Consider the following 72,089-nt stretch of genomic DNA (forward strand, 5'->3'; position numbering starts at 1 on the left):
CCGTCAATATCCCATCCCATGCATCGAGATAATAACAACATGGCATGCAAGAAATAACAACAGACAAACATGCATTTAGGTCAATTTAACCCTAGGGGTATTTGGTAATTTATCTCCTAGGGGTAAAGCGTAAATTTTCCACTTTTAAAGGTATTTCAGTAATTTATCTATTTTAGGGTTTTTCATGCATATTCCTACCTTTCAAGTACTACAGAATCACGCATCGAGGGTTCTTACGAATTGGGCAGTTGGCCCATCATTCCAATTTTAGCCCATTAAGCCCAAAAATATCGAGGCACGTAAATCATGCACTTTGCGTTCAAACATTGCAGCTTACCAAAAACATTAATCGATTTACCTCACGAGCATTCGCAGACACATAAATCTACAAAATACCGATTTTCGGCATTTCTCATTTTCGACTTTTGCCGATCTAGACTAAGAAAGAGGGTGTTAGTTACACACCTGTTTGCGACGATATGCTAACGAAATCCACACACGAACCGCCTACAATTGGATTACTAACACGTTAATCTAACTATTCAAATATAAACTATGTATTAACCCCTTACAATATTTGGCCAACCGCATCTACAGATCATAGTAAGCTTATAAGAAAACAATAAGCAACTCATTAACAAATTTTTGTCAATGTTTACCACATAATCATAATTTCACTGCAAGTTGTCTTCCTGAGCAATAGTCACTAAATCATTTATAACTGGAGCTACGAAACTCCAAATCAAGTTCCGTTAATTTTCCTTGAAATTAGACTCATATATCTTCTATCCATAAAATTTTCAGAATTTTTGGTTTAGCCAATCAATACCAGATTTTTCTCAAAGTTTCCCATATTTCACTGTTTGACTAATCTGACCACTCTTCATTACGAATCAAATTTCTCATTGTACAGAATTCAAAATATGTTGTCGTTTATTCCATTTGAAACTAGACTCATTAAGCTTTAATTACATAATTTATGCAGCTTCTAAATCATCTCCCACAATTTATGGTGATTTTCCAAAGTCACGTTACTGCTGCTGTCCCAAGCAGATTTATTACCAAATCACTCTTTCACACCTAACTTGCATGCTTATTATTTAAACATGTATATCACCAATCAATCATCACATATCTATGATTTTACTTAAGTATAATCTCCATTTCATCATTTTAAAGCACAACATGTTAGCTGATTTTTCCCTTTAAAATCTAAGGCACATGCATGCTCATTTGTTTGGCTCAACTTCACCTATCTTCCATTTTTCATCAAAAGAACATGAAACAACAACCATTTCCTTCATTTTAATTCATGACTAAATGCTCACAACACAACTAAAAATCAAAATATACTTCAAGAGTTAAGGCAGAATCAAGAAGAACTCATGAACCTCAAAATAGAAGCAAGGCACCAAGAACTTACCTTCAATTTTCCTTCTCCTAATGACCGAATACTCAAGAGCTTTCTCCTCTCCTTTCTCTTCTCTAACTTTCAGCTATGATGAACAAAGATGGACAAAACTTTGTTCTTTTCACCCCTTTTTCTTTTAATAAAACTTCATATTTCATCCATTTAATTCTTTAATACAAAAAACATGAAATTCTTATCATGAAACATTTACCTAACCCATTATCATGAAACATTTACCTAACCCATTATCATGGAACATTTACCTAACCTATTATCAATTTGTATCAATTTGTACCATAAATTATGGTATCAAGTGTACATTTTCTCTACATTCAACATGATTGCTGGCCACTTCATGTAAAATGGGAGGTTTGTCATGCAAATCCTCCTATTTTGCACTCCTATTTATTTGGCCACTTCAATTTAGCTAGCCTATAGCATTTTCAAACATTTTCACATAGGTCCTATTTCATAATTTCACCCCCTTTTTCTTATGGAACAAAAATTAACTAAAATTGCCGAGTTCTATCTTAAGCTTGGGCTTTCTAGAGGCCCACTAACATAATTAAACCTATTCCAACATTCACAGGATTCCCGAAAATTAGGGTGTTACAGATGCCTATTTCGATTTGGTCGATTGGGAAAACAAACGTACCATGTATTTGAAGATTAGAATGAGCATGTTATAACTTTAATTTTTTAGTTTAATTAAGTTAAGTCAAGTAGATGTTATACTATGATCTTACTAAGCTATTTAAGCTTATTTGTTTCTTTCATATTATTTTGTAGTTATCAATAGCGAACTGATTAGACGGATCGATCGAAAAGCTCACACTATCTAGTCATTTTGGTAGCTTTTGCATCTCTCTTTGGGTTGTGGCATGTATATATAGGTTTTGTTTATAAATTGTTAATGTTAATGATAATGGATGATTAAGAAGATTGGTTAGCTTTTTTTAGTATGTTTTGTAATGTTGGAATATGAAATTTTATGTATAAATAGTAGTCTTGATGTTTATTTGGTAAACTTTGTAGCATGTTCAAAATATAATAATAAAATGGTTAGTTTTGGGAGTTTAAATTGGAGATTGGTATTAGACAAAGTCTTGTTAGGCTATTTGAATATTTAGTTATGAATTGAGTTGCCTGTAAATGGTACATTGGTTAGAAGCTTTAGGTTAATTGTTTTGACATGTTTTAAGAGTGTATTAGGAGTGTTTTGATCATAGGAATGTATGTGTTATTGGTGTACCTTGTTGGGCAAGATTTGGTATTGAATTGGCTTGTGTTAGGGGTTAAATGGTTAGTACACGGGTTGTCATACAGCTGTGTACCACACATAGTCACCCCACACAACCGTGTATGCTTTTATTATTTTAGGTGTATGTTTTACATGGTCTAAGACACAGTTTGAGACACAGCCGTGTGTCTTGAGTCAATGGGTTACACGGGCTAGCACACAGCTAACGACACGATCGTGTGAGCCAAGTCAGTGAGTTATACAGTTAGACACATGGGCTGGGACATGGCCATGTGTCCCTACTTCGAATGCTTACACAGTCTGAGCTATGTCACACGGCTTGACCCACACAGCAGTGTGATCCCTGCTTTTCAAATTTTCAAATTTGTTTGAAATTTTCTGTTTTGTTTCGATTTAATCCTGGATTGTTCCTAAACTACTTTTTAGGGCCTCGTAAGCTCGATTTAAGGTCCATAAAAGTATTTTTACCATGAATTGAATTATTTATTGTATGTTTATATATTATTTGAATATTTGTGCCGAAATGTCGTGACATGACTTGTTTTGCTTAGTAACTCTTTGTAACCCTAATCTGGTAACGATGTCGGGTTAGGGATGTTACATGTGTAATACATCAAATTGAAGCTTTGATTGGGTGATAAATTTATGATTTTAACAATTTAATTGGCATGAGTTCAAATCTCACAATATAAGTTATTTTAATTACGGAAAGACATTTTCGTAATTCTCCTAATCAAGTTGGTGCCTAGTTGATTGGTGACACCAACTCAAGCGAAAGCTTAAATAATAGTATATATATATTTATATATATATGCAATTGATGTACATGAAGTATGCATAATACAATTAAAATGTAAATATGATATTATATATACAATTGATGGAGATGAAAAAATTTGCATAATAAAATTAAAATGTATAAAAATATAAAAATAAAAATTTAGTTGAATGAAAAATTAAAAGTTTAATTAGCGAGTTGACATGGATTCAAATCCCATCATATGTAATTTTTATTTGTTTTTTAAATAAAAAAACTAAACTAACCTCAAGTAATATTACATATTTTAATTATCGAAAAGCATTTTCGTAATTTCTTAACCGAGTTGGTGCTTGTTTGACTCGTAACACTAACTTAATTAGGAGTTTAGTGAATAGTATAAAACATAAATTATATAAAAAATTAGAACACATATACAAGTTATTAAAGTTTCAAAAATAAATAAAAATTGTTTTAGTTTAAATAGTAAATAAAAAGTTTTATATACATGGTGTCATTGGTTCAAATCTTAGTAAAATTATATATATATACATATATGTCTTTTTTTAATATTTATGATTTTAGGCCATTTTTATATTTATGAGAATAGACCGTTTTGGGAGAAAACTAAAATGTATTCTACAAGACGATTTTCACTAAAATTGACAATTTAATTGTTTTGGTTAAATAATTAAATATTAAATTATTACTTTTGTCTTTAAGTCTTGGGTTCAATTCCTTTTTTACTCATCATTGAGTCTTAAGTTTGTTTCTTTTTATAAGCATTTTAATATGTATTTTTATTTCATGTTATTTAAAGCTTTTTTAATTAATGTTTATAATTAATAAATATAATTTTTATTTTAATTAATAACTCTTTTATTTATAAAATTAAATAATAAATATGTAATTATTTTTTTAGGATAAATCTTAAAACTATACATGAACTATGGTTTAATGTGCAATTGTATATATGAATTTTGATTTTGTGCAATTTTATACATGAATTTTTGTATATTATTAACACCATTATTGATATAACATCATTTTATGTTTATATATTGCATACATAAATAATTATATTTATCCAATATAAAAATAAATTGATGTATTTATTTCTCTAAATGTGTGTGATTAAATCAAAATTAAATTTCAAGTATATATTTGAACCGCAATTAGACTTTCACGTGTATAATTGCACCAAATTAAAGTTTATATATACAATTGCACATTAAATTAAAGTTCATATATAATTTTGAGATTTATCCCTTATTTTTAAAAACATCAACTAATTCTTTTGATATATTTTTCTTTATATATAATATTTGTGTCAAATATTTATTTTCTCTACCTATATTGTGGATATGGTTATTTCTAAAATTATAAAATAAATAATTATTTCAAATATCATTATTATTTCAAATATGTAAAATATTTCAAAAATTATTATCTTTTCATCTAAATTGTAGGTATGATATTTCAAATATTTTTATATGTGAAATATTTCAAATAATTATTTCAATACACATGAAAAATATATAATATTAAAATTTACTACACTAATGATATGGATTGAAAAATAAATATTACACATATAAAAATTATATTTACTAAAAATAATAATATTTGCAATAATTATTTGATCTTATAAATAAAATAATTATTAATTAAAAATAAAAAACTTGAAAATAATTTATTTATTAATTATAAACATTAATTAAAAATAAAAAAGCTTGAAATAAAAAATACATATTAAAATACTTATAAGAAGAATTGAACCTAGGGCTTAATTGAAATCACAATTATCTAACCATCTAACCAAAATAGACAATGTATTAAACATATTAATTAAAAATAAAAAAAGCTTGAAAAAATTGAAATAAAAATATAAATATAAGTAGGAGAGAAATCGAACCCAAATTTAAGGATAAAAGCACTAACATTTAATCATTCGACTAAAAACTAAGTTATCAATTTTCAGTAAAAACGACACGTTTTAGTTCTCTCTTTCTAAAAAACCTCGGCATATATATAATTTAACCTTCAAATCTCATTATGGATAAATTTTTATTGAGTTATAAAAACATAAAAAGACGAAAACGCTCACATAATCATATAACTTATTTTGCAAATACAATAATTTGTTAATAATTCTCTAAATGAATTAGGACTCAATTAATAGGTGATACCAACTCAGTAGAAAACTTAATAAATACTTATATTATTTACAATAATTTTATAACATAAATTTTTATTAAATTTGATAAATTTATAATATACAACATAATAAACTTGTAACAATCATGCCCAATACTTTTTTAATCTTCAACAAAAAGCAAAATTGTTGGTGGAGTAACGCTTTTCACAGTTTTTTAAATACCTTTAAAAGAGTTATATTTAAAAGCTTTCAGTGAAATCATTAGTATTTTTTTATTAAAATTTGTTAACTAGACATGGTAATTAGTTATTCTCCTCAGATTTGATTAATAAAAATAAATATGTTAATTTAACAAATTTTAAAATAATTTATTAATAACAATAATAATTATTGGTTTAAGATTTTCAAATTGAAAAAATAAGAGGATTGAATTTTAATTTTTAAAATATAAGAATTAGATCTCCAATTTTATTATAATATACATATTATAAGTTGTTGTAATATAAAGTAAAAAAAAAAAGAGTTTGTAATATAAAAATGAATATTTTTTAAATTATTTTCTAAAATTAAAAGAATTAATACCCCGAACCGTTTAGCCAACTACCTGGCGTTATATTCTCGGTTCTAAATCTGTTTGTGAATGTATATTTCCTTTCTTTTTTTTTTTTCTTGTTTTTTCTTTTTAAATTATTCTCTCTCATATTCTCTTTGATTGGCTTACGTTTGAAGGCAGGCACGGGTTTCAACGGCCACTCCACGACAATTCCTCGCTGGAAAAGTCATTGAATCGGCTAAAGGATTTTTTTTTTCCTTTTTAATTTAAAAAAAATCTATTTGAAAAATTTGTTTATTTTTAGATTGGAATTTGTTAATTCGTTGAGTTGATAGAGGAGGAAATCGGATCTTTTCGATTGTATTTTTTTTGGATTCTTTTTTGTATCTCCGGAAGTTAATCGGATCTCGAAGATTCTGCTGTGTTTTATTTTCGGAAAATAAGAAGAAAAGAAAGAGAATTTTGTTTTTTTTTTAAATAAGAGAATTTTGTTTTTTTTTTGAATATTTTTTTGGAGGTGGTTAATTGGTTGTAAATTTTTCTGAAAATCGAGCTACATTGATCGTACTTGAAAGGAAGAAAACGGTGCCGTATTTCTGTGGGGGGGTGGGGGATGTGGGAGGGTGGAGATTGAAGCTGGAAATATGCAGTGTTGAAGGGAAAGGGAGAAAAGGAGGGATAAGAATGGGGGTAATGAAAGGTGGAGGAGGGGAAAGAGTTGAAAAGTTGAAGTACTCCAGAATGAAGCTGTGGATGATACGCGCCACCACATCGGTGTTGCTTTGGACTTGCGTTGTACAATTAACGGCGGTAGGTCAGACGTGGGGACCACGCGTCCTTAAAGGCTGGCCTTCCTGTTTCACTCACCAGGATTCTTCCTTCTCCGTCATTGAAGACAAAGTCCTCTCCGTTCCCGCTCGTGTTCTTCCTCCCAAAAGTAAAGCTTTACCTCTCGTAATATTCTATTTTCTTGGGAAACTTGGCAAAACCTGTTAATTTTTGTCTAAATTCTTATTTGAGGAGAAAAAGAGCAATTATAAATGTCAGATTGAAGTGCATTTCTTTTTCTCTCTCTCTCTATATATGAAATTGATGCTCCCCAATTATCTTTTCGTTATAGAATTTGGATACGAAATTGACATGATCTTTTCTTTGTTGACGATAGGGGTATATAAGAACAATGGTTACTTGATGGTTTCATGTAATGGAGGTCTCAATCAAATGCGAGCAGCAGTGAGTGCTTTAGCAATTTTTTTTAAGCTCTTACTAGATTATGGAAGTTCATGAGTTATTTGTTGTATAATCCATATGGAAAATGATGCTATGTTATTCATTTTTGGGTTTGCTTGACAGATTTGTGATATGGTTACCATTGCAAGATATTTGAATGTCACACTTATAGTTCCAGAACTGGATAAAACGTCCTTCTGGGCCGATCCCAGGTGCATTAACTAAGCTTTGCTCACATCTATAGATATGGAAAGGGTAGTCTAAAATAAGTTCTGGTTTTTTTTTGAACTGGGATTATTTTTCCTACATATCTCTAAATGTAGTTTTAATCAATATTTCAGTGAATTTCAAGATATATTTGATGTGGATCATTTCATTACATCACTGAGAGATGAGGTTCGTATATTGAAGGAGTTGCCTCCTAGGCTTAAGAGGAGAGTTGAAACGGGAACGGTGTATTCCATGCCTCCAGTTAGCTGGTCCGATATATCGTACTACCGTAACCAGGTTAATTCTTTGTCATTACCAGGTCCTTTATGCACCTAGAGCTTTTATAGACTACTAAGAATTTAACTTAGTTTCTTAGCTTTCTCAGTTCTCCTTTCTTCGAGGGACTCCTTTTAAATTAGCATGTTTTGTTCTCTATTTCATGCAGATTCTTCCTCTGATATGGAAATATAAAGTTGTACATTTGAATAGAACTGATACTCGACTTGCCAACAATGGGCAGCCTTTAGATATTCAGAAGTTGCGATGTCGTGTAAATTTTAGTGCTTTGAGATTCACTTCTCAGATAGAGGACTTAGGTAAACGAGTTATTAAGCTTCTGAGGCAAAATGGCCCTTTTATCGTCCTTCATCTTAGATATGAAATGGACATGTTAGCATTTTCGGGCTGTACCCAAGGTTGCAACAATGAGGAGGTGGAGGAGTTGACAAGAATGAGGTGAGCTTTATTTAATTCTTTAACGAATAAATGATCCATGAGCTGAATTTTGAAATTTTAATCTCTGTCTCATCAAACAATCAATTTGGCAGATATGCTTATCCCTGGTGGAAAGAAAAAATAATAAATTCAGACTTGAAAAGGAAAGATGGTTTGTGCCCTTTGACGCCTGAGGAAACTGCGCTTATATTGAGGGCGCTGGACATCGATAATAGTTATCAAATCTATATTGCAGCCGGTGAAATATATAGTGGAAATCGGAGAATGGCAAGTCTTGCCTCAGCTTATCCAAAATTGGTAAGTAGGTAGAAGTTCTGCAAACTAGATGTAATAGTAATGTTTACAATTGTTTATCCCGTATCAATGATTGGCCTTTTGTTTATTAAAAAAGGTTAGAAAGGAGACTTTATTGGAGCCATCAGACCTCGGGTTTTTTCAAAATCATTCATCCCAGATGGCAGCATTAGATTATCTTGTTTCGTTGGAGAGTGATATTTTTATTCCTACATATGACGGAAACATGGCTAAGGTTGTTGAAGGCCATCGCAGGTACTGTTATACTGGTAGATTGTCTCTTAATATGTTCAGAAGACTTCCTTCTTTCTCCACCCATTTTTCTATAGATTTAGAGATCAGATATTATTTGTATTTCAATGGTTGCACCATGAACCTAGGAATTTTACAACTACCCGTTTCCGAAAGTGCTTCTCATAATGTTTCTTTCCAAGTGCTTTTCTTTTTTTTTTTTTTTTTTTTCTTTTTTGTATGGTTATAACTATTCTTCATAAATGTAACCGCTGTAGTTTTGAGTGGTCATTCAGATTTCTGGGGTACAAGCAGACAATATTATTGGACCGAAGGCTTTTGGTTGATCTGATAGACCAGTACAATAGTGGATCCCTAAGTTGGAATGAGTTCTCAAATGCCGTGAAAGAATCTCACAAATATCGGAAGGGGCAACCAACACAAAGATCGGTGCTTCCCGACAGGCCTAAAGAAGAGGATTACTTCTTTGCCAACCCAGAAGAATGCTTGAAACCATCATCATATGGTCAAGTGAGTAGCACGTGATCTTTCTATCTGGGGATTGTGACGATTATTGGTGTTTTTCCTTTTTCTAGCGTGCTAGGCATCATACCTAAAACCTTAAGGTAGTTTCCCTGCACAAGTATGACTACAATGAAGGTTTTTCTTCCAAAGATACAAATCCAGAGATGATTAGGGTAGAACTTGAAGAAAGCCTGAGAGGATCTGGTGAAGTGGCTAGAGGACACAATTTTTAATATATGCAAATAACAAGAAGCATGTATAGGAGAGCTGCCCTGTCATTATAGGGCAATATCAGATCAAAATGTGTTGTACACGAGGGATGCAAGTATAAATTTCGAGACTCGATTGGAAGGTTAATCCCTTACCCTTTCGTCTTTCGTTTTTTTTCATTTCTTTTTAGATTGCTTTACAATCTAGTTAGTATTCTAGCACATATACATTCTAGAATTCGTCATGTCACACCCTACATGGACACCGTTGTATTTCTTTTCTAGTATGGCCACATCAATGCAGGGAATGGTTGAAAGCATCGAATATCAACTTGAATACACTTTTATCATGTAAATTAAAATGATTGGCACTTGAAGTTTTGGGTCAAGTAACCTGGTTTTGCCTTTCATTTGGGAAAAAGTATGGACCTCTTTCTCATCAATGAGGCTATTTGTCAATTTAGCTTTTCCACATTATTGAGGTTGCTGGACTTTGTTTGTTTGTTTGTTTGTTTGTGTGGGTGTTCCTTAGTTAAATTTCATGTTAGAAAGTGAAAGTCTAACCAATCAAAAGATAGTTGAACATGTCCCTTTTGCATTATTGGGGGAGTTTTGGTTCTTTTGATTTACTATGTTCCATTTGTGTCAATGATCAGTGGTCCATTCCGTATAAGTTCTGCAATTTGTGTATTTGTATCTTGTTTTATTTGATTAATGGAGAACATGGCAGAAATTATTGTGTTAAAATGGGAAAAACGAGTATGAGAGTTGTGTGTTAAGCATGTTTGTTAATTGTTTTTAAGTGTAACCATTGATATAGGAGATTGTTGTCATATGACAGCAAATTGCGACTGCCTTTCTTACCTTAAAACTCTTTGGTTTTTGTTCTGTTTTTGCAGTCTTAGTTTTGATGGTAATATGAGGCCGATTTTGTTAAAAAATTGTGACAAAAATTATTTATATAAAAAAGATATTTTCGTTAAAATGAAAAAAATTGAAGTTTGAGATTGTTTGAGAATTTACAATTGTTGAAGTCATGAATATTATAATATTTCATAAAAAAATTGTAATATTTTTAAAAGCATATAATTGATTATTTAATTGTAAATTGAATTTTCAAAATATAATTTTAATATAAATATACATTTCTAGTTAGGTAATATAAAGATGATATTTATAAAAATATAATATTTTTACTTAACAAATTATATAGAATTTTACAATAGTAATTATAAATTTAGATATTAATTATTTAATTTTATATTATAAATGGGGTGAGATATAAGGTTGTTTGGGATTAAATTTAAGCTCTCATACCTCACAATTTAATACTTTTACCATTAGGTTAAGTTTTTTATTTTATAAATTATTCATTGTTGCTTTTATCTATGACTTAACATATGAAAAAATTTTTATTTAAAAATGTAACTTAATCAATTAACCTAGTAAATATTATATTGTAAAGTATAAATCTATTTTGGTATTATAAAAATTATGGTACTTAATCAATAATTCATTCCTATGTTATCAATCAAGTACTGTTATAGCATCTTTACCAAAATTTTGTTTGTTGTTGTTACTAATTTACTACTATTCATAAATAATTTATTATTATATCATTTATCATATATTACTATTTTATAATTATATTTTAAGTATAAAGAGTATCATATGTTATTAATAAACTTTATAGACTTAATTATTTGAGAAGTTTGAACTTGATTATTAAATTTGATATTAACTTGAAAAGAATTTGGTTACAAAGAATTGAACTAATGATTTCATTATAAAATATTTTCTATTTTAACAACATGCAATATAATGATTTAATATTTGTGAGTTGACTTGCAAAAATTGATATAATTTTAAACATAAAAATGATGAAATTAGTAAATTTTTTAAAAACTTATTAATAGTTTATATATATTTTAACATTTTAATGATGGAAACTTATAATTATGGTCTTATCTATCATAATGTATTACTTTGTTATGAATTGCTAACTACTATGTTATTCATTATTTACCAAAATATTATCAACATGTAATTGCATTCTTTCTAATTATGTGTTCATTTACTAAATATTTTGTTCTTTTTTGAAAAATATAAAATTTTTATTGTAAATTCTTGTGCTCTCTTATTGATCCAAATTTACATTTATTTTTCACGTAGAATGATCAAGTTGTATGTAACCAAAAAGAGTATGAGAATATTATTGGGAGCTTGAGGTATGCAATTGATTGCATCCAATCTGACATTGCTTATGATATAAAGGTGCTAGCTAGATTTACAAGTAATCCACACTTAGAGCAATAGGACGCAATTAATCATGTGATGAGATATTTAACAAAGATTCTAAGTTAAGGTATATTTTATCAAAATCATCATGTTATATTTGAAGGATACTGTAACGTCCTTAAAACCACTTGAATCGAGACTAGTGTTATTTCAAGAATATATATGATCAATTTTGGAAGTAAATAAAATAAAATTTAACAATGTTAGTAAAGAAGGTAGATGTAGTAAATAAAATAAAATTTAACAATGTTAGTAAAGAAGGTAGATGTACACTAGAGGGAATTGAAAAGACTTATGTATTGAGAAAAATAAATCTGGGATATAGACTAAATCGTGAGTGAAAAGTGTTGGGAAAAAGTGTGAAAATTGAAAGTATAAATAACTGAATTGAAGGGAGAAAGAGGAAGGATTAGAAGTGTAATTATACGAAAAGTGTGTAGTGAATCAAAAATGAAATTGTAGAGAAAATTCAATGGCAAAATGGTCATTTTCATAAAAATATTTATGAGAAACATCTCATAAATTGATAGTGAAATTTGAGCCCTTGGATGAGATTGAAATTTGAGAAAGAATGGTGGCCATTAGATGAAAATGATGATGTCAAGTACGGATAATTGGAAAGTAACTTAATGATTCAAACATTATCTTCAGAAAAACAAAACATTAGATGCTCATATATCAAAGGTTTAATAAGTTAGAGATTGTCGAGTATACAAACTTCAATTTTAATCGAATATGGATGCAAAATTGTCACTAAGGTGCAAATTGTGACAACAAATTGCAATCATTTATTCCAATAACAACAAGAGCACATCAAAGTCAAAATACATAGACTTTAAATTCTTGGTTATTAAAGTTAGAGTTTAGAGTGGTTAGGTGTCTATAAAACATATTAGAACAAATTCCATGATTGTGATCTGCTTACTAAGGGACTACCACCCAAGGTTTTTAAGAGCACATTGTTTATATGGTTGTAATGTCATTTCAAGCTATTTGGTTTTAGTGGGAGTTCGTAATTTTAAATGCTTTCCTGTTGTAGACACATTTTCAGTCATTTTTGTAACAACCTGAATTTCAGTGGTAGCAAAAATTATGGTTTCATGACCCCAATTCTGTAAACCGAGTACATAAATATTAAATAAATATATTTACAGAGTTATATTATAGATGAATTGAAAATTTGATACTCAATTCAGCTGAAATTGTGGTTAATTAAGACCCATAGACTAACTTGTAAAGTCCAATCTTATAGATTTTTAATTAGAAAATGAATTGAGGACTAAAATTACAATTAATTGAAGCCTCGAAACAATAATTAGACCGAGCTTAAGTATGAAGTAGTAGATGACAGTGTTGTTAATTGATTAATTAAACAAATTAAGATTAATTAAGGTAAACCATGATTAAATTAAGTTAATTATCAAATTAATCCAACTATAAAAAGAAAAGTAAGTGGAAGGAGAGATGAGATATAATCTTCTCCAACTATCTAAGTATATAAGAAGAAGGGTTGACGCCATTTTAGGAATTTTCAAGCTTTTAACTCCAATTGCAAGTAAATTTCTAGCTATTTTTCTTTAATTTTTATAGATTTTTTTTTATCTTGGAAGCTTGATTAAGCCAACATAAGGATTAATTAGTGAAGTTTTGATGAGATGTCATTGTTGAGGATTGAAATTTTTAGATGTTAAATTGATAGAAATTAATTTTAGTTTAAGAAAAAGACTAAATTGTAAAGGTTAATTAATAGTTTTGTACATTAGGGACTAAACTAAATAAAATATAAAATTGACATGAAATTCCAATAGGAATATGGAATAGGGGGTTCCTAATGAGTAATTGTGAAATTGGATTTCATATGAAGCTTTGGATTGAAAGTTATGTTTGTCATGGGTTTAGGGACTAAATTGAATAAATTGTAACATCTGCTTGATTTTGTGATTAGTTATGATTTAAATGGGATTTAATAATATTATATTTTTTTATGATTTTATTTAGCTAATGTTGACACGAAACCATTGAGAGGGAAAAGGAAAATCGAAAATCGACAACAAATAGCTCAAATTTTTGGTTTGTATTTATATGATTCAGGAACCATTATTTTTCTATTTTTTCATGTCATTTATGCATTATATGGAGTTGAGGTAAGTCATTTATGGTTATTTGATTTGAATTGTTATATTTGAGATTGATTATCGAGACAAGGACTAAATTGAATAAAATAGAAAATTCTTGATTCAATTCGAAATTGATGAATTGTATGAAATTAAGTTAAACATGTTGAATATGTGATTAATTGATGAAATTTATGATTATTTAGATATGATAAATTATGATTCGAATTGTTTATGATGAATTAAAAATTTGGTTACCTGATTAGTTGTTCGAGCTGAGTCAAATATAGTTGGCATGCGATGGGGTCAGATTAATGATTGAAGACCATTGCTGCCAGGCAATCCGGGATGGTAGATCATTCTTAGAGTCATCGTTTTCAGGCGATTCGGGGTGACAGATTTTATAGTTGAGTAAACCATTTTTGCTGGGCAAACTGGGGTGACGAATCTGCCTATCTGTTCTAAGTCCATGTTGGCTAATAAGGTTATAAACAAATGAAATTGCTTAAATGATATGTGAAGTGGTTTATAAATTGAAATGCATTGTACAAAATGAATTGAATGCGATTGAGAGGGCCAACAAAGTCAGAAATAGCCAAAAATCATGTATGATTTTGAATATGTAAATGCAATATTTTTGTTATTCTAATAATTGGTGAGTTGTTAAAGAAGGAAATAAAATGGTACCTTTAATGTTGAATAGCACAATTAGTATTGCTTTGGTACTTACTTGATGATTGTAGCATGTAATGAACATAATCAAGCTAAGTAGTAATTGTACCTATGACATTAGTAGATGTAAGTTTAGTATAAGCATGATTCTATGAAATTGAAAGAGTTTGACATAAAAAGGTATGAGCTTGGGTTAGAAATTAAATATGTGCATTTGCATAAGCTTGTTATATTGTCTTGAATCATAGATTTACCACTGAGCGTATTTGATCAGCGTACGATTTGTTTTTCTCTGTGCGTAGGTAAAGTAGATCTCGATAGTTCGAGCAGTTGATCCATTATCCAACAATCTATCCCCAACTCAATGAAGTTTGTATGTCTTTGTTTTGTTAAAGTGTAGCATGTACTTAGTTGAGTCACTTTTGGCACCATACTATACTAATGTGAAATTTTGAGTAAAAGTTGATATATCCAATTGGTCACTTGGATGCAATATGTAAATGAGTTAATAAAATAGTTTGAAATGTATTAAATGCTGTAAATGTAAATAATTTTGATGAATTTGGTATGGTTGTAATGGACATAGGTGAAATATATTAGATAACCAACTTATAAGTGTTAATGCTTTGGCATATTATTAAATAAGGTAATGTAATTCATGATTTGTGTGTTGTAGTTGGCATAGGTTAGTTGGACATTGAGATGAATGTGTATATTTATTGGATGGAAAGAAACTGCAGGTTAAGGATCTTTAGAAATTGCAGAAATAGAATGTGACATCGCAATGTCAATTGAGTGTCGTTGCGACGAGATCAAGGCTCTAGGCCGCAGTGCAATGTCGAACTTGGTTGTTATGACAATGTTAAAACAGAATGTCACATCGCGATGAAGATGCGGAACTCCCCATGTCTCAATGTCAAGCTGAAGTTTTGTCAATTTTACAATTTAGTCCTAATTCGACCTCGGTTAGCATTAGAACTTTCGTAAGCTCATTTAAGACCCGAGGATAATTATGTCATATCTTGTGTTTATATTATTTGCATTTTTATGTTAATTGGTATTAATTGAATATAATTTGACCGTAATTGCTTAGGCAATGAGTATGATACCTTGTATCTTGAGCCCTATGATTGGGTTGAGTATAGGGTGTTATAGCTTCATTTTACGAATATTAAGATTATTTTCTGTAGAAATAAGGTTTATATGATTTATTCACACTTTGATTTTGGTAAAGTTTGATCTCACTAAGGTTTACACATCCATACTTAATCTATGTCATTTGGTTCTATTAATATTTGTGATCAATGATGGATTTAGTTATGATATATATAACGAAAGTCACATTGGTTCTATGTTGACATAATTTATGGACAAGATTGTTTGGAATACCTTTTGGATATGATAGTAAAACTTTGAGCTCATAAGGTTTTATAATATGTAATTATAAGATAATTAGTATATATATATATATATATATATATATATATATATTATGGCCTAAGAGGAGATTGTTGGATAATATAGACATCACATATATATATACATATATATAAAATAAGAAAATTACATATTATTAGTTTTCTGATATCCCATCTTCAGAGAGAGAGAGCGCCACATTTCTTTAAAATACTCGTGTGTTAATTTGGAATATCAAAATCATAAGACTTGAAGATTTCAAAATATCGATGGATAAAGGTACGCTTCCACATTTAGTTTTGTTTTTTTATTTATTTTTTATAATCTGACATGACAAATCTTAGTTTATGGTTTATTAAATTTTGTATAAGAGATTTACGGTTCTAACGACATTTTCTAACAAAACTTTCTAAGAAAAATGAGATTGGAGGGTTTTATAAATTATTATCTCTTTGGGGTTTATTTGAGAATCTAGGGTTCTAATTAGACGTAGGGGTTTTATTTAAAGGTACAAAGGCAACAGAGAGGTAGCTTAAGCATCGATCCATCCCTTTTTCTTTTCAATTTGCCTTCAAATTTTTAAAAGTGTTAGCTTCTTTATATTTAAGAAAAGTAGTACAATTTTATTTTAAAAGAAAATTATAGTTTTTTAAACCTTTAAGATAAAAATCTTGACATCGTTGCTTTATCACAATAATACCATTCTTTTTAAATAATTTTTTTTGGATGAATGATGAAATCCATTAATCTAAGAAAGTAGTTAAAATGCTACAAAAGAACATTGTACAATAACTATACTTTAAGCTATATAACAAATTAACCAATGATACCCAAGAAGCACAAAGTGAAGCATTAACAGGGCCAACTCTATGGATTGATCTTCCTCCTAAATTTGTCTGCTCAATCTCTTTAATCTATACCAACACAGCATCTTCAATCAAGAAAGATGCACTAAAATACCTATTGTTCCTTTGTCTCCATATCACATACAGATATACATTTCAAGCAAGCTTGAGTATAACAATAAGCAATGACTTTCCTTTAAGTTTTAATATCGTCCAAACTAACTCTTGCCTCTAGGTTCCCACAGCCCTATGAATGGAACAAAGCTGCAAAATCGATTGCCACACAATCCTTGAAAACTTGCACTAAAAGAAAATATGATCACGCGTCTCTGCCTTATCCATACAAAAAAAACAAGAAGTATCAAAAGAAATCCAAAAGCAAGCAACAAATATTATTCTTTTGAATAATTAATGTATGGTTTATATTTGTTTTATGATTTATAATGACTAATTTTTTCGAGATTTATAGATATCTTTTTCAATAATATCGTCTTTAAAATTTGAATTTAAATTATTTTTTAAGAACACAAAATGTCTTAAAAATACATTCAACACTTGTTAATTTATTGCTATATATAAAAAAATATAAACTCTAAACAAAACCCTTTTGTCACAAAAGAAGAAAAAGAATAAAAAAGTTGAAGTGTGAAAAGAATAATGAGGTTGATGAGAAAGATTTGAAAGCTTATACCTAATCCTATCTTTTAAATATTAGATAAACTCTCATAATTTCGCAAATTAGCAATCCACCTAAAATGCTAGTCATTTTCTTGACTAATAAGCTGCACATCCCACTTTAGATAATTGAATCTTGAATAATAATAATAATAATAATAATAATAATAATAATAATAATAAAACAGTTGATTTTTTCATGGATCTCAAATTAAAAAGTAAATAATAACTTGAGTGAGGCTGGAGTGATCCATGTTACATAATTTTTTTCCATTTTTCAATATTGATTTGAGCAAATTGGCGTTTCTCAGAAAAAAAAAGAATAATTTAATCCTTGTTAATTGAGCAACTAAAGAAAATTAATTACAACATTAATTTTTTTTGTTTATTACATATAATTTTAAGTACTATAACAAATTTAACTCTCAAAATTTACACATTATGCTAATTTGATCCTAATTTAACAAATTTAGCTTGTACTATTTATGTAAATATGTAAATGCTTGAATTTATTATTATATTAATTAAATTTATGTACAATTGATATTAATACTGTGATTAATTATCTTTAGTAGCTCACTTCTAAAATTGACAAAGACTAAATTATTACAATATTAAAAAAAAACTAATTTATTTAATATTAAAATTGAAAATCACCAAAAATAAAAACGATTTTATCTACTTTATCGAAAACCTCAGCTGAATGATTAGCCCTGCACTTTAGCAGGTAATATTAGTAGTGATGGGAGGTAAGGTGTATTTCTCCATCAAAGTAGTGGGAATATTTATAGAAGTGAAAAGGGAAGTGATGCATATTGATGGTGTGAATGTAAATGTAGCTGAGGCCATGGAGAGGTGTAAGACAGGTTCAAAATGCAGCTATTGCATATCAGTAAGAGAGAGGAGTGTCCAATTTCCATTGTTTTAGAATGTTCTCCATTCCAGCGCGGATGTTTGGATCCCTAAGATTGGGACCTTGTTGTATTTGTAGATGTTGTCAAAAAAATCTTACTCGAGACTTTATATATTTAAAAAATAAATTTTATTTTTTGTCTAAATTTATTTTTAAGTGTATTTTTATCTAAATTCTTATTTTTGAATGGATCTTCAAATCCCAATTAATGTGATTTTATTTATTATTTTGTAAAATAATTGCTTATTTGATAACTTTTAATTGAATTTTGACTAATTGTACCAACTTCATCCTTCAAAATCATCATCATCATTATGTTTAAAATTTTAAAGTAAGAAAATATTATTTTCAAGGTGTTAGATATTTTTAGTTAAAATTTTAAAAACAACATTTTAATTAATTTTAAAAGTTAATATTTTAATTATATTAAAATTTATAAAAATTACTACATTCAAAATTTTAAAATATAGTTTTAAAATTTTTATTCAATAAAATTTAAAATGTTAAAATTAAAAAGATTTGAACACAAAAAAGGTGACATATTTTTTGGAATTATTAATATGTAAAAAAAAAAAATGGTGTATAAGTTTAACTGCCATTTCCTGATCCTCGTCACAAAATACAAACAGAGAAGAGTGAGAGAGTCGGAGAAGGTTCAGAGGTTACTGGTGATGGAATCGTGGACAAATTTCAGCCATTGATCTTGCATACTCTCTCTGACTCCGATCTTTTGATCATGAACGGCCGTGATTTCTTCTCCCTGACATTCATTGCCGTTCACTGAATCTCCGTGAGATTTTCTTTCAATGATTTTTCTCTTCTTAATTCCCACTGCGTTTCTTGTTCCTCCTTCAAAAATATCATAAAAAGGAAACAAAATGAGACCTTTTACCTTTTCATTCCATTTTTTTTTATAATTTTTCTTTTCTTATGAAAAAAAACCCCAAAGCTTTTGCCTTATTCTTTTTCCTTTCAAAAGATGATCAAAATTTAGACCCACAGGTTTTGTTTCTTCATTATCTGAATACTGAAGAAGCAACAGTGCTATCTTCTTTTATTTTTTAAGTTTTTGGAAATCTGAATGTAGTGGCAGATTCAGGTGGCTTCTCTTCAATTTATTTCTTCACTGTTAGTTTATTGAGATCTTGCTTTGATTGTTTTCCCCTCGTAATGATCATATGGCTATGCTTATTCCTTGTTAATAATGGGTTTTCTTAAATTTGTAAATCTTTATTTTCACTCTATATATGTATATAATTCTTTGGTAGTTTTATTCCTTGATCTTCTCAAATTCTTGAAGAATTAGTCCGGCTTTTGGGATTTGTTTATATGCTCTCTTTAATTTACCTTGAAGGGCATTATTTTCTTGTGAATTATATTAAGTAATTATATCTTGTCTTATAAATGATGCAGCTTTATCAATGGCTTCTATGCAAATGTAGCTGTTTTCCTGTGTTTCATTCCATGGCCAAACTCTGTGGATTTTTGTTCTCAATATGAGCATCTGTTTGGGGCAGTTTAAGTCGACCGGTTTCTTGTTTCACATGTGATTACCGCATTCCATAGTTAAGTTGGGCATCACTGGGTGAGGGACAAGGATCTTTTAACTTGTGACATCTCCGTTGCCAGCCTTGAAAACTGCAAGTTTTCTGTACCATTTTATGGCTAGTAAGTTGGAAAGTCCAGTACAGACACAGATGGCAGTTTCTGCTTTTAACAGTATATCCAATGGGCAGTACCATGAGAATGGAATATTGAAACCTGTTAGAACACGGCGTGTCTTTGTACAGACTGAAACTGGCTGCGTATTGGGATTAGAATTGGATCGGAACGACAATGCTCATACAGTTAAAAGAAGAATGCAGATTGCCCTTAACGTACCTACAGATGAGAGCTCTCTAACATTTGGTGATCTTACTTTAAACAATGATCTCAGTTCCATTCGGAATGATTCGCCGCTACTTCTTACTCGAAACACAATGCATAGGAGTTCATCCACTCCATGTCTCTCACCGGCTTGGAAGAATCTTCAGCCAAGAGATGGGAGTGGTCTGGTTGAGATATTAGGGTGCTCAACTCATTCTTCCGGAACAACTGAGTTGGTGAAGGACATTATGGATGCGATCAAGAATGGGGTTGATCCGATCCCTATAAGTAGTGGGCTGGGTGGTGCTTATTTCTGCAGAAATATTAAAGGTGAGAATGTTGCAATAGTGAAGCCGACTGATGAGGAACCTTTTGCACCAAATAATCCGAAAGGCTTTGTAGGAAAAGCTCTTGGCCAACCTGGTCTTAAACGTTCGGTAAGAGTTGGGGAAACAGGATTCCGAGAAGTAGCCGCATACCTTTTAGATTATGATCACTTTGCCAATGTACCTCCTACTGTCCTTGTAAAAGTTACTCACTCAATCTTCAATGTCAATGATGGTGTAAATAGAAACAAGCTTCAAGACAAGAAGGTGGTCAGCAAAATTGCATCATTGCAGCAGTTCATTCCTCACGACTTTGATGCTGGTGACCATGGAACCTCAAGCTTTCCAGTTGATGCTATACATAGAATAGGAATATTGGACATTAGGATCTTTAACACAGACAGGCATGCCGGAAACCTTTTGGTCAGGAAGCTTGGTGGCGTCGGAGGCTTCAGTCAATTTGAACTCATTCCGATAGATCATGGTCTTTGCTTGCCTGAGAGCTTGGAGGACCCATATTTTGAGTGGATCCATTGGCCTCAGGCATCTATTCCTTTCTCTGAGGATGAACTTGAGTATATAAAGAATATCAATCCAATACGTGATTCTGATATGCTGCGGGCAGAGTTGCCTATGATTCGAGAGGCATGCCTCCGTGTTTTGGTGCTCTGCTCAATATTCCTTAAGGAAGCAGCCGGTTTTGGACTGTGTCTTGCTGAAATTGGCGAGATGATGAGTAGGGAGTTCCATGCCCTAGAGGAGGAGCCAAGTGAACTCGAGCTTGTATGCATTGAGGCAAAAGAACTTGTAATGGAGATCAACATGCCATTCTTTGAAGCTGATGAAAGAGATGACGAGTTTCAGTTTGACATCGATTGCAAGGAAGCTGAGGTTAATTTCACCCCGAATACTACAAGAGATTTGCCTGCAAAAGCACTCATTAGGCATTGGTCCGAAACCATGAACGACCGGAACTTAATAGCTGAAGTAGATGAGGATATTGAAGCTTCCGAGATCCAAGTGGACGAAGGGCCGGTTAGGGCCAGAAATGCTGGTAGTCATGAAGAAGATTGGTTTCATACTGCTTCAAGGTTGTCTCTTTCCTTGAAAAGAATTAACAACTCGGGTCCAAAAGGCTTCCACTACCATGGTCAAAAACCTGAAAGGACTCACACAATGGACTACTCATCTAGGATGAGAAGAAGTGCAAATGAACAGCTTCTGACCTCGACGAGCTTTGTGAAGTTAGCTGACATGAATGAAGAGGAATGGAATCTCTTCATTGTAAAATTCAAAAAGCTCCTTTGCCCTGCTTTCGCCAATCGAAGGTCTCGAACGATTGGAGAGAGACAGAGACTTGGGACATCATGCCAGTTTTGAGTTTAGTTAAATGTCCTGTTGTGGATGTGTAGATTTTAGGGTCTGAAGAATAAATGTTTTTGGTGCTGGGAATTGGGTTTCTGTTACATAGTTTTCTTTCACATTATACAGTGTTATGGAAGAAGAAATAGTAGGTACTAAAAGTAGTATATTTGGGAGAAAAAGAAGAGAAAAGCTTGTTCAATCATATTTTCTTAATGAAATCATATGCATTTGTTACATAAACATGTGAAGTTGGTTATAATACTATCCTAAAAGATCTGTTAATTTTGGACATGACTTGGAAAAATGAGTAAAACACATTATGTGCTTGGTTAGTGCTTTAAGTAGCAAATGCGATGACTTGCATAGCTGTTGTTTTGGCCCGAATTTTCCTAGAATTTTGCATGCTTTGTCCTTACAAATTCTAGTTCCAAGGGATGCTGACATTTGCCCACATTTGATGTGAGGTTTCAACATTCATGGAGACCAGTCTTTGTTATTTCCAAGCAAACCGAGACAATGCCAGCAACATGACAGCAATTGATGAAAGGGACTGCATATCTTTGTTATAGTTTTTCGTGTTGTGAAATGCTGTTCCCTTACCTACTCGAAACATATTGGTACAATGCGTGACTGGTAGTTAAAGAGAAGTGGCACGCATTTTTCACACTTCTAGTGTATAGCAACTTGAACCCGGAAGGAACACTTCAAGTAAGTGAAATTAAATTTTTTGATACCAAGGACCAACAACGAGATTATTGTATATATAAAAAATGAGGAGATGATGGAGTAGGAATAAGGTCGGTTTACCCATTTAGGGTGGAGAGCCGTCAAGAGATATTAAACTGGAGGAGAATGGAGAAAAGGGAAGAAGGTTTAACAGATGGAATTGGGATCCTTAAGAGTGCTTGGTTCTTTCCTCATGCTCCCGGCTTTATATATGCAGGTCATCCCATGTTCCGAGGTGTCACGTGATGAGTTGATATTGGGGTTAGAAGTCAGAGGCCAATAGCCAAACACTTTAGGGCCAGGTAGGTAGGCTGGTTGGCGTTTTGATGTGTGTTTGTGGTCCTGCCTGTGTCCTAAGTGGTCTTGCCTGACACTGCATTCCTTTGCTATGACAACTAATGATTGGATCTGTCTATCAGGCGAGTTACTGTCCAGGGAGGGCCTTCATGAGGGATCCATGCAAGGGGTTTCATCTTGACTGCTCAGAAATCTCGGCAAGGCTTAACAAAATTTAAAAATTCATGTTCATATCGAGTTCAAGTTGCTTCTCTTGTAAAAAGTGTGCAAAATTACCTAGTAAGAAACCATTTTTTGAACCCTTAAGAAATCATTCCTTCAGGTAACGTCAAAGGTGCTAATCTGAAGTAGTTGGTTTGATTGTTGTAAAACATGCTACTTGGCCCATTTATAAGTACACCATTAATAGGACAAAAGCTCTGTTTTGCTTGACTTGACTTGCAATGTAGACAAAGTAAGAACTCAGCAAATGACAATACTAAACGCCTAAATGGTAATTCATCAACCATTCTACTCCAACGATGCCAAGATTTGACTCAAACCAAAATATGCTCCAAAATTTATCGAGTTAAGCCAAAACCATTGCCAATCATTCATGTCACCAGTAACTACATTCAGCGATCAATGGTCAATGTCAAGTGACAGTAAAAACTAGGGAAACATAATGGTAACACAAATTTATTGTACTTTGAATACATACTTTCAAATACAGTGTTCTTTGAAACAATTTAGTCATAAATTAGATTCCAATAACAACTCACATTTGTCATACATAAGAACAACTGATGGGTTGGCAAGAGAAAAATCGGCTTTTGATTGGATGTGGGGAGAGAATAAACAACATATTCCTGATTTATAAGTAAATTTTGGTTAGGTAGTGATAACCTTATGATGACCTAGCCAGACCTTTCTCAACCATAATGGAGCTAACAACATTCTTTACAAATACATAAAAACATTCTCGACAAGAATTTGGCATCAAAGTAGATTTTTGTTGCAGATTAATATCATTGCTATGGCTACATACCGGGCTTGGAAAAGAGTGGATACTGGATTTTGAGTGCTGGAAACCATATGCTGCCAAGATTGTATGGGTGGCAAGCCTAGCAATCTCCTTGAATATATTGACTCCTGCAGACACATGGTGTAAATACATTTCATAAATCGAAATACAGCCAAGACACACATAAAGTGTTTAAAGGCATAACTGAAATGCAACTACACACACATAAACCCAAACAAAAATCGAAAAATGGCTTTTTAGGTAAGTCTTCAAATTGTTTATGTAAACTCCTTTCACTTTTTCATTTTGTTTATGCTTCGATCTTGTTGAGGTGATACCATTATGCTATAATTTTCCTTAACGCATAACATCCAAGTTTTGTTGGCATGCTAGTCTACTCAAAGGATTTTATACAAACTTAATAGTGCAAGCCCTTTGGTATTTTAATACAGAGAAAAAAAGCTGAAAACTTGGTGGATAATAAAATGTTTCTGGATCACCCGAGTTCAGCATTGCTTTCATCAAAAATATTATTTCATGAATACAATAAATACCAACGACTCTGATGAAGAATTAAGAAGTGTTCTTAAGATGTTTGTTAGAAGACAACATTTAGATAATATAGTACCTAATCGTTTGTCTTGGCTTAGGAGCTTTAGATTGAGTTTAACAAGGGCCTGGATCTCACTTTTGGCATTATCATCTTTTCTATCCTTACTTTTGGAACAACTCTTCTCCAACCTTGTTCTCACCTCCGGTATATCTAACTTATTTACACCTGCCTCCAAGTTGGAATCCAAAGAACGCCCTGAATTGAGTTTAGCAAGCGCCTGAATCTCACTTTCGATATTATCATCTTTTCTATCCTTGCTTTTGGAACAACTCTTCTCCAACCTCGTTCTCCCCTCCGGTAAATCTAACTTAGTTACACCTGCCTCCAAGTTGGAATCTAAAGAATCCATAGATCCTCTTAGCACTGAACCAAACAAACTAGTTGAACAAGATCCACGCTCCGTGTTTGCCGTTGATGATGATTCTCGACGTCTACTTTGTGCAATTTTCACAAATGGGCCCAGATCATTTACACGAGAGCAACCATTTTCAATTTGGACCTTTGCAGATGATGAAGGTGGAAAAAAATGAAGTGAATGAGAAGCAGGAACTCTCTCACTGGGTTGTGTATTTATAACCACCCTCTTTTGCTTTTCCATCTCAGGAGATTTGCACTTTTCCTTTTCCCTCTTGTGACAATGATACCCATACTGCTTCTGTTTTCCCATTCTTTCCTCATTCCTAGTTTCATTTTGCTGAATTTTCAATATATGAAGACTTGAACTTCTGATTGCCTCTTTTGAAGCACTTCCGAGGCAGGGGAGTTTTGTTGAGTTCCGGTTAAGACTATTAGTTGTCTTACAATTCTTTTGCATTGACTTTGCAATACTCATCATTTTCCATGCCTTATCAATATCATACAAATCTTCCTTAGGCTGAATAGAACTGTCTTGAGAAGTTGAATGTTGACTTGTTGAAATTGACGGTTGTGATTCACTTGATCCAGGATTACATACTGCAGCAACCTTACCTTTCCCATGACTTCCACCACCAGATTCAGCCATACGAGAAGAGAAACTTAATGATCTACTTTGCAGTGCACACCAATTTTCACGAAGAACCTGTATACGGCTTTGTACATTGCGACAACGACGCAATGTTCTTGCACCTGATTCAGTCAATTTACCCACAGTATTCCTACTAGGACGACTCACTTCATCTGCCCCACTGCTTTCCCATCCAGGGATGATACTAGGTGGTGAATGATTAGAACATGAAGACACACTTGCATTATGTCCTTCAAGTGGTGTGATATTTGAATCTCGAACTATATCGAAAATTGAAACATCTTCCTCAGATGGTAATTGTACATTATAGTTAGCAGCGATCATATGATTGTCAGTTTCAGTGTCAACATCAGTTTTCCCATGTTCAGACCTAGAAAGAGCACAATCATGACAAAACCAGTCACCATCAGGTACGGTCGCACCCAAGCCAACACAGTATGTATGAGCAGCAGAGTCACAGAGATCACAAAGCAGTAGAAGACTTTCGTCGGTCATACCATGGCACACGCTACATTTAACTTCTGAATAGGGATCAGAGGGCCCAGATGTTGCATTTCCAGAGAGATGGTAAACCTGAAAATGTTACAAATATCAGAATTTTTGGACTAAATGAATTCCCTTCTTTTAATTGACAGATAGTGAACAAACCCAAATCCAATGCCTAACTAAGAATAGGCTAAGCTTGGGAGCTGACCTTTTTGCACCACACCTCATGCTAGGGCAAATAAACCATAACTTGACCGGAGGATACACCTAACAATTCTATTTTGCTTCGACTCTTCATTTTCCTTCAAACACCTATGTCCGAAGTATATCTGGACAAAGATATAGGGATATGACCCACCAAGGACCCTCTATGAAAATCTTAAAAAAAAATTTGAGCATACTCATGCTGGACACTCGTATCCAAGTCCGAATAACATAGCAATGTATTCCAATTCCCAGGTATCAAGTTGCTTAACATGTAGACATAATACAGCATATGTTATTAGAAAATAAAAATAAAAATAAAAATATAGCTGATGTGTTGAGAACAGATTAAAAGACATTGTGGAAATAGAGATATAATTATATATGTTCAAAGTATCCATAACCTCTGAGGACCCCCAAATTCATGGAAAAACTGAGAATAATTTGAACAAATTCGTATAAAACCGAAACTCCAGTTCTGAGTAATATAGGTAATTACACTATCTCAAAATTAATTAAGCCAATCAGTACCAGGGTGATTCCACCATGACCCCAAGGATAAGGCTATGAAACTTTGAGATCCCAAATTCATACACAATATTAAATTTCTAAGAACATTAATCTTGGAGGTCAAATTAGCAGAGCAAGCAAAATTAAACTAAAAAAATGACGCAATTAATAATGATAACGCAAAGGAAACGTGACCTGATCTCGTTGAGGGATGTTAACGAGGCGTTGGGAAGCAAAGACACCTTCCTTGGGCGGTCTATGAATGATGGTGAACCTGCGTTTGCACATAGGGCAACGGGACTCCACCTTAGCCCATTCCATGATACAAACGAAACAGAAGAAATGATCGCAGCTGTTGATTTTGCCCCTGATTGCTCTTCGTCCACCGTCCGATAAGCATATCCCGCATATCTCCGGATCTGAATCATCATCGTCCGCTGCTTGTTGTTGTCGTTGTTGTTCTGGTTGATGATTACCGGGTTCGTCTTCGATGATTGATTTGGATAAGGTTTTGAGACGTTTGTTTGGGGAAGGAGATGAGAACTCGGTTGTTGAGTCACCCGCCATTTTTTTTATTGACTCAGCCATTGGTTCCTCAAGTTCACCCATGAATGAAAGAAATCCTACCTGTACTGAGTCTATGGGTTTTCACTCGCCTCCAAAACTTAATGGGTCACCTTTCTTTTTCGTTCAAAGCCCATTAGTTTTCCTTTATATTTTGCGTCATTAGTGTTTTTCTAACGGATATTTATTTAATTTGAATTTGTTTAATTTTCAAAATAAAATTAAATTTGAATAATAAAATTAAATTAATTTAAAAATAAATTGAGTTTAAATTCCAATAATTAAGTTTGATGTTTATATATTATAATAAAATTAAATATATAATATTATAATATAAATATTAAAAAATTAAGTTGTTTGTATATAAAATTAATAAAAATAAAAAAATTTAAGGATTATATAAAGAAATAGCATATATATTTATTTGATAAAATATATTTATATAAAATATTAAAATTAATATGAATGAATTTAAACAGGACCGAATTAGTCAATTACAAATAAATGTGAATTTAAATAAAAATTAAAGTACATATTTTGAATTAAATCGAATTAAACTTAAGCAATTATGTATATGATGTTTAACTCACTTGACTCGTGGACTTCCACGTTATATTCATAAACATGTTATAGAAACATATATATTTAATATGAATATAGATATTTTAGGCAAAAACAAAGTTGGGCATAACTCTTCAGTCAAAATTGGTTTAAGAAATGTAATATTAATTTTAGTAACAAAATTATGTTAACATAAGATTACGGGGTGGAATATTGGGTATATTATTACATTACATTGTTTGATTTGCTTAGTTGAAATGTAAAAATTTGATATGCTTAATTGATAGAATATAAGATTACTTAAAAGTACAACTTATTAAATTGTCTTTATTATAGAATTTTTTAATAAATTTAATTCTTTAAATATTTTTAGTCTCAAATTTGGAAATTGTGCTAAATTATGACATTTTTTTATTAATTTATGTGTTGATAAGTAAATTATGATGTTGGAATAAATCTATAAATAAATTATTTGGATAAATATAATAATTATAAATTTAAATAAAGATATCTATTGTTTCACCATTAAGAATAAGATTTATTTTACTTTTAATTAGACTTGAATTTTAATTTGGGGAAAAAAGGAAATTGATTAAAATGATAAAACAAATGATAAATTTGTCTAAATTTTTATATAAGGTGTAAAATCTTAGATAACAATATGTGATGTTGATGTTGAGATTATACTTTATATTCTTATAGTTTAAATTTATTTGAGAATGTGAGATTATGAGATGATCGAAATATTCTGAATTTAGTTAAGTGGTGGAATCGATGAGTTCAATTCCCATGATTTCTCAATCACACCACTGGCAAATATATGCGAGTTTTAAGTTAATTGGCATAAGGTCTAGGGTTTAATTCTTGTGTTTGTAAAATCTGGCTATTTTACTAAACTAACCTAAAAAAATTAAATATTTACAAGAATGACATGAAATCTATAGTGTCAAGCGGTGCCAACACCCCGATGGCCAGCACCAAAGTCCATCATCATGTAATCATTACTTTGTGATTGACTCGGGGATAAAAAATTATTTTTTTGGTGTTATTACTGCCATGGCCAGTACCCGTATGTATTTTTAAGTACTTTTTAGAAAATACAAGTATTCCTAGTTCAAAAAAATATTTTTTAATAGGTGCCGGTGTGTAGGTGGCAAAAAAAAAATCAATTTTTTTTGCTTGTTTTTTGGTGTTGGCACCAGTTCATATATTAAAAATAAAGTTTGTCAGTGTTGGTGTTAACGTTCTTGTTGCCTGCACTGGTGTGATTTTTGAAAAAAAAAATGCTGACGTTTTCTCAAGTGTTTTTGACTTCCTCTTTTATAAACATTTATCTTTTAGTTTCCTCTTATTTTTTCTTCTCTTCCTCTTTTCTTTTCTTCATTTTTTCTAGTGTTTTTGGCTTTTTTTAAAAATGGTCATCAATTTTGACAATTAGAGCATGCCGACAAGTTTTTTTTTCAAAAATCATACTAGTGCCGGCAACAAGAACGCCGACGCCAATATTGACAAACTTTTTTTTTTTAAATATGAACTTGTGTTGGCACCAAAAAAATTTGTAAAAAAAATTGAATTTTTTTTCCAGTGCCGACCATCTACATGCCGGAACCTATTAAAAAATATTTTTTTTGAACTAGAAAATACTCATATTTTTTAAAAAGTACTTGAAAAAATACATATGGGTGTCGGCTATGGCAGTGCCGACACCAAAAAAATTAGTTTTTTATCCTTGAATTGATCACAAAGTAATGATTACACGATAATGAACTTTGGTGCCGACCATCGAGATGCCGGCACCGCCCGACATTGTAGATTTCAAGTCATTCTTGTCATTGTTTTTTAAGTTGGGTCATTCTTATAAATATTTAATTTTTTTAGATTAGTTTGGTAAAAAAGTTGTAAAACCATTTTCCTTTTACCCATTGTAATGTAATTGTAGGAGTTATCATACCAAAATTTTAAACTGTTAACCGAATTAAAATTTTTTAAATAAACTATTAACCGACCAAAATAATTTCGATTAATTCAAGTAATTAATCGAATTTACTAAAATTTTTACATTTTTTGTTTAAATAAATTTAAAACATGAAAAAAAAATTATTGCAATGTTCACCAAGGTATAATCTACCGCCCTATCTAACGATCTCATCCAAAACCAGAAATCTTTTGGTCATCCAACCAACAAAATACTAATAAAGCATGCATTACCAACATTGAAATATTGAATTCAACTAACACAAACCCAGTATTCTCAAGTTAGCCTTAATGGATATATATATATATATATATATATATATATGAAAGAATAATGCATATCAACTTTTTTGTTGCAATTGCATTGCAAAGTAGGTTCTAATGAAATTCTTTTAAACATATTCAATTTCTATTGCATACATATACAAATAGTATGTTTGTATTTTCTAGAATTCCCTATCATAAACAACAAAAATAAAAACCCAGCAGAAGCAAAATTGGATGGCTTAACCCCAAAAATAAATAATGAACAGTTTCATTTTACTCTCAGTTATTCTTAGGGGGATGGGATTTTGGGACATGATAATCAGCATTCAAAGCTGTAAAACCAGTCATTTTGGTCTTCCCATGGCGACGACGACGACGACGATTATGATGATGATGATTTGTATTTCTCGATTTACGATTTACGTTCAAAATTGCTTCCTCTGATGATGTATGGTTATTAAAGTGATGATTTGAACCTGAAATATTTGCACCTTCTTCCACTCTCACTTTCTTTAACTTCATTAACTTTACCTTGCCTGAGTTGGCCAGGTTTTCTGTTGCCGATTCAACACCACTTCCATGATCTGCCGCCACTGTTGTTTCCATGTCTGAGAAAAAAAAGTTGAACAAATTAACATTAACTAAGCTTATAGCTTATTCAAAAGAAGTTAACATGAATATTCTAACATTACCAAAAAAATAAAAAGAAAGAAGAAAAGCTTGAGAGATCAATAAAGAATATGAATGTATATACCATGGGGATGTGCAATTGAGTTTCCTATAAGAACCAAAACGAACACAAGTGCAAAGCTAAAATCCCTTACGGACACCATTACTTCTTTGCTTTCAATTCTTTGAAAGGGGAAGAAGGTGTTTATAAAAGTTTTGAATATCCAGGTCAAAGCTAGGGTTCTATCTCCAAAGCTCACTTTTTTTCCCTTTGATAAAATCCAAGTACTAATATTTTACTTTGGGGGAAACTCAAAGTTGAAAAATGGGTACTAATTATTATAATTATTTTCTTTCTTTCTAGTTTTGCTACAAAGTAGATATCATGTTAGGGTAAAAAGAAAAGGTAATGATGGCGTGCTTGTCCGCCGCCATGCATGCAACGAGGAGAGAGAACTTGTTTGGTGGCCAAGCTTTGGCAAACACAAAAACCGAAGGGCCATTCAATTTTTTAACTACTTTGGAATGATCTGGTCCCCATATATGTATGTGTGTATATATATTTTTATAACAAGAATTTAAGCTTTGTCTTGGGGCTTTTGTTTGAATCAATATGAATATGATGGCTGTAAAGATAAATATTATACTAAAAATGGAAGACACGATTCTCATGGTGCGCAATGGAGGGCTCTGGATGATCCTGGCTTACATCTATATCTATACATATAGTTTAAGAGCTGCACACACACAACTATATATATAAAGTTGAATGAGTTGATTAAAGCAAAGCGTTTCACCATGTCAATGGTACATTTATAACTGCAACTCATCATAAAATATACGATGAAGCAATATAACTATGGATTCTCTTTGTCTCTTGTGTTTTGGGTATATATAAGGGTTATCTCTTTGTCTTGTAATAGCGCTTAATTAACAATACAAGAAGTAGGCGTGACAATATGGTCTGTCAGGTGACAAGGCTGTTATAGGTATGCTGTCATATAGTGTACTATGTGATCCAACTTTGACATTTTCATTGCTGAAATTGAATGAGGATGTTAGGCTTTAATGGTCCTCACAGAAGATTTGTAGCAAGTTGTTTTTAAGACAGTTCAGGTAGAATTCACGGAGGATCATCCACGAACCTTTTTGGGTAGAGGGTCATTATTGGAGGGTTGCTCGTGAACTATTATTCCCAATAGAGGATTATTTGCAGGTAACCTCATGTTCTGCCATATGTCCTTGCCGAAGTAGGGGTATAATAATTTTTTTTTAAAGAGTTTGTATTCAATGCATAGGTAGTGTATGAATTTATGCACGGATAAAAAATTACATCTTGTTATTACATTAAAAACTCTTAAAAATTAGTATAGAAAATTAATATTTTTTAATAGATAGGGATAAATCTCAAAAATGCACATGAACTTTCACTCAATGTACAATATTATACACAACGTTTTATTTTGTGCAATTTCACACATGAAATTTTAATTTGATTCAATTTTCACAAACCATCAATACCATTAATGATATAGCAACATTTTTATGTTTACATATTGCATACATAAATAATTATACTTACCAAATATAAAAATAGATTGATGTATTTATTTATTGAAATATATACAATTGAATCAAAATAAAAACTTTATGTATAATTGTATACATTTGAATCACAATTAGGGTTTCATGTGTAAAATAGTACATTGAATCAAAATCTATGTATGGTTTTAATATTTATCTGTAAGAGGTACTATCAAATAATTCATTGTTAGTATATAAATATATAACATTAAATATTAATTTTCATCCAAATCCAATGTTAATCAGGTAAAAGTATAATGGAGGCCCCTGTACTATGAGTTAAATTGCATTTTGCCTCGTTTATTCAAAAAATGGGCAAATTTACCCCTCTGTGCTAGATCAAAGAGCAAATTGGTCCTTTCTATGAAAAATTTCGTCAATTTCTAATGTTAAAAGTGAATGTGGAAAACGGAATAACCAGATAGTTATGTCACATGCTTAGAACTTTAACCAAGTAGATGTGTGGCCTTGGACTCGATTTTTCGCCAACGAGCCTAAGTCAACCTTCGATCCTCATTCAAGAGAGGCTTTGACACACTTAGCCTAGACAAGCAACGGAAAAGGGAACTTAGATTAGCACAAGAGAAGAATGTAAGAGTTAGGAGAATGTGGAAGTGTCTTTATTACTCAAATAAGCTAGCTTGGATACTTAGATTAGAACAAAAGAATAATGCCAAAGTTGAGAGAATGTGAAAGTATCTCTATTACTCAAATAAGTTAGCTTGGATACAAAAGAGGGAGTGGAGCCTCTCATTTTATAAGCAAGCTTCTTTCAATCTAGTAGTTACAATTAATCCTAATGGATGATCAAGATCTAATTCTAGAACCTTCCCACCTAAATCATTAAGTGTTATAAAATGGTGGAGTACTCTAGAACTTTTGAAACATTCTGTACGGTTCTACATAGGTTTAGTCATTTCTTCAGACTTTTAGAGTCTATTAGCGTACTCCGAGAACCTCGTGGTTCGATTCGCTCATGTTTGGTTGGTTTCAGGCTTGATAAGTCCTTGCGAGGCATGACATTCTCCCCCACTCGATCTAGTAATGCCTTCACTGTTAGAGGAGTGACACTTTCGATTCTTCAATCGACGCCTTCTTCTCGAGTGATTCCTTTGAGGCCTCTGCGTCAAGTCTTTTACCTTTGGATTTGATTGACCGTCGCTACCTAGAAACCATCACTCTCAGCTCATTTACTTCCAGTTGTTGACACACTCTCCACTCCTTGCGTTGTACCTTTGCATAAGTGGGGTCGAACTTCTTCTCACTCAGTTTTACATTCTCCCTTGGTGCTCGACTAACCTCCACCTTGAAACACCTTCGAATGGAACCAAAACTTAACGTTTATGGCTCTACGTCGTACGCATCCTTTATCACTTAAATGTCACCAAGCTTCTTTACTTGTGACTTTTGGTCACTTCCACTACCTTTGGTTTCAAACTCCTCCACGGTCTTCACGATTGCAGATAGTTTGGCCTTGGTGGGACAATTTCGCACCCTATGAGACCCTCACATAAGAAGCAACTGAGTGGTTTTCTCATGCCCACCTCTTTCAAGGTTGTTTCGAGTTACCCTCTATCTCACCGGAGCTTGGCTCACCTTGCTCCTCATTTAAGAAATAGTCGTTATCAGCTCCTCCACTCTTTTTATTGCCATGACTCTTGGGAATTTTGTTCATTACTTAGGATACTCGACTAAGGACTTCGCTACTGCCATGGCTCGCGTAAGGTCTTAAACATCCCTACGTTGAAGCTCCATTTTTGCCCATACCTTGAGTCTATCTAGGAAGCTGAATAGGGCCTCATTCTCACTTATATCTGATATTTGAAGTATCAACTCGAAAAACTCAGGCACATAGTTGCGCACTATCTCGCATTGGGTAAGCCATCTTAACTTCAATCGAGCCTCATTGTTGGTATACTTGGGTAGTATTACAGCTTAAACTCCTTCTGGAAGGCCTCCTAAGTATGAACACTCTCGCCCTCACGCCTTGCATTGACACTCCTACAACACCACCAAAGCAAGGCAACATCAATTAAGTACATTGAAGCAATGCTAACCTTAAAGGCACTTTCCTCAATCCTGACAGTCATTATCACCACCACAGTTGATACGAATGAGTGCAGATGAACGTGGGAGCGGATCATAAGTTTGTTCAAGTTGCAAATTTTACTTAGGGCTCTAGACGTTTGGAAAAAAAACTTGAATTTTGACACAACCTAAACATAATCAAAGTCAAGTCAAACAAAACAAATAAAATAAACAACTAAGATAAGTAAATAGAATAATTAATTAAAGATTGGAACAATAAAGAAGAAAATAAAGAAAATAGATAGAAAAGATAGAACATGATATGTAGAAGTCCTAAGAAGCATTGGAAACATAAAGAATCCACAACCCCCTTTAAGCGGCTCTAATTTTCCCTCCAAGATAGAGAACTTGACAAGAAAAAGTTTGAAAATGATCTCACAATCTGAAAAGATTGTTAAAACTCTTTTAAAAAAAACTTAAGAAAAATTCTTGAACAGAAAAACTTAAAGAGAATTTATTAACTCAAAAGAGAAATTAAATAATAATAAATTAATTTATTTGTGTACAATGCAAAGACCTATGTATAAGCTAACTAAATATATCTAAATAAAACTCTTAAATATACTAGAACTCAAATTTAATCTAAACAATAAATAGTTTTAAACTAATTTTCTTATTAACATAAAACTCCTAAATAACTTAAAATACTTAATAATTATAAAAATTTAGAATAAAATAAGAAGGGTTGATAAATACAATATTGAGTTCATTTATAATAAAAATTAGGTCTAGAACTTGAACCCAATATGAAACGCCTAATCTTGTGGGATTGATTAGGGTCCTTGAAGTGAAACACCTAAGCTTGTTATCATTTTCCACATGGTCTTGTCATCATAAATTGAGAGTTTAGGCCCACAAACAAAAATTAATCCCTTCTAATTCATCATCGCTCCAAAATCCATCGTCTTGAAGCTTCAACTCTTTTTCTCATTTTTTTTGTAATAAAATCTTGAACGAATAATGTAACACCCCTAACCCGTATTCGTTGCTAGAACAGGGTTTCAGAGCATTACTACCATTTGCAGATCACTTAAAAAAATTAAAATACTTACCGATTCAATGCATCATATAAAATAAATATATTACCATTCAATCAACAGTTTGGCACTTGTATAAGCATCAAACAACAACATTGTTAGTATACTTACACATATCTCATATAAATTCAACATTGATATATCTATGTCGCACTTGAGTTTAATAATAGTCTCAATTACATAATTTTCTTGTATCAACATATCAAAGATAATCATATATGTACATGTCATGAAACATATCATGCTCTTACCGTTTTTTCACAAGCATATATCATTCATTTCATTATATCAATATTTTATGCTCAATCATTTCCATATATTTTATGTATATTTATTCTGGTAATAGCTTATATCAAACTTAACATAAATTATATTCCATGTACTTATACTTATTTCGTTTATCCATTTTCATAATTATTTCATACAATGCTTTTGTACATATATTTCCATATGACCAGTTCTTGTAAACATTTCACACAACCATTTCATATAACCATTCGTCATCTGATACATTTTACCTGAATATCAATTGTTCAACAGATGTTATAACGTCTCCCATCCACGGTCTTATTTATCTTTGACGTGATGCCATAGTGTCTTTCAACTATGGTCTTACTCATTTTCTGTCATGTTGCCATGGTATCTTTCAACCATAGTCTTATTCTTTTCATGTCACGTTGCCATGGTATCTTTCAACCATGGTCTTACACATCTTATATCAGGTTGCCATGGTATCTTTCAACCATGGTCTTACACATTTCATATCAGGTTGCCATGGTATCTTTCAACCATGGTCTTACACACAGGTTGCCATGGTATCTTTCAACCATGGTCTTACACATTTCATATCAGAGAGCACACTCCCGCGAACCTCATCCTTACAGTGGGATTACAGTCTAGGCTAAATCCCTTGCAATATAAACTCATAGAGTATTGTCGGGATTACCGGTCTAGGCTAAATCCTAAACGACAATTACTCTAATGAGCTTGGATCCAATTACCAGTCAGGCTAAATTGAACCCTAATTCGGATTACTCGTCCAAGCTAAATCCATTTTACACATATTCTTCTGAGGGCTATATAAGGATAGGATCACCCGTCCGGCTTGATCCTTTTACCGTCAATTCCTTTTCAGAGATCCATCGAATTTTCTTTTCATTCAACCGGGATTTCTTCCCATTTTATCAAATATATCAATGTTTCATTAATTTTCATACAATGAACATTCAAATCATATTCACATCAATAACATACAATCTCAAGCAATTTAAGAATATAATTCAAGTTACACGAACTTACCTCATTGTTTGTTTGTATTTATAATTTCATTAATCTGATATCTTTTCTTTTCCACGATCAAGTCTCATATTTGAGTCGTCCGGATCTTTATAAATAAATTTGATCATCATTTTCATTCATTTCATATTCTAATGCATTTAATTAATGCTCTAGGAAAAATTACCATTTTGCCCCTAAACTTTTAATTAATGACGATTTCATCCTTAGGGTCAGGAAAATAAAATTCTTGCAATTTAATCCTTATTTCCAGCTATTATTCTCATATATATTGATAACAATCTATGAATTCTATCAAATATCAGAATTTTTCATAATTTCAACACTTTTCAATTTAATCCCTAAAACATTTTTCCCCCGATCTTGAACTAAATTAATAATTTCATTCAATTTTGTAATTTAAATAATAAAATAATTCATTTCATGCAATTTGGTCATTTCTGACATGTTTACAAAATTGCCCATAAAGTTTTACTTTTATTAAATTTAGTCCCTGAGCCTAAAATATGCAAATTAGCCATGCTAGATGAATATTCATACATATTTTTCCTCCTAATCCTCTCCATTCCACATCCTTAATGTAGATAACACACTTGTAAGTAACATTATCCATAATTTTTATTATTTACTTTTATGAATATTCAAGCTGTCTATCTGCATCATAGTCACTAAATTATTTATATCTGGACCTATAGAACTCAAAATTAATATCCAATAATTTTCCCTGAATCTAGACTCATATATATTCTTACCATAAAAATTTCATAATTTTTGGTTTAGCCAATAAGTACAGTTTATTCTTTAAAGTTACCCCTGTTTTGCTGTCTGACAGTTCTAACCCTTCTTCACCAAAAATTAATTATATCCTCATACAGGATTCAAATGATATTCTTGTTTGTTTCTATTAAAAATAGACTCACGCAGGATTTTATACATATAAATTTAAGCCCCTAATTATTTTTATTAAATTTTTTATGATTTTTCAAAGTCAGAATAGGGGAACCCGAATTCATTCTGACCTTGTCTCACAAAATTAATTATATCTCAAAATTTACAAATCAATTGCTTACAATATTTCTTCTATGAGAAACTATACTCAATAATATTTAATTCCATATTTTTTTCATATTCTAATTCGATTTCTACAATTTATGGTGATTTTTCAAAGTTAGTCTACTGTTGCTGTCCAAACTGTTTTTGTGCAAGCTGTTAATTACCATGTTATAACACCCTTATTTTCTTTTTCTACACCATTTCTCATCACTTTCTCTTATTTTCTTTTCACTAATATATCAAAAACATAGGACCTTATGTAAGAAAACTCTACTATAACATTATTTCCATGCTTTGTCAATAATAACAAACTTAAAAACATATTGAAATCTTGATATACTTACCTTGTTCTATTGATACTAATCTTTAACTTGATTTTCTCTCTCCTCCAGCTTCTATTTCTTGAATCCAACTTGATATTCTAACTCCCCATGCTCTCCTTAACATTTTTGTCTCTTGGTAGCTATGGAATGCATTTGATTTTTGGGTGAAAATGGTGAATTTTTGGTAAAAGGACCAAATTGTAAAGAAAGCAAAATTTTTTTTCTTCCTCTCTTTCTCTCACGTTAGTGCATGGGAAAATATGGATGAGAATTTCTCATCTTTCTTTCTTTATATACTAATAAAATAATAATAAAATATCTTATTAAAGTATTAATAAAATAATATTTATCTAATTAAATAATTATAAAATATCAAAATATCTCTAGCATCATTATTACTTTCTAGATTTCTCTCTCTTCCAATTGACCATTTTGCCCTTCATTATCTTTTAAAATTCCATCATTGAGTCATCATTTAATTTGGTAAAATTGCAATTTAGTCCCTCATAGTTCTTCATCTATTCAATTTGGTCCTAATTCATCCATTTTCCTTAGTTTCTAGATCATTCCACTCTTAAATTATTTACACTATTGGTCCTTTAACTTTTTCATATTTACACTTTAACCCCTCAAATTATGAATATTTACTCTTGTGCAACAAAACTTTTCTCACTTTTACAATTTAGTCCTTTCTTGAATTAATATATCATAATATACTTCTCAATATTGACATAACTCAAAATTTCCCTTTTGGTCACTTTATTTCCTTATTTTACTATATCAAGGATAATATCTTACTATAAAAATTTTCAGGGTATTACAAATAAGTTGAGGTTTGACTTTAGCTGCTTGGATTTAGATCTCGTGATTGAGCCCTGAGGGAAACTAAACTCATCTCCATTATGGCCTTTGAATTGGACTGAGCTACTCTTATCAATCGTGCTAGAAACGTAAGCTTCAATACCACTTATCACGTGCTTAGAACTTTAGCCAAGCAAACGTGCAGCCTTCGATTCGATTTTCTGCCAACGAGCCTAAGTCAACCTTTTTATCTTCGCTTGGAAGAGGTTTTGGCACACTTAGCCTAGACAAGCAATGAAAATGATAATACTCTAGAACGACATATTTTTATGTGTTAATTGCATGTTTATTTTGAGTATGACTCTACTAATTTGAGCTATTTATGGTCTTTTACCTTTCAGGGACTAAATTGGAGGCAAAAGGAAATTTAAGAAAAAAATAGAAATTTGAAGATAAAATGGGCCAACATGCGAAGTAGGAGAGAAATAGTGCCAAAAATGCAAAATGTGAAAGATTTTGGGACCAAAAATACAAAAGAAGAGATTTATTGACAAGACTCTATTTAATGTTTAATTATATTAGGATAATTATTAAGGATTATTATTTAGATTTAATTTTAGGATTTATTTTCATTTATCTTTATTTATTTGTATTTATTTTTTAGAATTTAATTAGGAATAGGCTAGGTTTCTTAGTACTATAAATAGAGGATAGAGTGGCACAAATTTTACTCATCTTTTCAGTAAACACTCTCCCCCCATAAAGTTTAGCCTTTTGTTCTTTCCATATTTTTCAATTAAAATTCTATTTCCATTACAGTTATTTCTTTTTCCCCAAAAATCATTAGCCACTAAACTTATCTAGCCAAAGGTTGTCAAAAATCCCCAAAAATGGTTCATGAAGCTTAGAATCCGCGCTTAGCTTTCCCAAAAGAGTATTCATCATTTCTCCGCATTACGGGGCTGACGCTTCCATTCATGTCCCTTAAAAAGTGATCTTTTCAACGTGTGCAAGGAACGACCACTTTGTATATTTTGGGAAGGTTGCACAGTCGGTTCGTTAGCATACTGCGTCAGAGGTTGGCGAGCCCAAGAGACAAAGTGGTGTAGTATTCGCCATTGAGAAGTGGTGATCTAGCATAAGATGATACCACAAAAGCGATTATTGGCTAGAGTCAGGTTCCGCTAAAATCGTAAGTCTAAAATCTTGGAGCTGGTGGTCGTAGGTGTCCTCTTCCACTATAACTAGCTTATTTTGTTTGAGAAAGATCACCTAAAAGCTGAGAATTGAACACAAGACGGATCGAGGCAACCGGAGGCTGGAATTTCTCTATAAGAATTCTTTTTCCTCAACTCTATTTATTTCTATTATTTTAATTTTAATTCTAGAATTTCAATCAAAACTTTTAATTCAATTTTTATTTTATTTTTTCCAAGATCAAAACTTTTAATTATCTTATTTTTTTATTTTTTCAGGTACGCAGGTTTTCTTGTGCACGATTTTGACCAGGATTTTGAGGAACAAGCAATTGTGCAAATCCGGTCCCTGAGGATTTGACCCTACTTCCATTATATTTTTTTTTATTTTCAATATTTTATAGGGATAGGATATTTTTGGTGCTCTCAACGATCGCATCAAATTTTGGCGCCGTTGCCGGAGACTAGTAACGTACTAATCTTGTTCTTTGTTTCTTATGACCAGATCTGCTCCAGGTACTCTTGCGTTTGATTCAGAAATAGAAAATACTGCGAGAGCTAATCATAATGAAACAAAGCTAAGGAAAAAGCAATCAAGAGTGGTCGGGACTCAGAGTAACCCACCACCAAAAATCAGAATCGACAATAAAGTAGAGTCTAGGGTTAACGAAAGCCCTACTCAAACATTTGAAAGTGAAAAAATAGAAGTCGATTCACCAGAAGAAGTGCTTAACGCTAGGGTTGACGAAAACCCAAATCAAGCACATCCACCTATGGCTCAAACGATTTGGCAACTAGTTAAAGCTCTAGCAAAACAACCGTCATTATGCATCGCGTATCCTACTATGGATATTGATTTTAAACTAAAGTCAGGTTTAATCCAACTTCTACCAACTTTTCATGGGTTGCAAAACAAAAATTGCCACAAACGTCTGAAAGAGTTTCATATGGTTTGTCTTAGTATGAAATTTCAGGGGGTAACTACGGATCAAATTAAATTGCATGTTTTCCCTTTTTCTCTAGCAAATTCAGCTAGAGAATGACTATTTTATTTACCTCCTGGATCTATTACAACTTGGGCTGATCTTTCTCGTTTATTTCTCAACAGGTTTTTTCCAGCGTCACGAGCAGATGAGTTAAGAAGGGAGATAGTTAGAATAAGGCAAAAAGAAGCAGAGTTTCTTTACGACTATTGAGAGCGGTTTAAGAAGTTATGTGCAAGTTGCCCATAACATGTTATAACGGAACAATCTCTTCTCTAGTACTTTTATGAATGCCTGAAACCAATGGAGATAAATATGGTAGACGTCGCTAATGGAGGAGCGTTGGTCAACATGACTCCCTAACAAGCAAGAGACTTGATATCCATGATGGCTGCAAATACTCAGCAATTCTAAGTCAATCTTGAGCCCTCTAGAAGGGTTCACTAGCTAAATAGTTCGACCCTAAAAGATAAAGTTGATAAACTTGCTAATATTCTGAATTCGCTTGTTGCAGAAAAAGCAAAATCGCTATGCCGAATCTGTGCTACACCTGAACATACAACGGAGGCATGCCCTAGTCTGTATGATGATACTATGGCTCATTTGGATGTTGTGGGGAATTTTCCTAGGCCACCACAGAAGTAATATGACCCCTACGCTAATACCTACAACCCAGGATGGAGGGACCATCCCAACTTGAGTTATGGGGCCAACCTACGGTATAATTACCCATACCAAAATCAATTTCCACAACAACCACGAGATTCAGGTAATTTTTTAAAAATCATGGTCAATAAATTAGCAACCAATATGCTTGATTTCCAACAGCAGATACAACGGCAAACTGTTGATTTCTAACAGCAAATTCTACGGCAACCTATTGATTTCCAAAAGGAAACAAAGGATTTTCAACAGAAAACCGATGCTTCTATAAGAGAGTTGACCACATCAATTGAGAAAATAAATTCACAAGAGAAGCTGCCGTCACAAACAGAACCTAATCCAAGACAACACGCAAATACAGTGACATTGCGAAGCGAAAAGATACTGGAACCAATTCTTGGCAGAAATCTTGGCTAAGATTTCGCCCAAGAAAAGCCTAAAAACGATAAACAGGTCCGAGCGAAACCTCCATTGCCCATAATTCAACCTCTATTTCTAGGACGATTGAGCCAATGTCGAAAAGGTAAAGAGGATAAAAAGATTCTCGAAACATTCAGAAATGTCAAGATCAACATACCACTGTTGGATGCTATTAGACATATTGTAATACCCCTACCCGTATTCATTGCCGGAATAGGGTACGAAGTATTACCGGAGTATACGAATTAAATTATTTTAACTCAATATAACCCCTTTATAGATATCTAAACTTCCCTGAAATTTTAAACCAAAAATAATCCACATCAACCAATCCAATTCAACATATTTTCAAGATAAATTCATGCATATTTATAAAATAATGTCATCACATACCCAAAACCAGGTTTGTTAACCATACTAATGGCTAACTTTACATTCATTTCACGTTAACATTTACTTTATTAGCTTATACATGCCATTGATTTCCAAAATACAGTTTCTTTATATACCGAAATCCTGAGGTTGATAGTGTGATGTGTCTCCGACCAAATCCGACCTCCGAGCTCTTAACACTACAAAACAGGGGAAAATGAAACAAAGTAAGCACTTTGTGCTTAGTAAGCTCATGTAATAAGAATTATACTTACCTAATATTTTCAATACAATACAATAAACATTCCTATATCCATTCAATGCATTATTACCCTAACATGCACAAACTCAACATTCAAGTTAGTACAATAATTTGCATGTACCAATAATATATACTATGATTGATGAGCTCATCAATATCATAATTTCCATTTCCTTGTTATTTTTCCATATTTATCCCGTTGAATTTATCGGAATTTCGATAGATTTTTTAGAGATACACTTTTAGTGTACAATTCCGGGTCTGTCAAATCATATTCATGTGCGCACATTTCCATTTCAGAGAGTACACTCTCGCGAACCTCAACCTTGCAAATGGATTACCAAATCAGGCTAAATCCCTACAATATAAACTCATAGAGTATTGTCGGGATTACCGGTCAAAGCTAAATCCCACAGCGACAATTACTCTAACGAGCTTGGATCTCAATTACCACCCGCACTAATTCAGACCTAATTCGGATTACCGTCCTGCTAAATCCATTTTACACATATTCTTCTGGAGGGCTATATCAGGATAGGATCACCCGTCCGGGCTTGATCCTTTTTACCGTCAATTCCTTTTCAGAGATCCATCGAATTTTCCTTTCATTCAACCAAGATTTCTTCCCATTTTATCAAATATATCAATGGTTCATTAATTTTCATACAATGAACATTCAAATCATATTCACATCAATAACATACAATCTCAAGCAATTTAAGAATATAATTCAAGTTACACGAACTTACCTTGATACTTGTTTGTAAACAAAAAAAAATCTACTAATCCCGAACTTTTTCCTTTCCTCGATCTAGCTTCGTATTTGAATCTTCTGGATTTGGTGCAAAAATTATGGAATACCAGCTTAGAGAACCCTCCTATGGCATTTTTAGCTGCTGGAATTGAAGAGAAATGAAAAGCAATCTAGATATTTCCTATTTAGTCCTAGCTTTATTTAGTTAATTTTGCAATATTCCAATTTTGCCCTTAATTTATCAATTTTCCTGCTGATTTCATGCCCTTGCCGTCCAGCCCAAATAAAATTTGAGTCTAATTGCCTTTTAAATCCTTTCTCATTAGACTCTTAAGCTATTTAATCATTCTAGCAACTTTTACACCTATTACAATTTAGTCCTTTTCATTTAATTGACTACCCAAACATTAAAATTTCCTAACGAAATTTAATACCACATTACTAACATTTCATAAATATTTATAAAATTATTTTTGACTCGGTTTACGAGATAGAGGTCCCGATACCTTATTTTTACCCAATTTCTTCAATAATTTCTTTTTCTAACTAACCACTAAATCGGTAAAATTTTTCTATCAATATTTTCATACGATTTCCCTATCATATCAATTTTCATGCAAAAATATTGAAATAAATTTCTCTTTAAATCGGATTTGTGGTTACGAAACTACTGTTCCGATAACTTTGAATTTAGGCCATTACACATATTCCGCGGTATGCCAAGTTCTTTAAAGAGCTCTGCACCAACAAGTGAAAATTAATAGGTAATGAAAGGGTAAACATTGATGAGAATGTATTCGCAATGTTACAACGGAAGATGCCAGCAAAATGCAAAAATAGGGGCATGTTCGCAATACAATACAAAATAGGTCACTCGGGTAAAAAAGGTTATGTGTGATTTAGAGGTCTTTATAAATGTCATGTATTTTTCTATTTATGAATCACTTAACGCGAGTTTTTTGACGAAAACAAGTGTTATCATACAGTTGGTGGATAGGTCTATTGTGCATCTCGAAGAAGTCCTCGAGGACGTATTAGTGAAAGTTAACGAGCTTATTTTCCCTACAAATTTTTATGTGATAAAAATAGAAGAGGATAAACCTCTTGGATCTTCAGACATCTTGTTGGGGTGACCTTTTCTTAGTACCGCAAATACTAAGATTGACGTACGAAGCGGAACCTTCACGATGCAGTTTGACGGGGAGATCGTGAAGTTTAATGTTTATGGCGCTATTAGTCATCCTAGTGAAATCTTGGACGTAAACTGTGTCGACATAATTGAATCATTAGTAGAAGAAACTTTTGAGCCATCTTATGGAGATAAATCTAAAATAATGTTTGATAATTTTGAATCTGTTAATGAATTATTGGCTCCTATTGATACTAAACTTCTACCTTCTGTTGTGCAGATACCAAATCTGAAATTAAAACCACTTTCCGAGCATCGCAAGTGCGCATTGTTGAAGAATGATGAGTCTATTTCCGACTTAAAAGGGATTAACCCCTTGACAAGCACACATAAGATTTTCTTAGAAGAAAATACGAAACCAAAGAAAGAGGCGTAATGACGATTCAACTCAAATATGGTGGATGTGATAAAAAGGGAGAATTTTCAAGCCCATACAAACGAAAGAATTCAGCTGGAACAGCCCCAATACTAGTTGAGACGTCAAGCTAGCGACGTTAAACAAACGCTTGTTAGGAGGCAACCCAATTTTTATTATTCTTTATTTTTATTTTATTATTTATTATATTATATTATATTATATTATTTATTATTTATTATATTATTATATTATTATATTATTATATTTTTATTTTATTTTATTTTATTATTTATTACTTTATTTTTAGATATTGATAAATTTCCCTTCTTCTGTCTAGGTAAACCGAAGCGAAAATAGAAAGGAAAAGGAGAGAAACAAAAAAATTTGCATCAAAACAGCCCTTATCCTATCCCTATTCCAACCAAGAATAGCGCGTCCCTACCTTAAGACTACTCAAAGCCTGCAGCCAATCACACACCTTTCAACCAAACAACCCTCCTATACACAACCAAACCCTAAAATTTACCCTATTCTTTTTCACCCAAAAATTCAAACACCCCCACCAGCCGCATCACCCTCTTTCTACTTTCCTCCACCGCCAATTTCTCCAATACCATGGTGAGAACCCGTAGTAAGCTACTGCCGAGTCATCCTTTACCGTCAACTCAAGCCGGTGCCGTTTTTTGGCACCCCAAAACATTGACTTGGCTGACGGTTCCTCCTCCTCGCCAATCTTTCCGCCGCACACATTGATCGTGCCATCTTCTTCATCTCCACCACGCGAATCGCCTCCTTCGGCCAGCAGATGGCTGATCTTATTGCCGTTTTGTGCCAACGACATTAACTACATGGGGAGTTTTTTTAAACTTTTCTCCTTTTGCCTATTTATTTCTTTATTATATTCTACATCGAGAACAATGTATTTTAAGTAGGGAGAGGCATTTCACATTTTTTTTGTCATTTCATATGCTGTTATTGTTGCTGCTTTGTGCTCGTTGCTGCCCATATTTTTTTTAATAGAATATCTGCTTCTTTTCATGCCCAAGAATTTGACCACGATTTGCCTACTGTTTGACCTACATGCATGCTTCTTGTCTACTAAGTTAGTTATGATTTTGCCTGTTTGATTTCATCTCCACTATTTTATTTCTTTTAGGCTAAATAATTATGATTGATAAAGTTAACACTATCTTGCTTATAGTAAAATCGATTAAGTCTAAATACAGAGAGGACACTTAATACAATGGCATGCTTAAAATATGTTCATGATTATTAAGGTGGTTGCTGAAACTTATTTTTGACACTTGATTGTTGCTTCTCTCCTCCAAAATTAAAATTTCGTTTAATAATAATAATGTTTCCGTGGTTATGAGTGCACCTTAAGACGTGACTAGCTGAGTAACCGGGGTAGGATGCTTGGGTTGTTATCCTATTTCTCGTCAAAAGGTTGTATGACGTGTTAGGTAAAACTCCGCTAATCGGAATTAATTTTTAAGAATGTGTTGGGCTGAGTAACCAGGGTGAGGTGCTTGGCTGTCATCTCTCTTCACGTCAAAAGGTTCGATATGTTCTTAAGAAAAATAAAAATTAGGAGAATGTTGGGCTAAGTAACCGGGGTGGGGTGCTTGGCTGTCAATTCTCTTCGCGTCAAAAGGTTCAGTATATTCTTAAGCAAAAAAAAGAAAAAAAAAAGGAGATGTATTAATAAAATGTGGGGATTAAAGGTCTGGTAAATTACCTAATTTTCATGAAATAATCCAAGTCGATCTTAATTTTTGTGTGTGTTAATTGGAATACTTTTTCAATTTTACTTAAAGCAAGCTAAGGGTTCTCTTTATTTTTCATATGCATTTTGACTAATTTTTATAAAACTTTGGAGTGGTACTTCTTTCATGGCAATTTCTAAACTTCATAATAGATAGGAACCATATTTGAGGGCAAGCATGGGCTAAGTAGGGGGAATTTGATAATACTCTAGAACGTCATATTTTTATATGTTAATTGTATGTTTATTTTGAGTATGACTCTACTAATTTGAGCTATTTATGGTCTTTTATCTTTCAGGGACTAAATTGGAGGCAAAAGGAAATTTAAGAAAAAAAGTGAAAATTTGAAGATAAAATGGGTCAACATGTGAAGTAGGAGAGAAATTGTGCCAAAAATGCAAAATGTGGAAGATTTGGGAGTAAAAATGCAAAAGAAGAGATTTTATTGCACAAGACTCTATTTAATGTTTAATTATATTAGTATAATTATTAATGATTATTATTTGATTTAATTTTAGGATTTATTTTCATTTATCTTTAATTATCTTTATTTATTTGTATTTGTTTTTAGAAATTAATTAGGAACATGCTAGGTTTCTTAGTACTATAAATAGGGGATGGAGTGGCACAAATTTTACTCATCTTTTCAGTAAACACTCTCTCCCCAATAAAGTTTAGCCTTTTATTCTTTCCATATTTTTCAATTAAAATTCTATTTTCATTACACTTATTTCTTTTTCCCCCAAAAATCATGAGCCACTAAACTTATCTAGCCAAAGGTTGTAAAAAATCTCCAAAAATGGTTCATGAGGCTTAGAATCCGCACTTAGCTTTCTCAAAAGAGTTTCATCATTTTTCCGCATTACGGGGCTGACGCTTCTGTCCATGTCCCTTAAAAAGTGATTTTTTCAACGTGTGCAAGGAACGGCCGCTTCGTATATTTTTGGAGGTTGCACAGTCAATTCGTTAGCTTACTGCATCAGAGGTTGGCGAGCCCAAGAGATAAAATGGCGTGGTATTCGCCATTGGGAAGTGAAGTGATGATCTAGAATAAGATGATCCCATAAAAGTGATTGTTTGCTAAATTCAGGATCCGCTAAAATCATAAGTCTAAAATCTTGGAGCTGGTGGTCGTAGGCGTCCTCTTCCACTATAACTGGCTTATTTTGTTTGAGAAAGATCACCTAAAAGCTGAGGATTGAACCCAAGGCGGATCGAGGCAACTGGAGGCTAGAATCTCTCCATAAGAATTCTTTTTCCTCAACTCTATTTATTTCTATTATTTTAATTTTAATTTTCGGAATTTTAATCAAAAATTTTAATTCAATTTTTATTTTATTTTTTCCAAGATCAAAACGTTTAATTCTATTTTATTTTTTATTTTTTCAGGTACGTAGGTTTTTTTAGGCACGATTTTGACCAGAATTTCGAGGAACAAGCAATTGTGCAAATCTGGTTCCTAAGAATTTAACCCTACTTCCCTTATACTATTATTTTTATTATTTTTAATATTTTATAAGGATAGAATATTTTTGGTACTCTCAACGACCTCATCAGAAAAAGGGAACTTAAATTAGCATAAGAGAAGAATGCAAGAGTTGGGAAGAATGTATAGCTTAAAAAATAAAAGAAGTCAAGAGTGCTCTATTAGGTTTTTCGAAGAAATAGGGAATATTGTGGTTGGAAAGAAGACGAGTGGTGACTTCGAATAGATGGATGAGAGGAGAGATGTGGCTCTTCTTGAAGAAGAATTAATCCAACTGACGGTGAAAAGCTCTCTAGTAATTCCATCGAAGAATCCAACGTTAATATGCTCGGTATGGACACAAAAAACATATAATCCAAATAGCTTAAGAGTGCAGTTATGAAGTATCTGGAAAACAAAAAAGAAGTTCGAGATCCTCATTGCTGGACAAAATCTGTTTATGATTTCATTCGAAGATGAAGAAGGCTTAGAACAAATACTGGAAGGTCGGCCATGGCTCTTTCGTAAACAACTAATTACTTTTGATATGCTGACGAAACCGATAGAGAGAAATAAGATGAAATTAGTTTTTTCACCGTACTAGATAAAAGCTGGTCCGTGCCCTCCTGAATGCGATAAGAAGGATCTGATTCATGCTATTGGATCCACTTTTGGGAGAGTAATAAGGTCTGAGATAAAATGGGAATTTTGTTAAATCAGAGTAAACCTAGATGTTCAAAAATAATTAAGGAGGGGAGTATTTGTTTCTCCAAGTGGCAAGGAGAAGATATGGCTACCTTTTAAATACGAAAACCTCCCAACTTTCTATTTTGGTTGTGGGAAAATGGGTCATGGAGTTAAGGAGTGTTCAACAATTCACCGGGAAGACCGTACTAAAGCAGATGACGAGCAACCTTTCTCGCTAGCACTCAAAGCAGAATCTTCCATGGTGGGGAAAGAAAGTTTAATTTTTGGGGCCATAAGGAAAAAATCAACGGAGCAATGTTTGTACATAGGAAGCGAAGCGGTGGAAAACAATGATGTTTTTTCATCTGAGTAGTCAAACTGATCCCGACGACCAAAGAAAGAAGTTATCTCAAAGAAGAACTCTGAAAGACATAAAACGGAGGAAAAGCTGGAACAATTGAGAAATCAAGAAGCGAATATTTTGCCTTAAGACTCGGCTAGAAAATGGGAGGAAGAGTTACACAAAAACAAGAGCACTACAGAAGATAATCAAAAAGTAAACTCTAAAGGTATGGGGCCTATGGCAGAGACTGAAAAGACCAGCATTAATTGGTATAGCACTGTGGATAATTCTGAAATAAATTCAAAGGATGTTGGGCTCACCATCTTAGACGAGAGCATTCAGATGGGCCACAAGAAAAGGGGCTGGCGTCGACTAGGCCCCAGAGAAAGTAGCAACTTCAATATGACTGAAGCAAAATTTGGCAAACGAAAATTCAATCATGAGGAGGAGACTGTTTCTGGACCACTCGATGCGGAATGAATAAAAAAAAGTAAAAATTATGGAGGGAAATTTGGGAGAATGAATGATAATTGATTTGATGCGATCTAACATGGAGAAAGGGGAAATTTTTTAACAAAATATATCGGTGGCTGGCAAATGGCCAGCTGACCGAGACCAATGAAAATCCTAAGTTGGAATGTTCGAGGACTGGGGAATCCTTAGGCAATCAGGAGGCTTCAACATACGTTGAAACTTTATAAACCCCAGATGGTCTTCTTAATGGAGACCAAACTGAATGGTGTTTGAATGGAAAGGTTTTGGAAACGGTGTGGTTTTCACAATAGAGTAGATATTTCAGCGAATGGTTCACGTGGGGGACTAAGTCTTGCTTGGAATGAAAATGACTTAGTGCAAGTTTACAGTTATTTAAGCAACCATATTGATGTGGAGATTAACGAGGTAGAAAATTTGAAAATATAGCGTTTCACTGGATTTTATGGCAACCCAAAGTAGTTGAATAGGCAAGAGTCATGGAACTTACTTTGTCATCTGAAGAGCAGCCACTTAAAGCCATGGTATGTATATGGCGATTTCAATGAAATCATGTACGCACATGAAAAAAAAAGGAGAAGCAACAAGGGACGAAAGGCAAATGGAGGAATTTGGGAAACCTTTAGAAGACTGCGATCTGTCAGATATGGGATATCGTGGACAAAAGTATACTTGGGAAAAGGGAAATTTTGCGGAAACAAATATAAGGGAACAACTAGACAGGGGAGTTACAAATCGAGAATGGCTGAACTTATTTTCTGACTATTTGATACAACATCTACCCTATTCCTTCTCTGATCATTGCCCAATTTTCATCCAAACAACACCAAATGTATCAATGTATGGGGTTAATCTCTTTAAATTTGAATCATGGTAGATAACTGAGCCTTCATGTGAAGATATTATTAAGAAATTGTGGCAAGAGAAGATTGGCAACGTCTTAGATAAACTTGAGCATACACAGGATGGAATGCAGAGATGGAGGAAAAACATTAAAAGAGAACGTATCAAGAAGTTAAAATTTCTTTGAGAAAGACTGACTGAACTTGAATTAATAGATAAGGACGACAAGACCCTAACAGAGATGATTGATGTGAAATTAGAATTAAATTGGGAGATGGAAAAGGAGGAAATGTATTAGGAACAAAGAGCAAGAACGAATTGGCTGCGTCAAGGAGATAAAAATACAACTTTCTTTCATAGCCAAACATAAAAAAGATGTGGAATGAACAAAATACAAGAGATGGAATATAAGGAATGCACTATCAAAACTGAGGGTGAAGAAATAGAAGAGATTACAAGAGATTACTTCTCGAAGCTGTTTGAAACAAGTGGAGTAGGAGATACCAATCACCTCCTTTCGGGTGTCAAGTGAAATATCACTGAAAGCATGAATTAGATGTTGACAAAGAGTTATAAAGAAGAGGAAATAAAGGAGGTAATGAATAGTATAGGGGAGACAAAAGCCCCTAGACCAGATGGATTCCCAACCATTTTCTTCCAAAAATACTGGCACATTATGGGGTACGAGGTTAGTGAGTTTTGTTTAGATACTCTTAGTAAAGGAAAATCTTTTGACTGTCAAAATCATACGAATATAGTTTTAATACCTACGAACCCTCATCCGAAAAAACCATCAGAATGTAGGCCAATTAGTCTCTGTTCAGTTTTATACAAGATAATTTCAAAATCTATAGCCAACAGATTCCAAAAAGTACTGGAATACTGCATTGATCAAGCGCAAAGTGCTTTTGTTCCAGGAAGGCTAACTACTGACAATGTCCTTCTCGCCTACGAAATTCTTCACTCTATGCGGAAAAAAGAACAGGGAAAAAAGGTTTAATGGCTTTAAAGATTGATATGAGCAAAGTATATGATCGGGTGGAATTGGATTTTTTGAATCAAATGATGGCTAGAATGGGGTTCGCTGAATCTTGGATACAACTCATCATGAAGTGTATTAGTACCGTCTCATATTCTGTTGTGTTAAACGGGATACCAGGGAAAGCTTTTATTCCGTCGAGAGGCCTGCGCCAAGGGGATCCACTGAGTCCCTTTTTGTTCCTAATTTGCAGTGAGGGGCTTTCTACACTACTAAGACTTGAAAAAGAAGAATGAGGTCTAAGGGGAATTAAAGCAAGTAGGAGAAGCCCTCAGATCACTCATCTCCTCTTCGCGGATGACTGTATTTTATTTGGGGAAGCAACTGAAAAAGGAACAGAAGTTTTTGAAAAGGTCATCAAATAATATAAAATTTGTTCAGGGCAATGCATCAATTACAGGAAGTCAATGATTTTCTTCAGCTATAATACCTCGGAGATAAGTCGACTATCTATTTCAAACAGGTTGGGGGTTAAATGGTCAAATAATTGCAAAAAATACCTGGGCTTGCTGAATATGATCGGAAGGAAAAAAAGGTTTGCGTTTCAACATCTCAAAGATCGTATAAAAATTAAAAATCGATTGCTGGAGTACGCGATTTTTGTCTCAAGGAGGAAAAACAATTTTTATTAAAGCTGTTTTGCAAGCTATTCCAACCTATACAATGGGGTGTTTCCTGCTACCAAAATCAGCTTGTGAGGATATGGAACAAATTATAGCCAAATTTTGGTGGCAAAAGGGTCAAGGAAAGAGGGGAATACATTGGTGTTCATGGAGTAATCTATGTGAATTGAAGGAGTTTGGTGGTCTTGGATATCGTAGCTTTGTAAAATTTAATTTGGCACTCCTTGCTAAACAAGGATGGAGATTAATTGAAAACCCGAAGTCTCTTTTAACACAAAATTTAAGAGCAAAATACTTTCCAAATTCTGATTTTTTAAATTCAGAGTTACGAAACTCACCCTCATATACCAGGAAAAGTATTTGGGCAGCAAAGGGGCTTTTGAAATCAGGATTATGTTGGAGAGTGGGTAATGGGCGCAACATTAGAATTGAAACTGATGTATGGGTACCAAATGCCAACAATCTGTATATAAAACAAAAGGTTAGAGGGCCAAACTTAGTGATGGTAGCAAATTTGATCGACAGCAACACAAGTTCATGGAAGTCAGAGTTGATTAAAAACACCTTTTTCTGAAGAAGATGCCAAAAAAATCCTCCGAATTTCGCTAGCCAATACCCCACACGAGGATTTTCTGGCATGGAGAGGCAAAGAAATAGGCGAGTATACAGTGAAGAGTGGCTACAAATTACTATTACACAGCAATTTTACCAATAGCTACAACCAAACGGAAGATAGGAAATGCTTTAAAAAGTTGTGGATGTGTGACCTCCTTTCAAAAATAATTATTACAGCCTGGAGAGTCACTTTAAATTTTCTACCTACACTAGCTAATCTACGAATTAAAAGATTGACGAATGAAGCTGCTTGCCCCCGATGCATGGAAGGATTGGAGAACAGAGAACACACCTTTCAGGACTGTATTGTTACAAAAGGAACTTGGAATTATTTAAGTGTTACATGGCCTGATAATATATCTCATGCAGAGTTTACAGACTGGTTTACCTGGATTGTACTCACTAGTAATACTGAAGACTGTCAAAAATTCATCTGTGCCATATGGGCTATCTGGTCTGCTAGAAAAAAATGGGTTCACGAAGGTCAAAAGCAATCAGGAAAAGAGGTAGCAAAATTTATTCTTCAGTATCTACAGGAGCTAAAGGATATTAAACAAACACAAGTTACCTCAAAACCTAGCAATAACAATTGGAGACCCCCGGGAAAATGCTACTACAAAATTAATTTTGATGTAGCGGTAGATCTCAAAACAAACAAATCATGTTTAGGAATCATTGTCCGAGATTATAAAGGAAATGAGGTAGCAACAAGATCCACACTTCATGAGAATATACCTTTAGGATTTGAAGCAGAAGCCATTGCATGTTTACAAGCGGTCATTTTGGGTAGAGATCTGGGACTAAAATTTGTTGATATTGAAAAAGACTCCCTGACAGTGATCAAGAAAGCCAAAAGCACAAAAAGGGCTAAATCAGTTATTGGGTCCTACATCCAAGATATCAAAGAGTTAAGTAAGTTCTTCTACAAAATCAATTTTCAGCATATAGGCAGATCAACAAATGAAAAAGTGCACAATTTGGCTTCAAAAGGGTTAAAAATAGGAGAAAATGCTTACCTTGATCGCAGATCGGCTGACCAAGAGATTACAGAAGTAGAGATTGATAGAGGATGGCGATGTAGGATATGAGATGAATAAGAGGAGAATGAAAACAGCATTAGACTGATGAAAATAGTTACGAAATTTGCAAAGGAATGGTAGAAAAAACTAGAAGATCTTTTGAAACTGTCTACCAATTAAATACTGGCACAGGAATCTGAAAAGGCAACCTTTTAATTGAGACCGGCTGTCAAAATTGACTGGAGTAAACATTAGTTTTCCATGTTTTATGTATTGAACTAGGGCCGTCTTTGTTTGTTTATAGACCCTTTTATTTTAAACTTTTGTTATCAGTTTTATTTAAGCAATAAAATCCAACCAATTTATATCAAAAAAGAGTCGGGAAGAATGTGAGTATCTCGATTACTCCAATAAGCTAGCTTGGATAAAAATGATGGAGAGGAACATTTCTTATATAGACAAAACCCCTTTAGATCTAATGATTACAATTAATCCTAATGGATGGCCAAGATCTAATTTTAGAACCTTTCCACCTAACTTATTAAATATTATGCAATAGTAGACAGTTCTAGAACTTCTATTTTTCGAATTTCTAGAGTCTTTTGAGGAATTCTGAGAACTTTGTGGCTTGATTTGCTTGTGTTTGCTCGATTTTGGGCTTTATGAGGCCTTGGTCACTCATGGAGGTGACAATTATATGTGGTGTGCATGGACTTCATTTTTTAACATACAAGAACCAATTTTTAACAGTAGATATTGATGAATTTTTTAACAGAATGACCAAATTGCTCTTTGATCTAGCCTATAGAGACTAATACTCTTATTTTTAAAAAAGAAGGAAAAATACAATCTAACTTTTAATACAAAAATCTTTATAATACTTTTACGAATTAATCATAAAATAGAAAAAAAAAAGTGAAAGCGTATCATTCTAGATTTATGAGAAGATATTAGTGTATTTTCAGTTAATATACATATGTATATGGTTATAATATATTCATTACTATAGTACGGTCTAGTTGCAAACTTTATTATTTCTTCCATTTCATTAATTTAAATAACCCTAGGTAATGTAGCTATCTCAAAATACGTGAAAGTGCGGATGGAGGCTGTAACGCCCCCTTTACCCGAGACCGTCGCCGGAGTCGAGCACGAGGCATTACTAAACTTATTTGAGCACTTAAACAAATTCAAACAATTTATATCACACTTTCCAGACAAGCTGTCCAACTGCGTTACAGATGCAAAAATCATATCTCGAGTTACAAAACTCGAAATCTAAATCCGTAAATTTTCCCCAAATCTAGGCTCATATATCTACTTACTAATTTTTTTTAGAATTTTGGTTGGGCCAATTAGTACAGTTTATTAGTTGAAGTCTCCCCTGTTTCAGGGTTCGGCTGCTCTGACCCCTGTTCACTACGAACCAAATTTATCCATGTACAGAATTCAAATAACCAAGACGTTTATTTCTATTAAAAATAGACTCAATAAGGAATCCATACATATATAGTATGACTCCTAATTAATTTTTTATAATTTTTAATGATTTTTACAAATCAGAACAGGGGAGTTCAAAATCACTCTGACCTTGTCTCAAAAAAATTCAAATATCTCCTGATATGAAAGCCTTTTGCTTACACCGTTTCTTCTATATGAAACTAGATTCAATAATATTTAATTTCATATTTTATTCAACCTATAATTATATTTTTATGATTTATGGTGAATTTTCAAACTCAGACTACTGCTACTAACCAAAAACTATTTTAGTACAAAATGTTGTTAACTAGTTTATAACATCTTTACTTCATTTCATTTAAACTCTATACATGCCATATAAATCTTCAAACATAAAACAAAAGCTACCGAATTGATCTGGATAGTGTGCTTTGTTGTGTTGATCCGATCTACCCACTTCACTTCAAGTCAATCTACATAAAAATATTAAACACACACAAGTAAGCTTATTGAAGCTTAGTAAGTTTATAGGTTAAAAGTAATGCTTACCAAACATAATATTTCCAAACAATACCAAAACACTTACTAAAGTTTCCTGCGATTCACAACCATTGTTATAATAATTAACATAGTTGAGCTCAACAAGAATAACTACTCAATCCCTTCCATTTGGATCACTTCTCTTTATTTCTTATAATCAAATTAGGAAATGGCTTACGAAATTGAGTACGCCGTTGCTCAATGCCACGATTCACAACTCAGTATGGTTTTCCTCATTGAAATACCATACCTACATTTTTCAACTCGGTATGGGAAATGCCATACCTACATTTCTTAACTCAAGATGGATTTGATAATACCATACCTACATTTCACATTTCAAGATGGATAATACCATACCTACATTTCACAACTCAGTATGGATGATACCATACCTACATTTCACACTTTACCATGGAACAACCATGGTCTTATCCAATCAATTCATCACACGTCACGATACTGAACGTACTCAATCCTGCTTTTTCCTAATTTGCATTTCCACATTTATTCTTTCATTAACAAAATCTACACAATCCCACAACAAATTCGTATATAATAACACATTATAAACTTCAATCATTCACAAATAAACATCTAAATTCAACCATATGAACTTACCCGGCTAATTTGTAGAAGATATTGAAATTTAGGGACTATTCCGCAACTTTTTCTTTTCCTCGTTCTTCTTTGGATTCTTGATCTATAATATAAAATATTTCTACTCATTAGCATTTATTTGATTTCTATTTCACTTCACAATTTATGCTGTTCAAATTTCGAAATTGCACTTTTACCCCAAAATTTACAGTTTTCACAATTTAGTCCCTACTCAATTCACCCATCAATTGAACTAATTTTTCTCAATTAACACTTTATTTTATCATTATAAACTATTTTAAAACCTTTTATATTCTGAATTTCAACAGCAACCTTCAATTCATAACTTTTTCACAATTAGGTCCTAAATATCATTTCCTATCAAAATCACTTAATAAAACCACCTTAATATGAAATTAGAACTTAAATTTCATAATAATTCATCATAAAATTCCCTTATCCATCCAGGGTTAAATTTCATAATAATTCATCATAAAATTCCCTTATCCATCCAGGGTAACTTCCAATTTCACCCATAAAATCAAAAACTAATGAATTCTACAAGTGGACCTAATTGTAAAAGTCATAAAACATAAAAATTATCAAGAAAAAGCAAGAATTAGACTCACATGATGTAAAATATGAAAACCAGCTTTCTCCGGACCTTCTATGGCGTTTTGGTGAGAAAATATGAAGAAATGTCTAGATTTTTCAATTACATCATTATTTAACTATTAACTTTTATCTATTTCCAATTTTGCCCTTGTTCACATTGTTTTCTTGCTTATTTCATACCCAAACCGTCCAGCCATTAACCTTTGAGTCTAATTGCTCTTTAAATCCATCTTTTAAATACTTAAGCTATTTACTCACAATTTAACAAATTTTGTGCTATTTTCAATTTAATCCTTTTTAATTAATTAGCCATCCAAACGTTAAATTTTCTAACGAAACTTTAATACTAACTCAATGACACTCCATAAATATTTATAAAAATATTTATAGCTCAATTTTCAACTTTGAGGTCTCGATACCTCATTTTTGACCCGTTTGACCTAATAAATTCTTTTAATTCACTAATTTCACCATTTCACAAATTCTTCTAAATTCTTACTTGACTCATAAATATTAAATTACTATCTTGTTCAATCTTATTTGTCGAATTTAGTGATCTCAAATCACCATTTCGACACCACTGAAAATTAGGCCGTTATAACTCTCCTCCCTTTAAAAATTTCGTCCTCGAAATTTGTTACTGAAAATAGATTTGATATCTTGTGATCTCATTGACTCCTCTGTTTGCAGTTGCCTCCTCCATACCATGTCGATGCCATAATACTTTAACCAATGGTACTCTTTTGTTCCGCAATTCCTTAACTTCACGAGCCAAAATCTTCACCGTTCTTCCGAATAAGTCATATCTGGTTGAAGCTCAATTTCAAGATGGGAATTACGTGTGAAGGATCTGACCTATACCGCCTTAGCATAGACACATGAAACACATTATGAATCTTCTCAAGTTCCGGAGGTAAAGCCAAACGATAAGCCACAGGACCAACCCTTTCCACAATTTCATATGGCCCTATGAATCTCGGACTTAATTTTCCCTTTTTACCAAATCGTAACACCCTTTTCCATGGTGAAACTTTTAAAAATACTCGATCACCCACTGCATATTCTATGTCTCTTCGTTTTAAATCCGCATATGACTTCTGACGATCTGAAGCAGCTTTTAGACTATCTCGAATAATCTGGACTTTCTCTTCGGTTTCTCGAATCAAATCAACCCCAACTATTTTTGATTCACTCAATTCAGACCAACACAATGGAGTCTTGCATTTTCTACCATAAAGAGCCTCAAATGGTGTCATTTTTATACTAGATCGATAGCTATTGTTGTAAGCAAACTCACCAATGGTAAATACCTTTCCCAACTGTCACCAAACTCGAGTATACAACATCTTAACATATCTTCTAAAATCAAATCACTCGATCCGATTGTCCATCTGTTTGAGGATGAAATCTTTGTACTAAAATTCAATCTGGTGCCTAAGGCTTCTTGCAATTTATTCCAAATTCTTGAAGTAAACCTCGGATCCCATCGAAATGATAGATATTGGAACTCCATGTAGTCTCACAATCTCGACACATACAATTCGCTAACTTATTAAGTGAAAAATCTGCTTACACCGAATAAAGTGTCTTGACTTTGTCAATCTATCAACAATCACCCATATCGAATCTTTCTTTCTCGGAGTCACAGGCAATCCTGACACAAAATCCATTGAAATATGCTCCCACTTCCATTCAGGAATCATAATGGGTTGTAATAAACCCGTTGGCACTTGATGCTCTGCTTTAATTTGCTGGCAAATCAAACATTTTGCAATAAATTCTGAAATTTCTCTTTTCATACCAGGCCACCAATATGTCTTTTTCAGATCACCATACATTTTTGTACTACCCGGATGAATAGAATACATACTATTATGTGCTTCAGAAAGAATATCATTCTTTAAATCAGAATTATTGGGAACACAAATCCTATTATGATAGCGCAATATACCTTCATCATCAATCTTGAACTCGATTCTAAATTATCCGAACCATTTGTCGTTTCAAGACCAATTTTGGATCTTCATTTTGCGCTTCAATTTGTTGAAGAAACATTGGTTTTACCTTCAATTCTACTAATACAACACCTTCTTCATTAAGAGCCAAATGAGCATTCATTGCCCTAAGTGCAAACAAGGATGACTTTCGACTCAGTGCATCAGCAACTACATTAGCTTTCCCTGGATGATAGTCAATAACCAAATCATAGTCTTTCAAAGAACTCTAACCACCGCCTCTGTCTTAAGTTCGGTTCCTTCGAGTCATTAAGTATTTCAAACTTTTGTGATCCGTATACATATAACACTTCTCACCATATAAATAGTGTCTCCAAATTTTTAAGGCAAAAACAATTGCAGCTAACTCAAGATCATGTGTAGGGTAATTCTTTTCATGTGGTTTTAATTGCCGTGAAGCATAAGCCACCACCTTTCCCGACTGCATTAACACACAACCCAAACCACTTAAAGATGCATCATCAGACACAACATACGGTATACCGATTCGGTTGAGTTAAGACCGGAGCTTCATTAACATTTTCTTTAATCGATCAAAGCTCACGACATTCATCGAGACACATAAACTCAACATTCTTCGTAATAAACGAGTCATTGGTGAAGCAATCATGGAAAAATTCTTTACAAAACGGCGATAGTATCCTGCTAATCCCAGAAAACTTCGCACTTCAGTTACATTCTTCGGTGTTTTCCAATTCACCACTGCTGAAACTTTACTTGGATCCACACGAATTCCTTCAGTTGATATAATATGACCCAGAAATCCAACCTCATGAAGCCAAAACTTACATTTACTAAATTTCGCATATAACTGTTTTTCTCTCAACGTCTGTAGTACAATTCTCAAGTGCTGTGCATGTTCGGATTCTGTCTTTGAATAGACCAATATGTCATCAATAAATACCACCACAAATCTATCCAAATAAGACTGAAAAATTCGATTCATTAAATCCATAAATGCAGCAGGGGCATTCGTTAAACCAAAAGGCATTACCAAAAATTCGTAGTGACCATACCGAGTTCGAAAAGCGCTTTGGCACATCACACTCTTTAACCTTCAGCTGATAATACCAAGATCTAAGGTCTATTTTTGAGAACACTGCAGCACCTTTCAGTTGATCAAACAAATCATCGATACGAGGTAATGGATATTTATTTTTAATTGTTACCTTATTCAACTGCCTGTAATCAATACACAATCGCAACGAACCATCTTTCTTTTTCACAAATAAGACAAAAGCCCCAAGGTGATGTACTCGATTCGATGAACCCTTTATCCAATAACTCTTGCAATCGTGTCTTCAACTCTTTTAACTCATTTGGTGCCATTCTATACGGTGTTATTGATATTGGAGCTGCATTTAATTACATCAATTGTGAATTCAACCTCACGATCCGGGGTAAACCGTAATTCCTCAGAAACACATCAAGAAACTCATTAACAATCGACAATTGTTCCATCTTCAATTCGAATCTCGAGTATCAAGAATATAAGCTAAAATGCTTCATTACCTTTCCGAATCAATTTTCGAAATAGAAGGTGAAATAATTCGACATCATTCTTTTATCCCCAAACTCACTGAAACTATTTCCCCTCGACATTTTAAATCAATCCGCTTTTCTCTACAATTCACTATGGCATCGTGTTCAATCAACCAATCCATTCCAAGAATAACATCAAATTCTCGGAAAGGTAACAACATTAAATCAGCAGAGAATTCACGACCTTGTATTTTCAAAGGACAATTCCGACATATTAAATTAACCAACACACTTTGCCCTAGTGGATTAGTGACTTGCAATTCAAGGTCGATGGACTCAATAATCATTTTCTTTTCGACACTAATGCAAAGCAAATATATGAATGTGTAGATCCGGGATCAATTAAAGCATATACTGAATCATCAAAAGATAGAAATTACCACTATCACATCCGGAGCGAAGCTTCTTCCTTGCCGGATAGCATATGTACGTGCAGTACTCTTGTCTCGATCGAGTGCAGATCTCTCGTTCCCGAATGAACAGTCCCCAAAGAAGACTACTTTGACCCGAACGTTTACCTTTCGAGGAGTATTTGCTTGCTTCTCCCATTGTTCTCTATCTTCTTTTAATAATTGAGGACAATCCGAATAAAATGATCAGTTCCACCACATTTATAGCAAGCTCGGCTCTTCCCCAACACTCACCAATATGAAATCTACCACAATTTTACATCTAAGTCTCGAATATTTTGCACACTACTAGCACTAGCTGCTGGTTTCTTAGTTACTCGACATCTTGTTGAGTCGTTTTACTTTTATTCGATCGTTCCGGGATTATAACAGGTCGACTGAATCATTTCTAAACTTTTTGGCCGAAAAAGTCGAAGTTGGTCTAGAGAAACTTCTTTGGTATACCTCTTTACCTCTTCTTTCTCTTTGCATCTTTCGTTATACACTTCTTCCATCTTTTGAGCTCGATCGACGAAATCACAAATTCCCGAATCTCTGTACCTCCAATCATCATTTTGATTTCATCATTAAGCCCTTCTTCAAATCTAATGCACATTTCTTCCTCTGTCGGTACAACATCCCGAGCATATCTACTGAGATACACAAATTCTCTTTCATATTCGGCCACTGTTTTATTCCTTTGTCGAAGATCAAGAAATTCTCTCTTCTTCTTATCTAAATATCTCCTTCCCACATACTTCTTCTTAAATTCGTTTTGGAAGAATTCCCAGGTAAGTTTATCTGCAGGTACCACTGCCTCAATGGTTTCCCACCAATTATACGCTTCTTCTTTCAATAGCGAAATTGCACATCCCAAATAGTCCTCCGGAGAACACATCATCTGTTTAAAAACTCTCTCCAAACTCTTTAACCAATATTCTGCTTTAACCGGATCATCGTCCGATCTCCCTCGAAATTCTTCAGCTCCAAACTTTCTGAGTTTTTCAATTGGTGTTCTTTTGCTAGATTCATCTATTAAAGAAGGAGCAACCGGGGTTGTAACTGGTGGTACAGTAGGGGGAGGAGGAGGTTGTTGTGCCTGACTTCTTCCTTGTATTGTTTCATGATACCACTGATTCATTAATCCGTAAATCATATTTTTAAGTTCTTCCTCTCTCATCAAAGAAATAGGGACATTACCACTTGTTCCCTGCTCAGAATTCTGTATTCTACTATTAACTTCCTCTTCTTGACTAGCACCATCGGGTCTATCAGACATCTTTACAATCTATAACAAAAATTAGTAATTAGATCGGATCATTCACATCACACTATCACAGATTTATATGGCATGTATTTTTAAACATTTTACACATCAAATTCGTTCCGAGAATCGACTAAACCAAAGCTCTGATACCAATAAATGTAAACCCCCCTTTACCCGAGACCGTCGCCGGAGTCGAGCACGAGGCATTACTAAACTTATTTGAGCACTTAAACAAATTCAAACAATTTATATCACACTTTCTAGACAAGCTGTCCAACTGCGTTACAGATGCAAAAAAATCATATCTCGAGTTACAAAACTCGAAATCTAAATCTGTAAATTTTCCCCAAATCTAGGCTCATATATCTACTTACTAATTTTTTTTTAGAATTTTTGGTTGGGCCAATTAGTACAGTTTATTAGTTGAAGTCTCCCCTGTTTCAGGGTTCGGCTGCTCTGACCCCTGTTCACTACGAACCAAATTTATCCATGTACAGAATTCAAATAACCAAGAAGTTTATTTCTATTAAAATAGACTCAATAAGGAATCCATACATATATAGTATGACTCCTAATTAATTTTTATAATTTTAATGATTTTTACAAATCAGAACAGGGAGTTCAAAATCACTCTGACCTTGTCTCACAAAATTCAAATATCTCCTGATATGAAAGCCTTTTGCTTACACCGTTTCTTCTATGTGAAACTAGATTCAATAAGATTTAATTTCATATTTTATTCAACCTATAATTATATTTTTATGATTTATGGTGAATTTTCAAACTCAGACTACTGCTACTAACCAAAAACTATTTTAGTACAAAATGTTGTTAACTAGTTTATAACATCTTTACTTCATTTCATTTAAACTCTATACATGCCATATAAATATTCAAACATAAAACAAAAGCTACCGGAATTGATCTGGATAGTGTGCTTTGTTGTGTTGATCCGATCTACCCACTTCACTTCAAGTCAATCTACATAAAAATATTAAACACACACAAGTAAGCTTATTGAAGCTTAGTAAGTTCATAGGTTAAAAGTAATGCTTACCAAACATAATATTTCCAAACAATACCAAAACACTTACTAAAGTTTCCTGCGATTCACAACCATTGTTATAATAATTAACATAGTTGAGCTCAACAAGAATAACTACTCAATCCTTCCATTTGGATCACTTCTCTTTTATTTCTTATAATCAAATTAGGAAACGGCTTACGAAATTGAGTACGTCGTTGCTCAATGCCACGATTCACAACTCAGTATGGTTTTCCTCATTGAAATACCATACCTACATTTTTCAACTCGGTATGGGAAATGCCATACCTACATTTCTTAACTCAAGATGGATTTGATAATACCATACCTACATTTCACATTTCAAGTATGGATAATACCATACCTACATTTCACAACTCAGTATGGATGATACCATACCTACATTTCACACTTTACCATGGAACAACCATGGTCTTATCCAATCAATTCATCACACGTCACGATACTGAACGTACTCAATCCTGCGTTTTTCCTAATTTGCATTTCCACATTTATTCTTTCATTAACAAAATCTACACAATCCCACAACAAATTCGTATATAATAACACATTATAAACTTCAATCATTCACAAATAAACATCTAAATTCAACCATATGAACTTACCCGGCTAATTTGTAGAAGATATTGAAATTTAGGGACTATTCCGCAACTTTTTCTTTTCCTCGTTCTTCTTTGGATTCTTGATCTATAATATAAAATATTTCTACTCATTAGCATTTATTTGATTTCTATTTCACTTCACAATTTATGCTGTTCAAATTTCGAAATTGCACTTTTACCCCAAAATTTACAGTTTTCACAATTTAGTCCCTACTCAATTCACCCATCAATTGAACTAATTTTTCTCAATTAACACTTTATTTTATCATTATAAACTATTTCAAAACCTTTTATATTCTGAATTTCAACAGCAACCTTCAATTCACAACTTTTTCACAATTAGGTCCTAAATATCATTTCCTATCAAAATCACTTAATAAAACCACCTTAATATGAAATTAGAACTTAAATTTCATAATAATTCATCATAAAATTCCCTTATCCATCCAGGGTAACTTCCAATTTCACCCATAAAATCAAAAACTAATGAATTCTACAAGTGGACCTAATTGTAAAAGTCATAAAAACATAAAAATTATCAAGAAAAGCAAGAATTAGACTCACATGATGTAAAAATATGAAAACCAGCTTTCTCCAGACCTTCTATGGCGTTTTGGCTGAGAAAATATGAAGAAATGTCTAGATTTTTCAATTACATCATTATTTAACTATTAACTTTTATCTATTTCCAATTTTGCCCTTGTTTACATTGTTTTCTTGCTTATTTCATACCCAAACCGTCCAGCCATTAACCTTTGAGTCTAATTGCTCTTTAAATCCATCTTTTAAATACTTAAACTATTTACTCACAATTTAACAAATTTTGTGCTATTTTCAATTTAATCCTTTTTAATTAATTAGCCATCCAAACGTTAAAATTTTCTAACGAAACTTTAATACTAACTCAATGACACTCCATAAATATTTATAAAAATATTTATAGCTCAATTTTCAACTTTTAGGTCTCGATACCTCATTTTTGACCCGTTTGACCTAATAAATTCTTTTAATTCACTAATTTCACCATTTCACAAATTCTTCTAAATTCTTACTTGACTCATAAATATTAAATTACTATATTGTTCAATCTTATTTGTCGAATTTAGTGATCTCAAATCACCATTTCTGATACCACTGAAAATTAAGCCGTTACAGAGGCACTATTAACCTACCTGTCTCATGATTAACAGCAATTAGTCTTGGATTTTTTTTTATACTATATACTTATTTTATGCACTTGGTGGTTAACATGTTTAGAACACGAGGGTATGCCCCCTCAATTTTTTATACTTCTTTTTGGAATGTGTCCATTATCTTTTTAACATTTTTATTTCTTATTTTCATCTTAAAAATTATAATACTATAACATTTATAATAAAAATAAAAAATAAAATTATATTTGATTGAAAGTACCATAAAGGCCCATGTATTAGGAGTTAAATTGAATTTTATCCCATTTGCTTAAAAAATTGGTAAATTAGTCCATAAACATTAGTAGTCATTTTGTGAAATTTTCATCTATTTTTACTGTTTAAAATTGATCCTTATACATCAACATGAGGTAACGCAGACACACCATATAACTATCAAGTTATTTTGTCTTCTATTTCAATTTTAATAGTATAAATGAATAAATTTTTAACAAAAAATGATCAATTTATTTTTGGTTTAACGATATAGAAATTAATTTGTACACTTTTCAGCATAGAAAGTAAAACGCAATCTAATTTCTAATACTAGAGTATCTATGATACTTTTACTAATATTACAATGTAAATGAAAAATATCGTTATGTAATAAATATATTATAAAAAATAAATATAAATAATAAATGGGGTTGGTTTAAATACTGTTTTTTTACTAAGGATTTAAATATTGTTATGTATATTTTATTTTTCTATAAAATATATAAAATGATAAAATATTTTTAAAATAATACAATATAATTTGTAAAATAAATATGTTTTCGTCATTAATCAACTAAGTTAATGTTCGGTTAATTTATAAAAATAAGGACAGTAAAAAATTAATATTAATAGAGGTATAGAAAATATTATTTTAGTTCCATAAAAAAAAAGGTAATAAAGGATTAATAATTTGAAACGAGGAGAGCAATATTTTATTATGTAGCGGGTGTGCCCCATTCATCATTAGGTCAACTTAGCCGGTGTATTTAGTCAAAAGACAAAAAAAAAAAATCCTTAAAGAATAAAAACATTTTCATTTTTATTTTTTTCACTTGCATCAGAAGCTGGATAACAAGGTGCGTGGGACTGGTCGGCTATGCCATGTGCTAAGGAACGTCCTTAGAAATTCCGATATTTAATTTAGCTAATTTATTTAATTATTCTTAAAATTAATATTTAATAAATTTGACTTTGAATATATTTTTAAGAAATAATTTTATGTAATTAATGAAATTTTGATATTGTTAACAAAGGTTGAAGCTCATGCTTTGAAAGTATAAACGAATGAACAAGTATATATATTATCTTTAAGAAATAGCTTAAAAATAATATTTGTTGTTTTATAAAGTATAGATTATAAACAATAAGTGTTGATTGCAAGGTAAAATACACTATACTCTAAAAGTAGAACGTGAGTATGAACTATAAAACAGGCATGAGAATGAAAAAGATATGGAAACTATTGTAACAATCACTCAACTATTAATAAATTTTTTTACTCAACTATAAAAAGTTACCAAATGGTTATTCAACTATTCAATTTTGTCCTAGTTTAAAATTGGTATAATAGCAATTTTAACCCTTAACATTTATAAATTATGTCAATTAGTGATGATTCTAAAATAATTTAACCCTTAACATTGACACATTATGTAAATTCTTTTTTGTGGTTTTGTTTTTCTTTGTGATATTTAGGGTTGATTTTAAAATAATGAGAAAAGATAAAAATTATTATATTGGATTTTTCGTTGTTTCCATTTTTTGTCTATTTTCAATCAAATTTAATTGATAATTTTATTTTAAAATTTTTAGGTGAAATTTATTTTAAAATTTTTAGGTGAAAATATCACAAAGGAAAGCAAAAGTGCAAAAAAAAAAAGAGACACCAAACTACACAATATGTAAAATGTTGAGGGTTAAATTTTTAAAATGAAGATTAAATTGACACGATACATAAATATTGAAGGATAAAGTTACAATTACACTAATTTTAAAAGCTATCACCATTAACTAATCGGTAACGAAAAGGATAAAATTAAATAGTAGAGTAATTAAAAAACTTAATCTAAAAAAATAGTCTTACATTGTAGATAATGTAAGGTGGGGAGGGTTCTGCAAAACTTTCCACAACTAAGCCGTCCACCCTGAAATGAAATGTGGGAAGAACCGACCAACGACCCATTTAGCTTCATACACATAAATATTATATTATATTGTTTGTTTTGTGGAATAAACAAGGAAATTTAATTTTTGGGTGTGACCAAAACATCCATTTTCCCATCACTATATATCCCAAGTTGATATATAGCATTCCTTTATAGTAAACTCAAACTCAAATATGGCTACTTCTAACTCATGGAAACCCTAATAATCTACCTATTATTATGGCAAAGGTTTTCCAAACATACATTCATACCAAATTATTCTCCTTACTAACAAAATCCGCATCACTGCCATCGCCTCCACCTTCGACGATTATTGACATTGAATCAGCCACCGAACCGATTTCATCCCATGTGCATGATCCACAGAATTACTTATCTTGGGAAAAGCAAATCGTAGCATTTTGTTTGGGATCTTCCATTGAAATAGCTACCTTGTTCGCCGAAACCGGTCCTCAACGATTGCCGGTGACGTTCATCCTTGTTTCGGTCGCGATTATGTTGGCATTCACTTGCATATGTGTTGGGAAATGTTATATGAATTCCAAGTTTCATGTGATGGCTCGAAAGTTGGAAGAGTTGGGAGGGTTTTTCATGGTGACGGCTTTTTTTATGGCAATAGCAATTCCATTTCCATTGTGGTTACAATGCTGTACAGGGACTGTTTACGCCATGCTTTTAGCATCCATTTTAGCCAGCAATTTCTTTTAACTCAATCTTAAAGCATGTACAGTAATATTATCAGCTCAATGCTGATTTCTTAAAAAGGAAAAGATTATAACAACTGTATATGCATGCGTCTCAATAAAGCAATAAAAATTATATATGTTTCAGTAAAGTAAATGATTTGATCATAATAACAACTTTGAAGCTTTCGAGATTTCCAACTGAATTTATTGCATATTATTATTTTTAAATTGATGATAAATTTAATTTTTTTAACAAATGCTAGATGCATTTGATTGCGCATCTAAAGAAAAATTAAATTGAATGTTAAAGATGATATTGTTAAAAGAGTCAAACACAAATTTTTAAAGGATTAGTTTTCATTAACTGTAAAATAGACATAAAAATACCTTGATCATAAAAAATAAAAATAAAAAAGCTTAAACCACATAATGATACATAAATTATATCTTTTTTTCTCAAGTTGGTCCCTAAATTTTTTTTGTTCTGGTCATGAGTAGAGGTGTTCAATCGGTTAACTGACCTGAACTAACATTAACCAAACTTTTTAAACTTTTAATCGTTAACCGAACCAAATTTTTTTCAAAAAAACTTAACTGAACCAAACTTTTTCAGTTAATTCAGTCAGTTAACTGATTATATTTTTTTTTGTTTTTTGGTTAAAACAAGTATAAAACATATAAAAAATTAACCGAATTAACCAAATTTAATATATGTAAATGTATATAAAAATATAAATTTTCGATTAATTCAGTTAATTAACCAATTTCGAACAGAATTACTAGTTAACTGAACTTCCAAAAAAATTATTAGCCGACCCCCAACTGAATTAATTCAGTTAACCTACCAATTAATCGAATTAATTTGGTTCGTTCGGTTAAATTAGTTTTACCTGAAATTTGCACACCCCTAATAACGAGTGATATCTAAACTATACTTTGTTACCAAAGTGATACCTAAATTATACTCCATTACCCAAATCACCCTAGCCGTTAAAAAATCTTTTACGCAATCATTTTGTGTCAGGTGACAATTTTTACCTAAAAAAAATCCAAAAAAATGTTAAATATTATTTGCTTATGTTTCTTTTAAAAAGAACTTATAAATTCATTTCTTTTATTCTTTAGCCAAAACTCTACTGACGAAAAATTTAAGAATTCATTGAAAAACTCAGCCAAACCCAAATTTTGGCAAGCTTCTTTTTTATTTTTTAAAACTTCAATTTCGTTTCATTTCTCACCTCGATTCAAAATCTATATATATATATATTTTTTTTTGGAATTAACTTTCTTCATACTTTTCTATATACTCTCCATAAAAAGTCAAATAGTTAATATCAGATGAACATCTATAATAATAATAAAAACTAGATAAAGCATGAAATCCAAATACTAAGAAGTTTTGCCTTAAAAAATTATTAAGGGAATTGCAAAGGAAAAGTTATCTAACAAATATAAAAAGTGCATTAAAGAGAAGAAAGAATTGCGGGGAATGAGATATTGTAAAAAAAAGAAAAAGGAAAAGAATTCAATTAATTTAATTTAATAGAGTCACATGTCACCAAATGATTAGTTAAGAGATTTTTTTAACACCTGGGGTCATTTGAGTAATAAAGTATAGTTTAGATACCACTTTAGATAATCTAATATAATTTAGGTACAGTTTGTGACAAAAAAAAAAGTTAGATACCAACTTGAGAAAAACATAGTGCTGGAATGAAAGAGATATTTGCAATGGTTATTGAAGGTGGCACTACGATGAACACAACAAAAACAGGGCATGCAAAATTGTTAACGAAGTTCGATTTCCCCACGTTTACAGAGCTTAGCTTAGTATATAAATACATTATCTTTAATCCTAATACAACAACTAATTTAAGTACTATTATACCCTAGTATAATGACCTCATTTTTTACCTAAAGATTTAGATCACTCACCTCTAAGTTCTCCCTTGAGAACTTAGGCAATAAACAAAGCGTGTTTACTCTCTCTATACACACAAGTTTTGAGTTGAGAATTGACTTAGAAGTTTGGAGTCAAAATTATTAATAATTTCAAAAAGATGTTAGAATATCTAGATATTTCTTGATTACAAAGAAAATTTCCTTTGATTTTTCTCTTCAATTGAGCTTCGATCTAAGGGTTGTCAAGATTAGATATTAGATGGATGCGAGTTGTTTCAAGATGTTGGAAAAATTTAGTTAAGAAAATGATTTTTAGTTATAGAAGAAGTTTAAATTTTTCTAAACCAAGTCAGTTTGTAATATTTATAGTAATAAAATTTTTAAAAAAATTTATTTGTACATGTGCAAGATGGATTTGAATGGTTTTCGGCTTTCAACCGAACAACTTTCTCCCGTATCCTCATACCCTAAATTGCGTCGAGTGTGGGCTCAAGCAACATGAATCAAGCACAGAACAAGAAACGATTTTATTACTTTCAATAAGAAAGTAACTCTCCCAATAAAAACCGATAGAAATCGAAATTCTTAGAAAATATAATTTATTCTAAAAAATAAATTCTCACTACTTTATGGTGGAATAACAATATATGAAATTTTATGTGTCAATAGTTCTATTGGTGTCATCTATTCATAAGGAGAGATAAGAAATTCTAGTTGAATAAAAATTACACAGATAATATTTATTCAATAGAAAAATACACTCCTACTCTAAGTAGAGTAGGGGTGGGTGACACACCTTAGATAATAACACTAGGGTTATCGTCCATCTCATGCAATATGAGGAGATTTGAGTCTTTCCTGTATTAGATCTAATTATATGTGTTTACTAGACTTTTGATCCAACACTTTATAATTTAATTTAACCCGATATTTTTTTATATTTCCCAAAATAAATATTATTTAATTAATCAAATTAACTAAATTAATTTCTCAATTAAATAATTTTCTCAATCCAATTTTAATTCTGTTAAAGTTATGACAACTTTACCGTAAAAGAATCTATGAGGAAATATATTTAATTTCCACATTCAACAGACTCATAATGATTAATTAATTTAATTCCATCTTTTAACTTCAATTAATTAATTAATTAATAATTTAAAAATCTTAAATTAATTCTCAAGTCGTTTCTATACTTAGTGAGAAAACGCATTCATATGTGAGCGCTACTCATGTAACACCCCGAACCCGAGACCGTCGCCGGAGTCGAACACGAGGTGTTAACAGACTTCAACCCACTTATTGAGAGTTTCCAGACAAGCTGCCAATCTGTGTACTAGTCGCTCCAAAATTCATAACTTGAGTTTTACAACTCGAAAATCAGTTTCGCAAATTTTCCATGAAACTAGACTCATATTTCCATCTACATATTTTTTTCTAGAATTTTTGGTCGAGCCAATTGGTACAGTTTATTAGTTAAAGTCTCCCCTGTTGCAGGGATCGACTACACTGACCTTTGAGCATTACGAATTGGATATCTCCCTGTACAGGGCTTCAATACTGATGCCGTTTGTTTCTATAGAAACTAGACTCAGAGAGGAATCTACACATATATGGTATGACTCCTAATTATCTCTGGTTAATTTACAATGATTTTCCAAAGTCGAGACAGGGGATCCAGAAACCGTTCTGGCCCTGTTTCATAAGAACTTTAATATCTGTTAACTTATAACTCATATGACCATTTCGTTTCTTCTATATAAAAGTAGATTCATCAAGGTACATTTACATAATTTATTTACTATTTAATACCATTCTTACTATTTTTAGTGATTTT

The 72,089-nt window shown here is 32.3% G+C and overlaps 3 protein-coding genes and 1 long non-coding RNA gene across 6 annotated transcripts; 2 read left to right on the forward strand and 2 right to left on the reverse strand.

The window, feature by feature from the left end:
- Positions 1-6,131: 6,131 nt before the first annotated feature.
- LOC108486657 (rhamnogalacturonan I rhamnosyltransferase 1-like) lies at positions 6,132-15,115 on the forward strand. 3 transcript variants are annotated; one of them, XM_053030839.1, is made up of 9 exons: positions 6,132-6,229; positions 6,321-7,077; positions 7,306-7,373; positions 7,494-7,582; positions 7,712-7,877; positions 8,026-8,315; positions 8,408-8,612; positions 8,707-8,864; positions 9,137-10,330. In XM_053030839.1, exons 2-9 carry the CDS (start codon positions 6,825-6,827, stop codon positions 9,384-9,386), a joined length of 1,479 nt encoding a protein of 492 aa, XP_052886799.1. In that variant the 5' UTR covers positions 6,132-6,229; positions 6,321-6,824; the 3' UTR covers positions 9,387-10,330. The 3 variants fall into 3 exon arrangements, with proteins under 3 accessions (XP_052886799.1, XP_052886800.1, XP_017646313.2); XM_053030840.1 differs by adding an exon at positions 14,961-15,115 and having other exon boundaries at positions 6,157-7,077; positions 9,137-9,371; XM_017790824.2 differs by having other exon boundaries at positions 6,157-7,077.
- A 3,934-nt stretch (positions 15,116-19,049) lies between these two features.
- Positions 19,050-22,304, forward strand: LOC108459431 (phosphatidylinositol 4-kinase gamma 5-like). Its single transcript, XM_017758801.2, has 2 exons — positions 19,050-19,297; positions 19,921-22,304. Exon 2 carries the CDS (start codon positions 20,169-20,171, stop codon positions 22,077-22,079), a length of 1,911 nt encoding a protein of 636 aa, XP_017614290.1. The 5' UTR covers positions 19,050-19,297; positions 19,921-20,168; the 3' UTR covers positions 22,080-22,304.
- A 1,451-nt stretch (positions 22,305-23,755) lies between these two features.
- LOC108457803 (uncharacterized) lies at positions 23,756-27,616 on the reverse strand. Its single transcript, XM_017756954.2, has 3 exons — positions 27,105-27,616; positions 24,719-26,282; positions 23,756-24,218 (listed from the first exon to the last, which is right to left on the reverse strand). Exons 1-3 carry the CDS (start codon positions 27,516-27,518, stop codon positions 23,974-23,976), a joined length of 2,223 nt encoding a protein of 740 aa, XP_017612443.1. The 5' UTR covers positions 27,519-27,616; the 3' UTR covers positions 23,756-23,973.
- A 35,719-nt stretch (positions 27,617-63,335) lies between these two features.
- Positions 63,336-64,480, reverse strand: LOC128295239 (uncharacterized). The gene is made up of 2 exons (XR_008285582.1): positions 64,316-64,480; positions 63,336-63,625 (listed from the first exon to the last, which is right to left on the reverse strand). It is a non-coding gene; the product is annotated as an uncharacterized LOC128295239 (long non-coding RNA).
- Positions 64,481-72,089: the final 7,609 nt, after the last annotated feature.

The sequence above is a fragment of the Gossypium arboreum genome, chromosome 7 (assembly GCF_025698485.1).
Source record: "Gossypium arboreum isolate Shixiya-1 chromosome 7, ASM2569848v2, whole genome shotgun sequence".
Taxonomy (NCBI): Eukaryota; Viridiplantae; Streptophyta; class Magnoliopsida; order Malvales; family Malvaceae; genus Gossypium; species Gossypium arboreum.

What these genes read in the sequence shown, in the direction of transcription:
- LOC108486657 (XM_053030839.1), top strand. Translation starts at nt 6,825, where the DNA reads ATGGGGGTAATGAAAGGTGGAGGAGGGGAAAGAGTTGAAAAGTTGAAG. An exon ending in TCGTGTTCTTCCTCCCAAAA is followed by an intron (nt 7,078 to 7,305) that starts GTAAAGCTTTAC and finishes TGTTGACGATAG; the next exon opens with GGGTATATAAGAACAATGGT. An exon ending in GTTGTTGAAGGCCATCGCAG is followed by an intron (nt 8,865 to 9,136) that starts GTACTGTTATAC and finishes GTGGTCATTCAG; the next exon opens with ATTTCTGGGGTACAAGCAGA.
- LOC108459431 (XM_017758801.2), top strand. Translation starts at nt 20,169, where the DNA reads ATGGCTAGTAAGTTGGAAAGTCCAGTACAGACACAGATGGCAGTTTCT.
- LOC108457803 (XM_017756954.2), bottom strand. Translation starts at nt 27,518, where the DNA reads ATGGGTGAACTTGAGGAACCAATGGCTGAGTCAATAAAAAAAATGGCG. An exon ending in ACATCCCTCAACGAGATCAG is followed by an intron (nt 26,283 to 27,104) that starts GTCACGTTTCCT and finishes TAACATTTTCAG; the next exon opens with GTTTACCATCTCTCTGGAAA. An exon ending in AAGCCAAGACAAACGATTAG is followed by an intron (nt 24,219 to 24,718) that starts GTACTATATTAT and finishes ATGTGTCTGCAG; the next exon opens with GAGTCAATATATTCAAGGAG.